The 65,848-nt window shown below is 41.2% G+C and overlaps 5 protein-coding genes across 5 annotated transcripts; 1 reads left to right on the top strand and 4 right to left on the bottom strand.

Moving 5' to 3' along the window:
- The first annotated feature begins 2,830 nt into the window (after nt 1-2,830).
- Nucleotides 2,831-10,321, top strand: LOC104417524 (protein GAMETE EXPRESSED 2). The gene is made up of 16 exons (XM_010028783.3): nt 2,831-2,927; nt 3,451-3,789; nt 4,059-4,385; nt 4,770-4,976; nt 5,081-5,166; nt 5,253-5,394; nt 5,617-5,925; nt 6,298-6,422; nt 6,785-7,002; nt 7,128-7,346; nt 7,566-7,795; nt 8,193-8,431; nt 8,673-8,829; nt 9,039-9,202; nt 9,464-9,558; nt 9,905-10,321. Exons 1-16 carry the CDS (start codon nt 2,846-2,848, stop codon nt 10,041-10,043), a joined length of 3,078 nt encoding a protein of 1,025 aa, XP_010027085.2. The 5' UTR covers nt 2,831-2,845; the 3' UTR covers nt 10,044-10,321.
- A 199-nt stretch (nt 10,322-10,520) lies between these two features.
- On the bottom strand, nt 10,521-21,862 carry LOC104415168. The gene is made up of 6 exons (XM_010026421.3): nt 20,959-21,862; nt 19,452-19,693; nt 18,850-19,089; nt 12,502-13,036; nt 11,078-11,319; nt 10,521-10,767 (listed from the first exon to the last, which is right to left on the bottom strand). Exons 1-6 carry the CDS (start codon nt 21,439-21,441, stop codon nt 10,521-10,523), a joined length of 1,989 nt encoding a protein of 662 aa, XP_010024723.2. The 5' UTR covers nt 21,442-21,862.
- A 3,617-nt stretch (nt 21,863-25,479) lies between these two features.
- Nucleotides 25,480-26,636, bottom strand: LOC104415170. The gene is made up of 2 exons (XM_010026423.3): nt 26,380-26,636; nt 25,480-26,269 (listed from the first exon to the last, which is right to left on the bottom strand). The coding sequence occupies exons 1-2, from the start codon at nt 26,464-26,466 to the stop codon at nt 25,733-25,735; spliced, it is 624 nt and encodes a 207-aa protein (XP_010024725.2). The 5' UTR covers nt 26,467-26,636; the 3' UTR covers nt 25,480-25,732.
- A 5,899-nt stretch (nt 26,637-32,535) lies between these two features.
- On the bottom strand, nt 32,536-34,013 carry LOC120286794 (RING-H2 finger protein ATL2-like). Its single transcript, XM_039299307.1, is given in 2 exon segments — nt 32,536-33,678; nt 33,681-34,013. Coding segments are annotated over 2 exon segments (963 nt in total). The 5' UTR covers nt 33,931-34,013; the 3' UTR covers nt 32,536-32,965.
- A 2,771-nt stretch (nt 34,014-36,784) lies between these two features.
- Nucleotides 36,785-41,324, bottom strand: LOC104415172 (condensin-2 complex subunit H2). Its single transcript, XM_039300158.1, has 12 exons — nt 40,859-41,324; nt 40,651-40,750; nt 39,999-40,105; nt 39,777-39,919; nt 39,238-39,682; nt 38,978-39,150; nt 38,727-38,905; nt 38,684-38,693; nt 38,554-38,649; nt 37,822-37,923; nt 37,541-37,699; nt 36,785-37,396 (listed from the first exon to the last, which is right to left on the bottom strand). Exons 1-12 carry the CDS (start codon nt 41,049-41,051, stop codon nt 37,028-37,030), a joined length of 2,076 nt encoding a protein of 691 aa, XP_039156092.1. The 5' UTR covers nt 41,052-41,324; the 3' UTR covers nt 36,785-37,027.
- Nucleotides 41,325-65,848: the final 24,524 nt, after the last annotated feature.

Here is a 65,848-nt window from a genome sequence, read left to right on the forward strand (position 1 = left end):
GTCAATTCAATTATTCTGGCCAATTTTAGTTAGAATACGTTGACGTGGTGATCGAGTAAGCACCAGCCATCCTTTGGGAAGAACTGGCACTGAATGGGACTAATTCTAATAATTTATAATTTATCTAATTTTCTTTTTCAACTCTTGGCCGACAAGGTCATTGACCCAATGACCCTTGCCAACCACGGGAGAGGCTGGTGCTCGACGCGGTGCTTATCCAAACAAGGCAAGGGTTGGTTGGCGACCTCATTGGCCAAGAGTTGGGCAAAAAGAAGAAGAAAAAAGACAAAATATAAGGAAAATTTCAGAAAAACTAAAAGGTTTTAAAAGTAGTCAACATTAGTATTTTTGGATCAAAATTGGTAAAAATAATTAAATTGGCAAATTACCAAAAGATTTAGGACTAAATCAATACAATTTAAATGTTTTTGACTAAATTCGCAAATCCTTACAATGTTTAGGACTAAACTGGACAAGTTGTTCGATGAAAAAAAAGAGGCCAAATTATAAGGTTGAGAATTGAGCTGGCACAAATGCATATGTAAAGTGAACTTGTTTTCAAACATAAGATATAAGTGAAGTGCCTTATTAACAAAGTTTGACTAATCAAAACGAAAAGCACCTATTGTATCAAAGACGATGTTGAGCTCAAAGAAGAAGGCATTCGGGCAAGCAAAGAGAAAGCCTGGGGAATGTACAAAGTCGCCGAAGCGTACCTCTTCCAGAATCCCCATGCTTATGGTTAATAGTTGACAAACTATCTTAATTAAATTTAAATAAGTCCTCTTAACAAGTGCCTTCGATATTCTGTGTTCGCTCAAGTGGGTATTGAGTTCGTTTGGTTCAGTTAGGATGTAAACATCGGACAAACTTGGGTGGTGATTTTGCTTAGTTGGTAATGATAAGGATCTTTGATGACTATTTTGAAAGCCAACTCTTGGAAAAGGGTTTTCGTTTCGAAGATTGAATGGACAGTGGCCCGGGGTTAAACCGGAATCGGACAAAGCATGGTTGAATCCGCGAAAGTCCCAATCTTCACAAGCAAATAGCTCATTTGAAAAAAAATTAAAATTCACCTCAGTAAAAGTAACTCTTTTGGGGAGATTAGTCAAAACTATCATGATATATATATATATATATTGGGAATAATATACGTTTGCTCCTGAACTGTTATACAACACCCATCTAAACTTTCACTTTGTTATAATTGTTGTCTCCATTATTTTCTCCATTAACAAGTACGATGCAACTGGCTTTTAAGGTACAAAGGTATATTTTCATCTAATTTTTAAGGAAATGCCTCTTTTACCCTTGATAATTGTAAAACAAATTAAAAATATAAAAATAAGGGAAAAGTAAATTAACCAAAATACTAACAGAAGAAATAAATATAAAAAAAATAAGTTGACAATAACAATTTGTCAAAATTTTATAGCTGTAGCCATTTTAAAATACCTTAGTTAGATATTTTAAGAAAAAATAAACATAAAAAAAGGTTAAATGGAAAAAAGAATTTTGTACGAAATGACACAAATTAATTACTCATTATGTATATTTCAATGTTTAATTGCTGAGAAAAATGATTGATTGACTATAAAAGACATGATACCCTCAATTCATAAATTGAAATGACTAAACAAAATCCGATGTGATATTTGTAGATAGTTTTATTAATTTATTGTTTTTTACATTAATTAACCATTTAAAATTGCGTAAGTGCATATGATTTTTTATAATTTGACCTTTTTGTAGCTGATGCCTTTTCCATTTGACTTAATCTGTTTATTTTTCTAAGAACTAAGTATATTCATCAAATTTAACAATTTTTATTTTTAAGCACTGTCATTGACATTATCTTTAAGATATGAACATTAGTTAATTCATTTCCTCCATTTATTTATCTATTTAAAAAATCAAGTGCAAAAGTTAGGTTTCTTTAACAAAACGAGATAATCTTGTATTTTTAAACTTAATTTTTAAAAAGTTATGTGAAATGTACATGCTAATCGAACATATTACCGAGGGGCGGCGACCATGATTTTTTTTTTTTTCCGGCGACCGTGATAAAATGTGTACTAATTGTAAAGTTCTAGTAGTTTGTACAATTTCGATATTTCATTTTTCCACCTGCGCCTCTGTACGAAAATAAAGGAAGGAAAGAAAATGTCGCACACTTCCCTCTGCAAATGCTCAACCGTCGCTAACCGCTGAAAAATCCAACGGCCACGATCACTCTCCTTCTCGTCGCCTCTGAATACAATCCGTTCGATCAATAAACTTCTTCTCCACCGGTTCCTACTGTTGAAAGTAAAAACTGAAACTTTCTCTCTCTCTCTCTGTCTCTGTGTCTCTCTGTGTGGTAATCATGGCATTTCGCTCAAAGTACTCATCCTTACTCATGGCGGCAGTCATGGCTCTCTCTTCTCTTGTCACTGCCTTCTCGCTTCAGCCCCAAGGTCACGCTCACTAGCGACAATGCATCAACCCCTTCGAAGTTTCCATCTTTTTGCTTTCCACTGCTTCATCAATGGAAGTTGGATATGTCGTGTCATTGCTGACTCTCTCTCTCTCTCTCTCTCTCTCTCTAGCAGAAAGAGGACTGCCCGCTTTTGCATTTAGTTGGTCCAACGACAACAACACGTTCCGTGCCGGTGATGTGGCGACCATCAACGTCAAAGTCATGGACAGCGATGTGAATAGAGGCAATGCCACCTCGCCTGAAGCGAGTACTTTCAGGCCCAGCCTCACTGTGAATGGCAAGACAGGGAATAGTTCCTACGTCTCAGGGGTACTTTTGGACTTTGGGGTTGATCCTAGCAACTGGAGGATTGTCTTCACTCCCATCATGGCCGGTTTGTTCAATGTGATCATCACTGAGGACAGTTTCAAAGTGATGGATTCATCTCTCCATTTCCAAGTTGTCCCAGGTTTTCTTCCCCTTAAGAAATGGTTCTTTTACTTTTTATGTACAGTGTTTCTGTGGTAATGTCTCCTTGTGTGCATTCTTATGCGGGAAAAGCCATTGAGACATTTGTCCGTGGTACTAAGCCAAAAGAAGAAAAAACCAAAAACAAAACAAACACAAAGATTAGTTCATAGTTTGCTTGGCTTATTTGGAGTTGTTGCTCACCAGCTTGTGCGCAGTCAGGCCTCACCATCATTTCGTAAAATCACAGTCAAATTTAATTCTGAAATTTAAATAATTTGTTGATGGTCCCGTGGGATTGATCCTCTTCTTGTGCATATGTCGTTCATGAATGTGTCATTGCCATACATTCGCTCTCTTGGATTGGACGAAAAACTACATCCCATCTTAGTTTTTCACGTCTCATAAACTGTTCAATTGCTCTCCCTTCTCAAAAGCTTTTATCTTTTTCTTGGTAATGACTATTATCAACATTGCATCCGAAAAGAATACCAGTTAACTCATTTTTCTCTGTTCGATTGAAGGTCCTGTCTATGCATCCGTCTTCCCTGTCTCATGGCTTGGGCTTGTGCATGAGTTTGCGGCAGGAACGAAAGCTGCCCTTTTGGTCCTTCCAAAGGATGCATTTGGGAATAATATATCCTCAGTGGACGTGCCACTAGACTCGTACAATTTCACGATATTTTCACTCTATGCAAATAATTCAGTCGCAAGCACACCAAACATCACTTCCTTGAGTTGGAATGAATTCGGGTACATCATCATCGAGTTTACAGTTTCGATGGCCGGAAATTTCTCTCTACAGGTTTTAGGGCAAGGACAAAACCTCAATGGCTCTCCACTTCCCTTCCAAGTGAATCCAGGTGAATGCATTTTTCTGCAACTCTTAAAAGCAGTAGTGGGGTTGCCAAAATCTTTGGCACTTGCAATGTCTAAGAGAATGTGGCAATAGAGAATGATTACCTGAGCAGTGAACAGACAGCTTAGATGCGAGCAACATTCTTAATCGATTATGCCATGATGTGAAAATTGTGTTGATATGGGAGCTCATCCACCATTTCACTTTTTCACTTCCTTCTTTATGATTATATGATCGCACTGAGACACTAGGTTGGTTTGCGTGGAATTCCAGGACCTCTAGATATTTCCAGCTGTCTAGCTAAGTGGATGTCTGACACAACTGCTTGGCAAATATTTTCAAAGGTGGAAATCTTCATATACCAGCTAGATCAGAGCGGAAACCTCGTTTCGGGACTATATGTATTCGATGTTGATGTGGCAGAAAATGGCACAAATATGTCCATTCCTATAGTGGATTTGCACTTTGAAGAAGTGGCACCGGGAATACAGTTATTTTCCTTCAGCGCTGTAGAAGTAGGCAACTTCTGGCTCAGGATATTCGACGCAAAGCATGGCAAAAGCATAGCGAACATGCCATATGCTTTTACTATCTTCACAGGTGCATGTGGCTTTTCTTACACAGGATATGGTCGCGCATTATGCTACTTTTGGGCCTTTTGTCTGGCTTTTTTAAACAAAACTTATACCACTTTCTATTTATATTAGTGACTTAGTACACGTCTGTTCATGCTTAGGAAATGCAAACCAAAGGGGATACATCCCCCTCTTTCAGGTGTTGAAAGGATTTCATATTAATACTCTCGAGTAGGTTCAAGGACTCCTTGAGACTATTGAGTTGCCCCACCTTGAGATGCCAGTTTATGATGAAATAATCTCTGCAAGATAAAGAAATCAATTAAGGATCGCCTGCTGTCACTTCTTTATAATGCTTCCAATTACTCTGTCCCCTTTCTGAACCTTCTTTTGTGTAAAACTTCAATAGGCTATTGCGACGCATCAAAAAGCGTCGTAAATGGTTCTGGTTTAAACAGTTCCATGGCGGGAGGGATTGAGGAATTTTCAGTCTACTTGAATGACCTTTTCCAGTACCCATCTCCAGTTGAAGTCAACATGGTCCGAGTGCAAATCGTAAGGGAAATCGACTCTTACACAATATGGCCACACATATACCCTGTGCAGTTGATCAATGGTATGTGCATCATTGTGCGATAGCTGCATCCATCTCCTCATTTTTTTTTTTTTTTAGTTTTCATGATTATTTGTGCATGTGAACTTGGGAAACCGTTGTTCTAGGAAGTGCAGCGAGTCAGGTACCGAGGTTCGGTGCTATGAGCCAGACAGTAGCCGCTCCAGGGCCTGCTGTTGACCTGACTAACCATGTAAGATGTCACTATGCACGATTGAAGCAGTTAATTTTCCTTTCATTTTCGTGCGTTTGTTAATTTTTTTTTGGGGTTGGAACCAGTCTGGCGGGAGCATGAATTTGCGTGCCAGTGCTTTCAATGTGATTTATACACCTGAGAAGAGTGGGATCTACGGTGTTTATGTCTACTGTGGAAATGTATTACTGAATAATGGTCATCCAATCAAAAAGGAAGTGAAAGCAGGTATGAACAAGATTCCGAGTTTTCTAGTTTGCACGAAAAGGAAAAGGAATTTTCATTGCAAATCTTTTTCCTTTGTTTGCTGCTTCTTAATTATGAACTTTTATGTTGCTGGTTCTAGGCAAATATCATCACAATTTGTATGGACATATCTGGATTCTCTAGTTCGTTCATTCATCCGTATTAAAAGCCTTCCATGATAAATGCAATCCTAAATTTTCGCAGGTGAAGTTAACATGTCAGTTTCTGGAGTTGTGAAATATGATGCTAAGGTTCCGAAGCTGATTAAAAACGAAGTTGTAGTGAGGCTGATGGACTCATTCTACAACCCCATAATCTCACAACATTCAAGGTTGAAATTGGAGATTGTTTCGACAAACAGTTCCGGATCTTCAAGTTGGGTTTTTACAGACAATGGCGACGGGTCATATACCGTTTACTACATTGCACCAGACATTGGGACTTATGAGATGAGTGCGGCAATTGATGGAAACCGCTTTGCATCATCTCCCCAGAGGATCAATGTGTACGGCAGTAAGGGGAAAAAAATCCTGAAATCATGAGATAACTTTGCTTTATACTTGAGAACTGTGGATTTATTACTGCTTTAATCATGGTTTAGACAAAACAATAATATCATGGATTTATCTGTGCATTAATGTGTCCACACAGGACCAAAGGGCGCACTTATCTTTTTGACGAGAGATCCACATAGCTAGATTTATGCCCTGTTTCTTGGCCTATATGCATGTATGGAATAATACTTGGTTTCTTATAAAGATGGTCACGAAAACAATATACAAAATTCTGAAGCCTATGACAAGACCCCAAGCACAAAGAACCATTTGGACCTAAGTAAAGTTCCGCTATGAAATACTCCTGATCAATAGTTTCAATGTCTCCCAGGCGAGTATTTTCCAAAAGCTTATGAAGATGCAGTATATGTATGGGAGGACGAGTCCATTGCTATTGATGTCCTAGCAAATGATTACTTCGCAGCAAACAACGCAAGTATCATTGACTTTTCTCAGGTAGAGAACTTTATCTGTAATGTTTTCCTTTCACCCCTTGCTTCCTCTAGTTCTTAGCATCCTTTAGTTCTTAGCACCCCAGTACGCAGTTTCGTGGTAATGTAAATTTCAATTTGTTGTGATTCTGCAATCGCATTGGCAAAGCAAATGGAAGCAAACCATTTCTGTTTTTTGTTCTTCTGGGCTGTGAAAACTAACAAAACTCACTGTGTAAATTCGAGTTTTATGTTTGTCCTCAAGTCACTTTGCAATATGGCGATGAAAGCATAGTATTATTAGGTAGGTGCGGAGATATTGTTGAAAACTGACCTTCCAAAATGCTTCTTAGACGAAACCTACATGATACGAGTCTTACTTGCCAGCCAGGTCATGGTTCACTACTTCAGTATGGGCGGCTTCTTAGATACACTCCTTACAAAGATTACTATGGGAATGACACATTCCTTTACACAATATCTGATGTTAATGGCAATAATGCAACCGCTTCTGTAAGCATAGTAGTGCTTAAAATTCCGCCCCAGTTTGTGTCCTTTCCAACTCAACTGCAAGCCATTGAAGATACGACCTGCCCCAAATTCGGGTAATATTTTTTAGCTTAAATATGCTCATCAGCTTTCTTTGAGGCTCTTTGACCTGATGATGTTCGTATCTGATCTGATAGTTTCCCTGACACTTTGTTCTCTAAACACCTCTTGTTTTGTTCAGAGGTTATTCTGGTCTGAGGATAGCATATGCAGACTTTGCAGAGAACATATCTGTCAGTCTTAGTGCACAGTTTGGGACTGTTTCTTTATCTCCCATGCTGATGGAATTCTGGCAGGGAGGAATTTTTGTGAGTAGAGACAGTGGAGAAGCAAAGGAACTAATTTTACAGGGACGTGTTGAAGCAGTGAATTCAGCTCTAGAGTCATTCCAGTATCTCGGGTACTCCAAAAATTTCACTTGATGCTTTGTTTGACAAGAACAGCATCACGTATTGACTTGCTTATGAAGTTCTTTTGACTTCACTACATTTTGCCTTATTCAAATTTTCATCATCAAGATAAACGTTATATTGTTAGTTATTTTAATCACTATGTCAAATGTTAAGAGTACTTAACAGAATCCATCTACTTATGGGGAATTTTTTGCCCCTCTCTGCAGAAATCAGAACTTCAGTGGTGAGGATACAATCCGGGCCTCGGCTAGAAATGGAAATGGAAAGAACGACTTGGATATATCAATGGTCGTCAAACCTATTAATGATCCTCCATTCTTTCGAGTCCCTGAATTTGTCATTCTGAAGTTCAATGGTGACGAAGCTTTGATCTTTGATAGGGAAAGAGACAATTTTGACTTCTTTGCTGGTGATCCGGACCTTCTTCACTTTTCAGGTTTTGATCTTTAGCTTGCTTCTTTTATCTGTTTATTTATGGTCAAGTTGGACCATAAGAATGGGAAATATCTTCATATGGCTTTTGGTTGAAACTCGAAACTGTTCTTTGACAACCTGTGGAATCATACTTATTTCTGCAAATTCTGTTATATAATTACAAGACTAACGAGTGGGTTTTAATTTAGTCAACACAGAAACTTTAAGATCTGTATAATGTTGCGGTCCTAATTGTGCAAATAGTACATAAATCGTCTGAATGACAAAATATAAACTGTGATGGCAAAGGTATAAAGTGCAGAAATCTTGGCTTTCCTTCTTTCTCTTCTTCTATGGGATCCTGCCAATTGATGTTGCAGATGGTTGACACGATGCTTTGTCTGTGGCTTATATTTCAGGTGGTGGGTCTCTTTTCCTAGTTGAATTTTCAGTGGAAGTAAGTGATGGCTTCTTGGTGACCAGCCTACCAGCAGAGCTCATCAACTCAACCGAGCTGAAGCTGAGGATCACTTATCAGTGGCAACCTCTTCAGACTTATGTCACAATCTCGAAATATTTTAAGGTCAAAGCTGCTGGAATCAGGTTCCGAGGAAGAGTCGAGGATTGCAACAATGTAATGCAGCAACTGTTTTATCATGTAAGTAGCCTTTTGTTTTTCCCGGACAGATTTTATATGTTCCACGTTAACACATCCCTTGCTGAATACACATTCAACCTGTGATGGTATTCATGCTTATTCCCTATCTCCAAAATAAATTATTTTCCAGAATAAACCCAGATTCAGTGGTTGCAATCTGTTTTTTCAGCTGATATTGCGTGCAGTATCAATATTAACTTAAAAGGACTACCTAAGGAGCATAGTAGCCTTTAATTTACAGGGTAGAGGAAATGGTGCCGTGTTGACCTTGTCGCTAAACGATTTGGGAAACTATGGTTGCTATCCAGATTGTGTGGAAATGTCATCATTGCCCCTGTACACCGAAGCATCAGTCAATCTGATCGGAAGAAATCTGATGAGTCCACTGCTAGCTCACTGTAAGTAGCCACAAAACACAACTTGGTTTGCTCAGTCAGATGGGCTTGATCGGTCCTTTGACTGTGGGGATTACAGATGCAGTTCTTATATTTTGAGTATAAATGGAAACTAATCACTGTTAATGACTAATCTGTTGACTCAACCATGAAATTGAGGGGACTTAGTATGTGGAAAAAACTCAAAAGTCTTTATGCTGTGTGGGCTGCAGCACTTGGATCAGCTATCGTCATTGAATTCATTCTTATGTCCTATATCGGAGTTGCGCTTTTATATTTCACATGCAAATGCGCAATCCTTCTGGTGAATGAAAGGAGACGCAGTGAACTCAGGAATCCAAGTCGAACAGATGTGCATGATGTCCAAAATCAAGATGTAAGCTATTCACTAACCTTGTAAACAATATTCTGATTGCATTATCTAGTGACTAGAGAAGATTCTGAAGCAAAGTTGAACATAATCCTAGCTTCATAGGTTTGAAAGTAGACTAGCCTTTTTGAGCTGACATATTGGGCACTGCATATTTGTTCGTTTTGGTGTTCAGAAAAAGATTTTGCATCCTTGCCACTGCATTGTCCCCACTCTTTGCTTTAACCTTATTTAAGTATTTGCCCTTTATTTTCCTGCCATTTTCAGTCAAGTTCACATTCTTCAGAAAATGCAAATCACTTCTCTGGACATCGCTCAAGCAGTTTGTTGCTCAGTGGGCAGCATTCTACTTTTCGACAGCGGTAATTCTTCTCTCTTTGAAACATTCTGGGTAGTGTTATTACCATGCCAGTCTAAGTACTGTTTCTCTGTCTTGACAGAGAAACGATTTCTGCAACATCTTTTCATTGACACTTTAAGTGAAATTTCACTTTATCCTTGATAATTTTGTTTATCTTTATCAATCAAAGTATACTTCATTTAATCTTTTTTACTCCTAACAGATATTATGATCTCCTCTTCTCGCCTGCATAGTCTTGTTGCTTGTTTATTTAGGTGTAAAGAAAATACTCCCTGTGGAGACTTCCGAAGTTTATTTCTTTTTGAACCAACTATGAGATTTGTTCTAATGTTTATGTCAATATTCAGGTTGGGCCGTAATTCCCGCCGTGACGCATCCACCAGAGATGCACACTTCTCACAATCGGCAAGCAACCACTCTCCTGGAACTCCACAGCGCAGCATCATTCCACTTTCAATTGGAAAGGGATACAAAGATGCGGTTTGAATTTCCAATTTTCGCAATTGGACAGCCTTTGGAGTTCAGCATTATGTAAAGGTGATCAAAGCTGATTCAATACCTGCTCCTGAATTCACATCTTCCATCATGTCTCTTATGAGTTACAAACCAGTAGAGAACGCAAGCGCTTGGACCTTGACAGTACTTATTCCTTCTTTTGATTTGGCACATGCACTTAGACGCACACAATGTGCTTCCTTTGCAGTGATTCCATTTTGTACTACTCAAAATGATCAAATACCCATGCATATCCTCATCAATGGAATCAAACCCATTTTGAGTCTCTAGGAAAAGCAAAAATATATTATTAGCATATAAAAGCTAGCTGCTTCAGAGTCTCGCATACATAGTTTGAGAAATTTCGGGATCAGGAAGCCACGGAACAGTCTTGTTCATACCCACATCATTATAGCCAGGTTTCAAAGATACCGACACTCGATTGAGAAGAGGACAAGCCCTGAAACTTCAGAACTTTCCAAAGAAGTCATGAATGTGGTGGGTGACTTCTTGAGGTCTTTCCTCATGGATGAAGTGAGCCACTCCTTGCATGACCACCACATCCTCAAGAAAAGGCACATACTTCTTGAGCCCGCCTCTGTGTATGTAGTCTTTAGCACCAGGAGAAGTGTAAGTGAGGTCCAAGTCACCAACTATGAACTTGGCCGGAACTCTGATCTGAGCCCCGGTCCATGGTGCTGTGAGCTCCCAGTTCCTGCAACAACATCATCACAGTAAAATTAACATGAGACGTCATTACTGGATGGTAGTTGCAGAAAACTCATTGGATATTGACATAATAACTGATTAGTGCACTGAATTATTTGGTCTTTCAGACTATTTCATTAGGAGACTTCACGAAATGAGTTGGTAACCGGTATTCAATTTTCTGAACTTGGCAATTTTCTACATAATATCACCATAACCAAGAAAGATACACCTATTTTCCAAAGTAAAATGACGCTAGTATGCAACATATGCTTCTAATTCACAAGGCAAGAGTTGAAATGGGTTCAGCAACATACAGATCCAGAGCTCTGTAGTAGTTGAATCCACCAGTGAACCCCGTTTTCTCGTACTTGGAGGCATAATAGTCAACATCTTCTTCAGTCAGCCATGAGGGTAAGATGATCAGGTCATCCATGGGGTAACCAAATGCTTTCCCTTTTGGCAAGAAAAGCTGGTCCGGGTTTCGGATCGTCAAGAATTCCTCAAGGACTCTCCTTGTACCAATCTGAGCAAATTCAGCTTCCATCTCTCCAGGCTCCTATACAGTATCAATCAACTAGCTCAGCCTAACTCAAAGCTAATCACTAACGTGTGCAAGATACAGATTATTTCAGATATTGAATGATATGTAATGCGTTATGGAATAATTCTAAACAATTCATGTACTGTTGATTGTCCTGTCTCATTAAGTAAAACCATATCACTCAAATCAATCAGAATGGTTCTAAAAAATCGATCAGAAATGAAAAATAAGTTAAAATTCTGCGAGATGAATCGTGATGACATCACGCAAAAGTCCTTGCTGTTCCACAAAGTGATGGGCGTTTTTGTTGGGTCAAGAAACGAGTCATTTTTGGACTAATGACCAAGGAACGGTCCATTTATGTTATTTTAAGTTCTTAAGAGTGATTAACCAGGTTAATATAATCAGTTTAAACAGTAGGAACTAGACAAAGGTGGCACCTTTAACCAAAATTAAACATCAAACAATTGCATCGAAAGTCACAACACATTAAACAAAGATACCACAATGAAACATCACTTGATATTCATTCTTTACGATTATCTCATGCAGTTATAATATTAGGCTAGGTTATCTCACCTAAGGAAAGGGAGTACAGACCTGCGTCACCATGAAGGCAAAATCCCTCCTGTTTTTCCAGTAGAAGGAACAGTGATTTCGACTAACTTGATCAAAAATCAGATTTGGTCAATTCACTTTATCTTTCTCTTAGAGGGTTCAGTTCGATTTCGGAGACCAAATGTTGGAATTTGCTTGTTTAGTTCAGTTCTTCATATACGGACACTGTAGATTGGTAAGCAGGACAAGAAAAGTGATAAGGAGCTTCCAGCAGTAAGGTGATTAGTGATAAATTCCATAAAAACTGATGACGAGCTCAAAATAATTTAAAGTCTGGTCAGCATTTCCCAACAATGCCAGACAGAATCATTCTGCAGAACAAAAAAACAAAAGACTGCGAAGCCAAATCCTTGGAGCACCGTCAAAATTAGCCAGATCACTAAGCAAAAAACAACTTAAGACCACCTCTCACCCACTTCCCAGAAAACACACCTCAAAGTCTATCAAAATGCAACAACCATGCGCACATAAACCACACAACTTCGAAAAGAATAATACTAGATATAACAAGATCCTGGAATCTGCATCATGTAATTTGCCCATGTTCGTGGATGAATATTAGCGTATGTGGAAAAGAACCTGGAATCTGCAGATGTAGTAGTCTTCACCATACCCGGCCCTGAGGCTCTCCAGGGGCTTCTGGGCCGGGTTGCGCGGGGTGAACGGGACGCTGAGATTCACCAGCGCCTTCACGCGGTCTGGCCGGAACAGGCTCAAGTGCCACGCCACGACCGCTCCCCAGTCATGTCCCACCACGAACACCTTCTCTTCTCCCTTGGCCACGGCGTCCAGGAGGGCCACCAGGTCCCCCACCACGCTCAGGCTCGTGTAGGCCGAGGCCGAGGCGGGGGTGTCGGTGTCGCCGAAGCCACGGAGATCAGGGGCCACAGCCCGGTACCCGAGGGCGGCGAGGCCGGCCATCTGGTGGCGCCAGGAGTACCAGAGCTCCGGGAAGCCATGGAGGAGGAGGACCGTGGGGCTGCGGGACGAGCCCTTGATCGCCACGTGCATGGCGATGCCGTTAACGGTGACGGTCCTGTGCTCTATGCCTTGCAACTCCATCTCTCTCGGTCTCTCTGTCTCTCTGCCTCTGAAGGGTGCTTTAAGCTCTGTTTTTCAAAATGGTCATGAAGAATGAATTGGAGGGAGGAGATAATGAGAGGGAATCTTTGCGAGGAAGGTCAAAAGGGAAATGGCTGAGACCCACTTTTGTCGTCCAGATCATGATGAATTCAGGGTCCATTACTACATGTTACTTTGTCCACATGATAATAAATTTTGCGCTCAAATTAGCCACTGTCGAGGCGGCGGCAGCTCAACAAGACTCATAATTGTTCAGACCACTAAAAACACCAAACAACCAGCGTATACCCACTGCTTCGTCTCTCTTTCTGCTAGATAGATGCTGCCTCTCATCGCGTACAATCATAAGCCGCCATCGGGTCCTTGCAATCTTGGTCGCTCGGAGGTCACCGGCGGTTAGGAGATTTTCGTTCGGCACGACAAGATCTAGGTTTGGTCGTAGGGCGTTTCGGATTGATCGTCGCGCCGCACTTCTCTCACGTTGCATCATTTAGTAAAATGTTAGGACTCGTCGAGACAAATGAGTCTAGCACTGCTCATCACTTGGGAATTTGGATGGATGACGAGTTGGAAAGTGTCATATCTGAGATAGGACGTGGGGGACAAAGCGACCAGAGCGAGTAACGTGCATGTCTTTTCCTTTGCGGTCCTTTTTTGAAGAAGTGGGAGGACTTGAAAACTTTTAAGTGCTCGAGGCTCGATCAAACCAAAGGATCTCAAACAGGGGGGAGGATTGCGCGGGTGTCGACGAGGAAGCAAATTTCAGATTGTACCTTGGAAGAGAATAGAAAGAATTGAACCTAGAGGCCAGGGGGGAATAGTGTAAAGCAAAGTTGTATTTCCATCTCGACTTTTGCTTTGATTGGCAGATTTTAAGAGAGGGCCATCATGGCCCCGTGACCAAGCGTTCCGCTTATGCCCTTCATCCATCTTGAGCGAGAATTTGTGAACCTCGTGCGTTAACGGGCCAAAATGGATCCCGACATGATAGATCCAAATCTAAGCAAGTACTTCCTGATCCTGTGAGGCTAAGGAATGAGCTCGGCATGGCGTGAGACCTACGCCATCTTTATTGAAATGAGGAATGTACCGGGAGCCATCGATCCCCACCTCGACGATCTGGGGAAGCTTCCCAAAGGGAGGGATTGTTATGATTATCTTAACTCCGCGGATCAATAAAAATAACAAAAGGCAAGAAGGAAATTTTCAATTGCTTGCTTTTATCGACCAAGCAAATGTTTGCACTTCATTTTGTTCGGTTTAGTTTCGTGAGGCAAATACATGGGACAAAATGCCAAAAATGCCAAAAATCTATTATATTTATACCAATTCAATTATAAACATTTCAATTAGGGTAATTTAGTTCTAAACACTTTCATATCGATAGGAAATTAATTCATCCAATCAATTTAGGCTAGAAATTACTAACACGAATATCATTCTCCTATGTGGTATGGCTGGCATTAATGTCAACATTTTTTTTATAATTTATATTTTTTATTTTAATTTTCCTTATGACTAGCAAAGGTTGGCCTCACTTGGGCTAGCCTCTTTGGTGGTTGCCCTTTCTCAAGCGCGATGGCCTACGACCAACCGCCGACAAAATGAAAAGAGAAAGTAAAAAAAAAAAAAAGTAAGGAAATAAAGAAAAGAATTATATACCATTAAAAAAAAGTCTACATTATTGCCATGTGAGATGGCCCGTATCACACCACAATTCCACAAGGATGGGGCCATGACATGGCCATCTTTTTCACAAAGGATGCAGCCTTAACAAAATCAAAATTCAACATGATATCAAAATTTATACATCCATATATGTAGTTGACAGATAGTCATTTGATTACACTATTAGAGTTTTCTATAATCCAACAACACGATATATACACATATTCAACAAAACTAACTCAAAAGATCATCATCTACACAGCATAAATCTAGAAGTCCCCATTACCCAAAAGTTCTTCACCTGCAAATAATAACGCTCACGACCTATTTGCAGCTCGATGAAGAACCTTAAAAGCAAGCACATGAATGGAATGAACTACCATAACTCAATAAATAATACATTACTTATAATTAGGTTAATCAATCACTATGCATCGTTATAAAATGATATCATAACTCATCATCTTAAATTTAATATACAATATATATAAAATACTGAAAATGTATAATAAGGACCCGTTTGTTAAAAAGTGTTTCCGTTTCTCGGAATAAAAATTTATGTTCTTTTGTTCCAAAGAACAAAAAAAGAACATAAATGTGTTTAGTAAAACTTTTGTTTGGAATAAAAAATCTATTTTTTTTTTTTTATTCCCGAGAACATATTTGGAACATAAATAAGAAGTAGAAAAAAGTAACTTCTTGTTCTTGGGAACAAATTTTAGAAAAAAAAAAAATCTCTCTCTTCTTTTCTTTTCTTTTCTTCTTCTTCTTTTTCTTTTGGTTGGTTGTCGGCTTTGGCCATGGCTGGCACCAGCAACCGGCCAGAAGAGGGCTGGCGACCTTGCCGAAGGGTTGCCAGCCCCCGAGAGACACCGCACCATGCCCAAATCAGCGAGCTTGAGCTCGCCCAGCCACCATCGAGGCTCGGCGCCAAATTTGGCGAGGCTTCGGCGAGCTAGTTGGACCTCGCCTAGATGGTTGCTGGTTGCTAGCGACCGGCCACAAAGAGGAAAAAGGAGAAGAAAGAAGAAAAAAAGAAAAATATAATAAGAATATTCAAAAACTAAAAGAAATAATAAAACTATACAATTTTACCAAATGCATTTCTTTCCTGGGAATAGAAATTTTGTGCAATTACCAAACGTACATTCTTATATTCAAAAATTATTATCAGAAATAAAAATAAAAAAACAAATATTTATGTTCAAAAATTGTTCTCCATAATAGAAACGTTATCAAATGCGCTCTAACTTTCCAACAAAACTAGATACGTACAAGATTAGTCAACAAACCTGCTCAACAATAACAAACAACCACCAATGGTCTAATCCATTGACTAATCTTATCAAATCACACATTGATGGTTCATTTCAGTGACAAATCTAATGCTCATCCTTAAACTATGTTCACATTTAACACCGTGACAAAGGTGACCAAGTTTACCCCCTTGATTTGATCTACCACCTATATCAAGTTGGTGACTCGGTCTAGAAGGATATCATGAAACAATATGCATATTGCTCCCTCAATGAATTCTCAATGCAGTAATATAAGCAATATCAACCAATATCTTTCTCCAACAAACCACAATCAATATCAAAAAACTATTTGATAAAGATTCCGTAACCAATACAAACAACTTTTGGAAATTCCCTTCAAAAACATTTAACCAAAGCATCCATAAACGGTCCTTTCAAACTACGTCATAAGTTCGACAAAAAAAATCTACTTCATAAGAATTTCTTAATGCATTTTCAATCGACTAAAAAGGTAATAAAAGTTTGATCCCATAAACATTCTCTCAATAACTCAATACTATATAAAAATTCTACCATTTTCAAGACATGAGTTTGTAAATTCATAGAAGAAATAGTATTACTCACCAAGGAAAATCGAAAATCAACTTATGGTGGTTACTCAAACTGACACACTCGAATTCCTAATAATTATTTGAAAAAAGATATAAAAAAATGAATAAAACAATATTTTGACAAATTACTTGACTAAACTACATCTATTTGCCGATAAAATACCACGTACGCGTCAATGAAAAGCTCAGCCATAGCAGAAACTCATTGATGTCTACTATGCACAACTCGTGCGTTAAATTTGTTCATAATATGACTTCCTCCACTGAACTCCATTTCAAACATATTAATAGTCAATAGAAAGTCCCTTCAACGTACTACAAGAACCCCAAGTTTACCAACCAAAAATCTAGTCGAAAATAGGTGAAGTTCAGCCCCAAAGTCACTGTTTAGCGCATGTGGCCAACTTCAAAATTCCATTGTGGGCAAACCATAAGTAAATCAAGATCCGTAAAATGCTATAACTTCATAAAATCCTAAGCTATCATTTCCATATATAAATGCGGCCCAACAACTCGTCAATTGTACGTAGTAACTCCGAATTGACATAAATCCAAATTTCATGCTCTAACTTTGACAATTTCTTTGATTAAACAAAAAGAGGCTTCAATTACTTACCGAATGTTGCAAACCAGAGTTCAATCGCTTGTCGAAGTGTTTAGTTTAGTTTGCATGAAAATTCTCTCTCCCCTCGCCTTCTTTGGTAATGTCTTTTTTTTTTTTTTTTTTTGGGTCGGTCCTTTGGTAATGTCACTAGTACTCTTCCTCTTACACTCACGCACTATCTATTGAAGGGAAAAATGAAGATGGCCTGGGCTAAAGGCTTGGATAACAAAATATGTGGGCTGAATTAATGGGCCCTATATTACAAATAGCGTCTATGTCAGCATTGTATAAATTGGCCGAATTGATATCATTTTGAAAATGCTTAAGACTAAATTGATTCAATTAAGATGTTTATAATCAAATTTGTACTTATGTAATAGGTTTAAGATTTTTTTATACTTTCCCCCAAATACATAACTGGAAGTCAACATGCTCTTTCCTTTCCCTAGAATGAGGTATATCCCTTCCTTCCTCCCACCAAATGACAAGAAAATTTTCTTCTTTCTTTCTAATTTATTCTCTCTTTTGCACTAATGGATACATGTGTTTTGTTGAAAATGACGAATTTTGAAAATATTTTTCTAAATGATCACTTAATTACTTATAAAAATGGATAAACTTTTTTTTTTTTTTTTTTTTTATCGTTTAGAAAAGTGTTTAGACATAAATTATTATTAATACTAAAAATTATTCACCTGTCAATGAGGAATTTGGGAAATCCCTTAATGGGCAACAATGTCATAGATTTGGTTTTGACCCCTGAGGCCCTAGTAGGTCCTCAATTCTACCTCAATACATGTCTAGACCCGATTCAGTCCCTTGTCGAATCCAATTCATAGTTTTGAGACAACCATGTTTATCACTTTACATCCTGGAAGAATCCTTTAGCTTTATCAAGTAAGATATACTTCGTTTCATCTTTTCTACCCGTAACAGGTATTATGATCTCTTCTCGCCTGCACAGTCTTATTGCTTGTTTATTGGCGGAAAGAAAACTCTCCGTGCTGAGACTTCTGGAGTTTATTTCTTTTTGAACCAACAAGTGGATTTGTTTCAATGTATGTCAATATTCAGGTCGCGCTGTATCTCTCACAGTGAAGCATCCAGCAGAGATGCACACTACTCACGATCAGCAAGCAACCGCTCTCGTGAAACACCACTGCTCAGCTTCATCCTCTTTCAATTGGAAAAAGGATACAAAGATGTTGTTTGAGCTTCTGAAATTCTCGCACTTGGACAGTCTTTGGAGTTTGAAACATCATGTAAAGAAGATAAGGACTGATTCGACACCTGCTGTTGAGAGTTCATATCTTCCGTCATCTCCCTTATGAGTTACAAACCAGTAGAGAGCACGGGCGCTTGGACCTAAACAGTACTTCTTCCTTCTTTTGATTTGGCACGTACACATAGACGCACGCAATGTGCGTCCTCTCCAGTGATTCCACTCCGTACTAGTCAAAATGATCAGATACCCATGCATGTCCACATGGATGTAACCAAACCCAGTTTGAGTCTCTAGGAAAAGCGAAAATATCATTTTAGCAGAAAAAAGCTAGCAGCTTCAGAGTCTCGTGTACATAGAGAAATATTTGGGATCGGGACAAAGCCAATGAACAGACTTATTCACACTCACATCATTTTAATAGGTTTTGACAATACCGGCACTCAATTGAGAAGAGGACAAGTCCTGAAGCTTCAGAACATTTGGAAGAAGTCATGAATGTGTTGGGTGACTTCTTGAGGTCTTTCCTCATGGATGAAGTGAGCCACTCCTTCCATGACCATCACATCCTCTAGAAAAGGCACATACTTCTTGAGCCCGCCTTTGTGTATGAAGTCTTTAGTGCCTGGAGAATTGTAAGTGAGGTCCAAGTCACCGACCATGAACTTGGCCGGTACTCTGATCTGAGCCCCGGTCCACGGTGCTGTGAGCTCCCAGTTCCTGCAACATTATCAACACATTGAAATTAACATGAGACGTCATTACTGGACAGTAGTTGGAGAAAACTCATTGGGACATAGCTTCCAGGTGCAACACTCATGTCATGGTTAACTTAGGACACAAGAAGTCAGTGTGGTAACTGATTAGTGCACTGAATTGTTTGGTTTTTCGGACTATTTCATAAGGAGACTTCATGAGATGAGTTGGTAATTGGTATTCAATTTTCTAAACTTAGAAATTTTCTACATAATATCACCATAACCAAGAAAGATAACACTTATTTTCCAAGATAAAATGTCACTAGCATGCAGCATATGCTTCTAATTCACAAGGCAAGAGTTGGAATGGGCTAAGCAACATACAGATCCAAAGCTCTGTAGTAGTTGAATCCACCAGTAAACCCTGTTGTCTCGTACTTGGAAGTATAATAGTCAACATCTTCCTCAGTCAGCCATGAGGGCAAGACGATCGGGGTGTCTATAGGGTGCCCAAACCCTTTCCCTTTCGGCAAGAAAAGCGGGCCTGGGTTTCGGTACGTCAAGAATTCCTCAAGGACTCTCCTTGTACCGATCTGAGCAAACTCAGCTTCCATCTCTCCAGGCTCCTATAGAACATCAATCACCTAGCTCAGCTTAACTCAAAGCTAATCATTAACACGTGCAAGATACAGATTTGTTAGATATTGAATGATATGTGATGCGTTATGGAATAATTTCAATTGATTCATGTATTGTTGATTGTCTAGTCACATTAAGTAAAATCTTGTCACTGAAGTCAATCAGAAAAGAAAAAGAAGATAAAATTCTGCGAGATGAATTGCAATTGACATCATCAGCTCTATCATTGTAGTTAGAAAAAGAAAAAGAAAAGGCAAGGATGACAAGTGGCTCTATCATGCGAGTGTCCTCCCTGTTCCACTAAGTGATGCGCAATTCTGTCGGGTCAAGAAAAAGTCATTCTTGGACTATCGAGCAAGGAACGATCCATTTATGTTATTTCCAGTTATCAAGACTGATTAATTAGGTTAAGTTAATCAGTTTCAATAGTAGGAAAGCAGACAAAGGTGGCACCTTTAACAAACACCAAACATTAAAAAATTGCAGGGAAAGTCACAACACATTAAACAAAGACACCACAATGGAACATCACATAATATTCGTTCTTAACACAAACATGAGGCAATCGCATACTTATGATTATCTCGTGCAGTCATAATATTAGCGTTAGTTAAATTACCTAAGGAAAGGGAGAATAGACCTGTTTCACCATGAAAGCAAATTACCTCCTGTTTTTTTTCCAGTAGCAGGTACAGCGATTTCGACTAACTTGATCAAAAGTCAGATCCGGTCAATTCACTTTATCTTTCTCTTTGGGGGTTCATTCCAATTTCGGAGACCAAATGAAAGAATTTGCTTGCTTAGATCAGTTCTTCAAATATGGAAATTGCAGATTCGTAAGCAGGACAAGAAAAGTGATAAGGAGCTCCCGGCAATAAGGTGATTAGTGACAGTAAAAATTAGTAACGAGCTCAAAACACTAAGACAGAATCATCTGCAGAACAGAAGAACAAAAGACTGCGAAGCCAAATCCTTAGAACACAGTCAAAATTAGCTAGACCACAAAGCCAAAAACAACGTGAGACCACCTCTCACCCTCTTCCCAGAAAACACAGCTCAAACTCTATCAAAGTGTAACAACCATGTGCACATGAACCAGACAACTTCGAAAGAATAATACCAGATATTAAACGATATATTAAACGATCGAATTTTTTCCTGATATATGACATGATTTTCAATCTCTCGCGTCATGTAATTTGCCCAGGTTCATGGATGAACCCGGAAGAGACTAAATTTGCAGGAAAAGAACCTGGAATCTGCAGATGTAGTAGTCTTCACCATACGCGGCCCTGAGGCTCTCCAGGGGCTTCCGGGCGGGGTGGCGCGGGGTGAACGGGACGCTGAGGTTCACCAGCGCCTTCACTCGGTCCGGCCGGAACAGGCACAAGTGCCACGCCGCGATCGCTCCCCAGTCGTGCCCCACCACGAACACCTTCTCCTCTCCTTTAGCCACGGCGTCCAGGAGGGCCGCCAGGTCCCCCGCCACGCTCAGGCCCGTGTAGCCCGCGGCCGAGGCGGGGGCGTCGGTGTCGCCGAAGCCACGGAGGTCCGGGGCCACGGCCCGGTACCCCAGGGCGGCGAGCCCCGCCATCTGGTGGCGCCAGGAGTACCAGAGCTCCGGGAAGCCGTGGAGAAGGAGGACGGTGGGGCCGCCGGAGGGGCCCTTGATCGCCACGTGCATGGTGATGCCGTTAACGGCGACGGTCCTGTGCTCTATGCCTTCCATCTCCATCTCTCTCTCTCTCTCTCTCTCTCTCTCTCTCTCCCTCTGAAGTATGTTTAAAGCTCTGTTTTTTCGAAATGGTTATCGAGAATTCAGGGGAGGAGATGACGGGGAGGGAATGTTTTGGGAGGAAGGTCGAAAGGCGATCTGACGAAGACGAAGACCCACTTATGTCGTCCTGACAATGATGAAGTCAGAGAGAGTAAATGTTACTCTGTCCACGTGATGATATCTTAATGCGTTCAAATTAGCTACCGTCCAGGCAGCAGTTCGCTAGGACTCGTAATTGTTCAGACCACTAAAAAAAAAACAACCGGCGACCAGTACAGTCATAACCCGCCGCCGTTTGGCCCTTGCCGTTGCGGTCCCTCGGTGGCCGCTGGCGGTTGGGAGATGTTTATTCGGCACGAGAAGATCTAGGTTCGGTCGTAGGGCGTTTCGGATCGATAGCTGCACTTTTCTTATGTTGCATCGTTTAGGAAATACGAGAATTACTTAAGACTAGGGAAGTCCACTAGCGCTGGTGCTCATCATTTGGAATTTGGGTGGACGACCAATTGGAAAATGCCATCTCTGAGATGGGACACGCGAGAGAAAAGCGACAAGAACGTGTAACGTGCATCGTCCCCCCTTTTTTTTTTCCTAATGCTTTTCCGAGGAAGTGGGGTCTTATTTTACTTGCTCGAGGCTCGACCGATGACGGAAAGCGTCAATGGGAAAGCATTAACGTTCAGACTACTTTTTGCCTGGCTCGGAGGGATTGCCCTTAGATCCAAGATCACAACTTGGAAGGGAAAGCAAGAGCAGCACTTTAAGGGCCAAGCGATTAGAATAAGGCAAAGTTGTATTTCCATCTCAAACTTCCTTCGATCGGCAGATGTTACGGAGGCCCGTCGTGACCCAGTGACCGCATGTTCCGCTTATGCCCTTGCGTGAATTTGTTTGGCTCGTTCATGAACGAGCCGAAATGGATCCCTGTACGATAAATCAGAATCTAGACAATTAATTCTTGATCCAGCGTGAGGCTAAGGCAATGAGCTCGGCATGGCATGAATGCGGATGGTTGGTGGGGAAAGGGTGGGGATGGGGAGAAGATGGAAATTTTCAATTGCTTGCTTTTATTGACCAAGCAAAAGCTTGCACTTCAGCCATTCGGTTTAGCTTCGGAAGGCAAATACATCGGTTGAAGGAATCAACATGCTCTTCCCTTTTCCTAGGAGGTATATCCCTTGCTTTCCCCACCAAAAGACGAGAAATTTTTGTTTTTTCTTTCTAATTTCTTGTCCGTTTAGCGATAATGAATTTGCTTGTATTTACTAATTATGATGGATTTTAAAAATATTTTTTTAAAAATGATCACTTATGTGATTATAATGATTAATAAAAGAATTTTTTATCATTTACAAAAAAATTTAGACATAAATTATTATTAATACTGAAAATAATTTCTATTGATGGATTATTTCAAGTTATATAGATGATAATTTCTTTAAAAATATCCCTTTTTAATTTTTTTTTTTTTTTGCAAAATAAATAGACCCATTTGCATAGGAATGTGACATTGCTTTTTCCTATGACTATTTGAGAGGCCCGTTTGAGACATTGGATGAAGGCATCTTTCTCGTAGGTCATGGACATTCACTTGTCAATGAGGAATCTGGGAAAATCCCTTTTAATGGTCAGCAATATCATGACATTGGTGTTGGCCCATGAGGCCCAATTAGGTCCTCAATTCTTCCATAATAGATGTCTGGGCTCGGTTCAGTCCTCTTGTCCAATCCAATACACACAGTTTCAACCCAACCATGTTTGTCACTTCAGGCCTATTGAGTGCGCTTGCCTGTTTGGGACAAATTTCTCGCTTTGATGTATAGGGTTTGAAATCTAATTTTAAACAATGTAGATGGTTCAAAAACCTAAAAGCTGCCTGCTTTTTTCACTGTTTGAAAGAAGTTGGTTCCTTTCGACTGGAGAATTGAAAAGGATCTCTCTATCCCAGGCAGTCAAACTCCGTACGCCACACTCCAAACTCCAACTTTGACTCTTTTAACGTTCGGACATAAAATACCTACCCTCTAACCACATTTGATAGAACTTTTTTTTGTCCTCGAGCCAGCCCGATGTACATAGGTCTGTCCAAACGCTCCTGAAAGTCATCAAAAGCCTCTTTCATCTCGAATAATGTGATTTCTTTATAAGCCACACTACCGAGAATATTCACTCACAGAACCATAAAGTTGTACAAAGCCCCAGAATCAAAGCTCATGAGAGAGAGCAATGAAATTTCTAGGGATTGACATTGGAGAACTTGGAACTTGCATCAATTAACCAAGAATATCAAGAAAAATGATGTGACATGTCGAAACCATCCGCTCGAGCTCAATTGAATCCCACGATTGCATGCAAATTGTCTTGCTCATGCGTACATTGGATAAGGCTCCACTTAAAAAATGATAGCATGTTCAACAATATATATAATTCCGAGTGACAAATGTTGTGATTGCATGTTGAATTTATCGAAGCTGTTCAAAACTCTTTTATATATTAAAGAAATAGACGAAGGCAAGGCATGCATTTCTTGATTCTTCCAAGAGAACAATTGCATCCACGAAAATCAATTGGCCCTTGTATAAACTCAACAAGTGATTTGGCGTATATGACATAGGGTCATCATCTAGATAAAAATTTTGAGGGCAAGTCAACAGGACTCTATTTTTTCCTTATTTCTTTCCCTAATCGTTGCATCCAAGGCAGTTGGACTTACAACATAACTTCCGAGTTTTGTCCTAAAACTAGCATGGTCGAGGTGCGCCTTTTTATGCCCTAATTGAAAGTTTGGAGTACGGCTTCCAAACTCGATCGTGCACGTCGGGACAAGTGAAGGGCAGGGCCGCAGAGGGGTAGCTATCAATGGGGAGCGGGGGAGCCCATGTTCAACTGACGGAGGTGAACGTTGGGAGAGGGGATTGAATGAGAAAGCGATGGCAGGATGGCAAAGCCAACCGCCGGACCCAGCTCTTGGAATCCCGCACATGGAGCCGCCGCTTCTTGTTTTGGAGGCTTCCTCCCTCAGTTAAGTCATTTGCCAAAAGAAAAATAAAAAATGAAAAAGATCAGAAGAGGCGATTGGTCGTATAATGTTTGATTTGGCAGGTCTACCGAGTTGAACGTTTTATCGGTCCACTTGACCAATGCGTACTCGATGGTCTCTTATTTTGGCAATGTTTGAACATGGACCCCTGAGCATATCGAGTGCCGGATCATGCGGATTTCGCGTGCAACGTACCGCAGCCTCTCGGGGGCAACTTACCCTAGACCTTGCCCCTCTCTCGCTGCCTGCATCGATCCGGTCCACATGGGAGAGACGTGATGAATCTTGATTGAGATGACGTTTTATCAGTCCACTTGACCATTGCATACCAAAGCGGAAGACTTGACCTTTGACGTGGGGTCGATGGTCTCTCCTTTAGGCAATGTATGAACATGGATCCTGAGCATATCAAGCGCCGGATCACGCAGCTTTCGCGTGCGACATGTCACGGTCTCTCAAGGGCAGTTTACCGTAGACCTTGCCCCTCTCTCGCTACTTGCATAGATCCGGTCCACATAAACATACACCATGAATCACGATTAAAATCTGTTGACGGTCCATATTATCAATATCACGAGATTCACCATGGGCGGACCAGTGTCGCAAGTTCACGCAAGAATCTACCCTTCTTCACTCGTGCTCCCCTTTGGTTAAGATCACACCGAGATCCGCGACATCATCGGTTCCCAAGCGCCGTTGCATCCCAGGATCACGTGCGCGCGGCGGAGCAAATGGTCACTCCGATCTCTCTCGATTTAAAAATTTCATCTCGCACTTACCGTTAATCCGCTCGGTATATAATATAGCGAGGCTCTTAAGCAAGCGAGGCCATGCGATGCGACGAAACCTACGGTCTAGTGTTTTTCTCGGTACATATCGAGCGGCCTCGGATTGCCCTAGCACACGTGGCATCACAAGATGCGAGCACCGTTCTCACTCATCAGAACGAAAATCAGGAAGAGGAAACGTCAAGATTTTGCGCATTCATTCAATCTCGAAGTGAAGAGAGAGAGAGAGAGAGGGTGGAGCGTGCTGACCGGGTCAACGCACGAGAGCTCGCCAATTTCACTGTTCTAAAAAGGAGTGAAAAAAAGAAAAGCGAAAAGAGTCGGCAGCAGACACGAAAAGGGAGGATCAAAGCAATCCTCCCCATGGATCGCACGCCTTTTCAAGGGAATGAATTAAAGTCGGGGACGAACGAGAGCGCGCTCAAGTGACCAGGTAAATGGGGATGGGGGAGGAGGTGGAGGTCCTCCGCGGCGGCGGCGGCTCCTCCATGTTGAGATCCCTGAGGCTCACGTACGGCACCTCCACGTCCCCCTTCCTCGCCGGCGTCAGCGTCCCGGCGAGCGGCCCCGACGACGGCCTGCTCGCCGTCCGGTACGGCGTCCCCGGGGCCGAGGTCCTGCTCTCGGCCAGGTACACGGGCCCGGACGCGGAGCCCTGGAAGGAGCGGGGCCTGCACCCGGCGCCGTGCGGGTCCTCGATGCGGTCCCGCTGCTGGTGGTGGTTGTGGTGGGCCCACCGCTTGAAGAAGAGGAGCGCGTTCCTCCACCACCGGGTCTTGTTCTTGAACTTGTGGAGGGACGAGGAGGAGGAGGAGGAGGAAGGCCTCTTGGTTTTGTGGTGGTGGTGGTGGTGCGGGTGGTCGTCCTTGGAGATGGGCTTCTGGAGCTTGAAGTGGACGGAATCGGTGGGCCTCACGGCGGCCGCGTCTCGCTTGTGCCTCCTCGCTTCGCCCAGAACCTGCACGAAAAATGTCGGACCCAGAGCTGAGCATTCACGAGAAACGAGAGACGCCCGCGAAAGAACCGGAGAAGAAGAAGGCGAGTAGGAAACGAGAGCCGAGACGGGACCTGGAAAAAGTCGAGCTGAGGGTCGAAGCCATAGTCGCTGAAGTGCTGTGTCTCCGGAATGGGGAAGATCGGAGACTTCGCCGACATTGTGGGCGCTTCTGGGCTGGCGTTGCTCCCCTTGACGCGCAGCGGGGAGCAGCTGTGTAGTGTCGAAGCTCTTGCAGAAGAAGAAGAGGAAGAAGGAGAAAGTGGGGGGAGGGGGGGACTAGCCTTAGTTTTGATGTGATTTTGCTAGTTTTAAGGGGCCCAAGGTGGGAAGGGCCGTTGGTGTTGGGGAACCCTAGTAAATGCTTTCCATACCTTTTAGCATTTCTCTCTTTTTATTATACTTTGTTGTCTTATTTTTTAGGTAGTTTCATTTCGATGCCGTGATTCCTCTCATTCATTATTTATTGCGCCTCTCTTCGGTCGCGCATGTGGGGGAGACGGGGAACGCCGGATGATTATTACATTATTAGTAGGAGGCTACTTAGCCCTTGTAAGCTCTCTCCCTTTTCGTACGAAAAGAAGAAAGGTTTTGATGGAAATGTTAGCTTTTACGTGTCTTTAATATGTTTTCTAACATGTGATGTAACGGGACTTTACTCCACCGGTGCACATGAGCCTCCAAGTCAAAGGTACACTAGCACTAACTCTACTCTAAACCAACATGTTTGATTGCGATCCGAGGTTGGCCGTGGCGTGGGGTCTGTATCTGCTTGCCCTGTCGTCTTTCTTCGCGTTTTCAAACTTTGGTGGCGATGGACCATGCTTTTTCTCCGAGCTGCTCCGGCCAAAGATTAGAGAAAGTCTGGGGATGAACACGAAAGGGGGGAAAAGCAGAAGGAACGAAAATTTGCAACTCTCTTTTGACTTGGGATTACTGGAAAAAGTGAGGAGAGAGAGCATTGCTAAGATTCATATGCACGTGATAGACCCACATCGTTTCATGTGGGCCAAGCAATCAGAATAAGTATTTTTGAGTAATTAGCGAGACGGATGACCATCTAGACATAGTCTATAGGTGTTAGTTAAACGTCACTTAGCACAAGCTTTGCATGTCTTGGAGAGGAGTGGAGGGGATCTATTATGATACCATTTGTAACAACTTTGTTCGTTTCACATGTGTCAAGTCCTTAAAATGAGTACTTTGAGTAATTATATAAGGTGATAATCATTTGGAGGTAAGTGTTGACTTATGAATCTATCAAAATAGCATCTTTATATCGACGTGGGACTTAAAATATCACAAGCTCCATCACTTAAGGAGTTGATGTACTTGTCAATGTTGACCTGAATCGCCTAGCAATACTCTCCTCATTTACTGTGTGATTTGATCTAGTTTTGCTTCCTTCGCCATTATAAGAGCTTGCCGAGAGTCACACTATTCAAGCTCTCTCGCCCAAACAATCACCTCTTACCTTTGTTTGATCGAATATGGGCTGAATTCATCTTTGAACCTTACAATTACTAGAGAGGGCCATTGTCTAGTATCATCTATAATGTTTATGTCTAGTCCACGAGGGCTAAACCTCTGAGTAGCCACACAAAATAGTGATTATTTGGGGTGGGTATGGTCATTGACTTATGAATCAAATAACATCTAAAGTCCCACGTCGATTGAAAGAGAGTATGTTAATTGATTCATAAGTTAATACCACCCTCTCATGGTCATCAAATTGTGTGATTATTCAAGCTACTCTTCAAACGTTTAAAAAATCTGATGGACAAGTGGATTGACATTGACAATATGAATTTTTAAGTGTGAAATGATTTGGCAAAGTCATGGTAGCACGCTCAACTTGTCTAATTTACTGACTTAAAGAAATAAGTTACATTGAACTCAACTCAACTTGAGATAACTCAATTTCCTAACTCAATTTCCAACGTCCTCTAATATTTTATACTTTTTTGGGAGTAATTTTAGGAATAAACTGGATCCAACCTCAAGTCTTATATGATCAGATCTTGTCAATGTATTTATTACTCAAAAAGATATATGAGAAGTACACGAACTTTAAAGCAATGCAAAGTTCAAAATATTATAAAACAAAGCCAAATCTAAGAAATAAAGAGGACTAACAGATATAGTAGGGTTAAAGCACATGCTTGTTTTATAAGAATGAATTTGTCAAATAAAATAATCAGTGGACCTCACGTTTTCATCCGTGACGAGCACAAATCAAAAGTTTCCTCTTCACTAATCACGGTGTGTATTGCTAATCAGGGATGCGCATCCGCCCAAGTTCAACTTCCTCTAAACCATCCTCGTGCAGAGAGTCGAAATCAAAACAAAGCAACTAACCGAGTCCGTGGCCTATACAAAACCGGAGTCATCATTTCCGGTCAAAGTCCATAGCGTGCACATGCCCATTTCTTTGACCAATCCAGACGAGACGATTCACGTGCGTTGGGGTGCATGTATTGGATCCGGCGAAACCAACCATCTTTCCTCGCGGACCGGCCCTGTACCTTGCACCCCCCATTAAGTTAGCTAGGATTCATGGGAAAAAGGACTTGGAACGGAAAGCGAACTTTTTACAGTTCTATCTGTTTTGGACTTTGACCCGTTGCTGAATTTTCGAAATTCTGCACTCTTTTTCCTTTTCCCTATCAAACACTTGTTTGAAATACTTCAAAATCTCTAATCCGTTGAGTTTTAAAATGGGTTCACATGTGGAATAGATATGTTAAATGGACGGGCCAGGTTAGATTGAAAGCGAACCAACCTAAATTGACCAATTTAAGCCATTTTCATACAATACTAAATGTCAGATCGAAAGCGATCCAACCTAAATAGACCAATTTAACCATTTTCATACGATGCATATTTAGTAATTCAAATTTAATTGATACCTAACTCAATCCATATTGATAAAATGCTTTCATCATACCCAACTAATGAGAGCATGGAGTGAACGAGTGTGAAATCGAGCGAGAACCGAAAGTATCATCAAAGTTGGTCATGTATAAATAAGTTATGAATCCATCTAACATTCATATTATTTTCACATTTATCATTTTAAATTTATTTATAACCCATTCATTGAAAATGAGTTTATAACTAATTTTGACAGATCTAACATGGACTCAGGCTTGCCAAGGGGATGATAAAAGTCATTTTGAAGCTGGAATTAGAAATGATTGGGACCATATCCCCATATCTGCAGGGCAAGCCACTGTGCACGAGCGCCATGTGAACGCCATATGTGTGGGTCAATCTAATTGCTGTTTGACGGGTCACGGGCAAAGGATCGCTACCCTTTTCCATCTTCTTATGGGTACAGAATATCATGAACACCATGAGGGAATTCTGAAACTTACCCACTTCCTCACGTGCATGGAGATGATGATATAATTGAATTCGAAACAAGGAATCTAATTATGAAGTTCTTGCTTTTACTGATCCCGGGCCAAGTTTCACTGAGTCAATCACACAATTCAACAAGAATTTCATATTATGAAAAGCATTGATATAGCTATACAAGAAAATATCGAGCATGGACCGTCTATCTATTGGTAAAATGAAATAAATTAAAAAGATCCATTGATTCTCTATTTAAAATAGATTACTAATTCGGCTCGTCCTAGTTGATTCAAAAGGGTTTGAATCCTTTAAAATGATTTATCCAAAATTGGCCAAAAACTCCAAACTTTGTGAGGAATAGGAGAACCAACAAGAGAGTAAATTTAATCATTATATCCTTAGGTAAGGTATGTATTTTGATAGCTATATGACAAGAAACGAATCTAAAGTTCATCTAATCTGCTTATATCTTCTCTACTAACAATCTAAAAGTCCAACACCCCAGAACCAGATGAAGATCGAGTAGAAAAAGGAGCTCTTGCGACAAGAGAGGAGTCACGTAAAGTGTAATTGCTCTGAGTTTTGTCAAATTCAAGCTTATATCCTCTTTCTTTATTAGGGTAACCAAAGTCTCTTAACTTTCTCTACATGTATATTGCTAACATGACGCAAAATGGATCTAGTGTCGATCTGCCAAACAAGTTCCCCATCAAGAAAAATAAGCAAAATAAAGAATGAGAGAGAGAGAGAGAGAGAGAGAGAGAGAGAGAGAGAGAGAGAGAGAGAGAGAGGCAGAAATGGAGAGAGTGTCGAGAGAGCCAAAATGGATCTCCATCGACCTGCCAAAAATGCTCCATCAAGAAAAATAAGCAGAAGAGAGAGAGAGAGAGGATTAAGCATCGTCACAAAAGCATCGTCGCCCCTTGCGATCGCTAGCAAGGTTCGCTCGGTTTTAGACACGCTCTAGCAAAGGTCGTGCGACCCTCCCCGGGAAAAACCAAGGGTCTCATAACGATCGCGATGGCAGTAGACAGCATTTTATGACCCATTCGAATTTTGTTGTGATGGTCCAACGCGCCTTGTCGACGTGTTCTGTAAATCCTAGCTTAGGCCAAGCGACCCTTGGCAGTGGTTGCATTTGTCAGCGCTGCCCCAGGTTTTTCTTCTTCTTTTACTGATTTGGCTATCATTTGGCCCCTCATTAAAAGCACGCATCTATTTCGCACCCGCACCGAAAGCTTGTCTGTGTTACTTATAATGATTGACACGAAAGAGGTTCATTGCATGAACAGGTAAAGTAAAAAGAATCCAAGTGCTGAACTCAAATCCGTGGACCAACTCGCACAGGTTACGATAGAAAGTCAAAGTCATTATCGTTCCAAATGTCTTGTTCTTTGATTTCCATCCTCCCAAGTCTGTTTAACCAAACAATACCATATATCAGGACAAATCTCCCTCGACGGGGTCGTCGGATCTCGAGTCAAAAGTGATCGAGCGATTGCAGACAGAGAGTCGTAGCCCGTTACACAAAACCCGAGTTGACGTGCTTCCAAGGGAAGGATCCATTCCTCACAAGTGAAACTCCAACCAGCGCACGCAAAGGAAAGAAGATGGCTCTTCTCGTTTGTCGAACCCGAACATACGCAATAATTTTGGCGAAGAATCGTTTGAAATTCTTGCGAGATGGGGTCGAACGTGCATTCACATGAATGTCCAATGATAGAGACGCAAATAATTTGGTGAAGATGCGTTTGAAACTCCTGCAAATTGGGGTCCAACGTGCATTCACATGAAGGTGATGGATGGCTAATTTAATTTTCAAAATTGACTTCAAATCAAAAGCAAATGCACTCTCATGTCTTGAAGACTCAAGGGATTTATAAATTTGAAACGCTAAAGTAATGCGAAGACAAATAATTGAGAACAAATGAGGAAATTGCAAGGAATCATATTGGAACATATTATACGGCTTTCATTCTTGATGCCATGCTTGCTCAATGACTGAAATTGGACATAAGCTTCTTAAAGGAAATTAATGAAGCACGTAGGCAAAGTAAAAGCTTACAAAACATGGCTGGAAAGATTCTATAATCACACATAAGTACTGGAATTAGGAAATCTAATCTAATTTGAATGATCTTCTACAAAAGCTAACCAACTCCTCAAATTTTTTTATGCTTTGATTGATGCTATGTGATTCTTGCTTGTAGGGCATAATCTATGCAGTATATGTGTCGAGAGATATGTAGGATGAGAGGTGTTGGAGGGGCGTTTACTTGGATTTCTTTTGTTTCTTTAATGAGCCATTTTGTTACGCATGTTGATATTCTCCCGCAAGAATCTCTAATCACCTCTTGTGCACTACTTTGAGGATGATTTGTAGCTACTCTAATCCTCTATTAAAATTATCCCTTGGAAAATGATTCATTCTTGATTCTTAGATTTGTTATAAATTTCACTTAAAATATATACATTGAAAACTCATGATCGATGAACTCTTCAAATATTTACAATTGATGAGCTGCTAAGCATTATATAGAATGGGTCTTGTGAGTTAAATGTAGTGCCGTTGCCTAGTTTCGGCCACTAACTTCTTATGTTCGGTTCGATGTTTGGGTCTGGTGTTAATACGCAACCGTAGACTTTTGGCACTGAGCTTGCTGCAAAGCTCCCTTGCCATGGTTGCCATGGCTAAGCGCTGGCTGTATCCCTGGTGAGCACAAGGGCCACCTCACCAATAATTAAAGTGGTGTTCTTTAATCATATATGGTGCTAAAGGAGACTGGTATCTTGAATTAACCAATCAGAGATGAGTATCGGCTAATTCTAGGCCCACCAATAATTAGGAATCAATTAGCATCGATCCATCATGAGATTGATAAATATATAAGTATATTTCTTTTATAACTTGCCATTTCGGAGGATACAACCATATGCCTTTACAAAATAAATCACACCCCTCGAATGAAATAAACTAATTCCGAAGCCCTAAAAGGAAAAAAAAAAAAACGAAGATTTAACGAACGAAATAAACTTCCTCAGTAATCCGATTCTCTATGCACAAGTCAAACTCGTTCTGAGGGGTCAAACAAGGGCTGCGACGCAAGCAACCCGATTGCCCTGGAAGACCGCCACGTGTCCGCAACTTGCTCCGACCGGGAGTCCACCTAGACTTTCGAGCTTTTTTTGACTCTGACTGACTGACACGCTAAACGCCGAATGTCTTTTTTCCCCATTTCCCATAAGGCAAAATGATCGCCACGTCAGCACCTCCGCGGCTTCGGCGATGCCCACCGAGTTTTACTGGGTCTCGCCTCTCCCCACCGGCGACAATCCTTGCTCCAGGTCCACCTCGGTCGCCGGAGGCCCACGACTCGCCGGGCTCGCCGCCGCCGCCGCCGCCGCCGACGGTGAGGGGCTGCCCCCCCACCTTTCCCTGCTCAGGATCCTCTTGAATGACAACATCCGGCTCACCGGCGACCTGAGCCGGCTCGCCGGCGTGTCGCACCTCGGCTCGTCCTCCGGCTCGGCCCACCGCGGCACCTCGATGGAGAATCCGGCCAGCTCCGGCGGCTTCCTCCGCCCGGAGAGCGGCGGGGCCTCCGCCGACGAGGAAGAAGCCGCCGCCATCCCCGGCGCCTCCTCGTGATGGCAGGACGGGCAGAGGCCCGAGCTCGTCCCGGCCTCGGCCCGGTCAAACCCAGGGACCGCGATGGCGACGAATTCTTCGCCGACCGGCTCGACCGGAGAGCGGCAGAGGGGGCAGGTGGAGTGGGAGTGGAACCACATGTCGATGCAGTCGACGTGGAACGAGTGCTTGCACTTGGGGAGCAACCGCGCCTCCTCGCCGTCCTCGAACTCCGACAGGCACACGGCGCACTCCGGCCGCGCCTCGCCTCCGCCGATCCCGGGGGCGGCGGGGGCGGGGGCGGCGGCGGCGGCGGCGGAGGAGGAGAAGGTGAAGACGGGGAGGGACTTGAGGACGGAGGAGTCGAGGCCGCGGGAGGCCTGGGGGCGGGGAAGTCGGCGTAGAAGACGATCTGGGTGCGGCGGTTGAGGCGGTTGCGGCGGAGGAAGCGGCGGCGCTGCTGGCGGCGGAGGAGGAACCAGCGGGCGGCGAGGTGGAGGGAGATCATGATGATGACGACGAAGAAGAGGACGATGATGGCGGCGAGCATGATCCTGCCGTTGAGGGCGTAGGCGTTGGACTGCCCGTCGCCGGGGAATTTGGTGTTGGGATCGCCGAAGCCGTAGTCGTCGCCCATGGCGTTGCAGTCGCCCACCGGCCGGTTCGTAAGCACAGAAAGAGAGAGAGAGAGAGAGGGAGAGAGTAGAGAGAGAGAGGGGGATGTTGGTTTGTGCCTGCGGTGGGAGGAGGATTATTAGAAGATGGGAGACAGAGAGAGAGAGAGAGAGAGAGAGAGAGAGAGAGGGCGAAAGTTCGTGAAGGTTTCGGGGCGCGCGGAAAGATGAAGACGAGCCCCAAGGGTTTCTCCCGGTCCCTTTGAGACGCCTTGGTTGACCCGGGATCCTCTCGCATCCTTCCGGAATTTACCGTGTTGCCACCACTGCCGCCGCGTTCCCCATTCCACACGAACCCCTCGTGCTGGACATCATCTCCCCATTAAGGAGGTTCGGTCCGGTTCTCTAATCCTAAAAGTAGAACTAATGTCCGGATGGTGACTGCATATATTTTTTCTTTAAGAAATGTGAGCTAAACACTATCTCATCTAATAGTATTGTAAACTGCAGATCAATGACATTTCACTAATTGTTTCTTCCCTCAATATCTTAAGGTCTTTCATTTTTTCTCGTTGTGCATGGACACTCTTTAATGACCGAGAGTAAAAGTGATTGATTCCATTGAACTGATCTAGATTAATCCTTAGTTCTCAATTTTGGAGATCGGGAGCCGATCCCCCTTATTCTATTCGAGGCCCCGACTCGGTTCGAGTCAGAGTCCAAGTCCCAGTGAATATCTCGCCAAGCGAACGACGTCGGATGATGAGCGAGCGAGATAAAAAGATTCAATACGGTGGTGACTGGAACATCCTGCGCGTGTCGGAACGGGCGTCGCCTTGAGTCATGCAAGCTGACGCCTCCACATAAATTTTTCTAATCGCCTCAAAATGATTAAAATCGACGTCATAAGTGAAGTGGCGTTGGAAGGCAGGAAATTAACTTCAAAGCATGAGCAAAGAGATCGGTAAATTAAAAAAAATAAAATTCAAGAAACCCCCTTAAAAAAATTTAAGAAAAGTGAGAAACCGAGTGCTTCGAATTGCAATTGACTCGCCAGCCAGTCAGATCTAAACAATATGCTCGACGTGTGAAAATCGTGTTCCCTTGAGCAGCACGTCTTTCGCATCGATGGGACAGGTATCCGGGTCTTCATCGTTTCCCCCGACGACCGGCGAAATCAAAGGATTCGATGACGGGTTCGCGGGCGAAGAATTCGATCCGTGCGGGATTGATTTCGGGATCGATCCTCTCCAATCTCCCGAAATCAAACCTGATTCTCGGTTTCTAAGGAAGTAGCACCTCGCCAGTCTCTTGGGTCCAAAAACAAGAAAAGTCCGACTCTAGGGACTTCGATGTGACGAGGAACACAATGAAACGAAGTCTCAGCAGCTCGGGAAATCTCAATAACATGCCGAGCGGTTGGTTGGACACGACGGTACCCTGCCAATCGCCAACCACTCCCGTCAACTCGAGTTTCGCACCGATTAGCACCAATCAAATTGGGATCTTTTCGAAGCATGACCGAGTCGCACCATGCGATTTAGACTCTATTATTGATAGACTGATCTAGATGAGAAACACAATGAAACGAAGTCTCAGCAGCTCGGGAAATCTCAATAACACACTGAGCGGTTGGTTGGACACGACGGTACCCTGTCAATCGCCAACCACTCCCGTCAACTCGAGTCTCGCGTCGATTAGCACCAACCATATTGGGATCTTTCCGAAGCATGACCGAGTCGCACCACGCGATTTAGACTCTACTATTGATAGACTGATCTAAAATGGGTTACAAACTCATATCTTAACTCATGTTCGATTCTAAGTAGAAAAACCCATATTTGACAAGTTATATTATCACATGAATCAATTATATTCAGGATTACAATGATAAAATTCAAAATAATATAGATGTTAATTAAGTTCACTTTCTCTTGTCCTTATTCAATCTCATGCTCGCTTACCTCATGCTCTCATCTATGTTTGGATATAAATTTTCTTAAATTAGTTGAATTGTATAAGTATTTTAATAATGGATCTGGCTTGAATGGGAATTGGACTATTTGGGATTTGATCCAAAATTCGCATTGAACCCCCGATTGACCATTGGCCCGTTCTACAAATTGGACACCACCTGCATTGAGTCAGATGAATTCATTACTTTTTTCACCGGACGGCAATTTGATGTGACAGTCTTATTGATTGACTATCATCAAACGTGGTTACCGCGTTGAACAAATGCACAAAATACAACAGGAGTAAGCGAAAAGATAAATAAGTAGCGGGAAACTGACGCAGGAAACCCAACAGCATTGCGCGTTTGCATAAGGTGGACCAAGACCCACGGAAATCTTTAATAATGCAACACGCGGGATATTCACTCACGCTTCTCCTTCCCTCCGTTGTCCTCACTGTTGTCCGACACGGTTTTGGTTTTTGGACTCTTCGGTCGCTCTCACCTGCACCACTCTTTCCTTCGTTGACTCTGGAAATGAGTCCTTGGAGTGAGTCAACCAAACCAAAACCCCAAACCCACGTTCGTACCTACTCCTCAAAACGATCTTGTTGATTAGCATTGCGATCGAGGGGTGAAATGGTTGTGTTCCAAGGTGGAACGCGGTACTGGTGTCGTAGGTCCCGATTCCCGAACCGAACCAGCAGAGTGGTGTTGAGTTCTTGGGTGATCAGCGGAAGGTACTGGCGTTCATGCCGTCCATGCAATTCGCCATCTTGCGATTGCAGGGTAAGTTTAAAAAGGGTGGAATATATGGAGTGCAAGACCTCTGCCAACATATTAGAAAAAGAATTAAAAGCTTTACAAAAATGTGGTGGTGTTACATGGCCCCAAGAAAGTTGTGATCTAAGCAATCACGTTTCTTTGCTGGGGAAGGAATGACAACACTAATCACATTGCTATCTATGTTATAATGCTCGTTGATCAATTACACTGGCTTAATAATAAATTAGACAGTAACCGAAATTACCGATGCCTACGTTCTGTTAAGAGTGTCAAACTAAAGAGGAAGAGGTCCCAATCTTATTTGCTCTCGAGCTGTACAGCCACTTGCCCTGATTGTCCGGAACAAGGATACGTACCCGTGGCACACCATGAGGTTCATGTCAACCAGCAGGGTGTAAATCAACGGGCTCCACAAATCGCGAGCTCCTTCTCCTTTTGCTGTCGGGAGTGCACCGCACGCCGCCTACTTTCGCGACCTTAATAGGGAACTTAGAATGAGGTCGTGACGATGGTACCCTTGACCTAGGCCTCGAAAGAGAATTGGCAGGAGACTTCTCCCTCTCTCTAACCGGTCCGTTCCCACCGCCTTTTCCCGCGTGTTTTATGGGAGACCTCAGCCTCTTCTTCAACTGTATTTCCCTCTCTCTCGTCTTATTGCCGATCAGACGAACGTGGAAAGGATTCACAGCAGTATAACAGACAGATTCCCTGATGTCACTCCTCTCCAAATCAACATCTCCATTGTTCACCTGAATTATATTATAAGCATGTGGGGGAAGCTTGTGATTTTAGCAATCTTCAAAGTCATTTGAGTGAGTATGATTTTACATGAGTGATTGACTGACATAAATTGGATAGCAGACAGAAAAGTGCCAGCATAATAAAGAGATTACCAATTGAAGAAGCGCAGAGAAGGTTCGAGCCACATCATGCTTCTCTTGGCCATGCACGATATCAGCAAAGGACATGGCATTCTGTTGATCTGCTTCTACAGAAAGTTTTTCGAGGATTTTGGTGCTGTATCCATGAATGTCAAATGGAGGGCGAGAATCCTATCAGTAAATGAAACTTCCGAAAGTCAAAGAGCAAGGAAAACAGGACCGTGGACTTTAGTAATAAGATTAAACAAGAGCTGTCTTTTTTTTTCCAAGTGAAAGAAGCCAAAAATATTTACTTGCTCTTCCAAGTTGTGCTCAATCTTTTGTTTCCATGTAGAAACTCGTGCAGCCAATTCAGTCTGTTTCTCACTTTCAGCTATACTGGTAAGGAGAGCATCCTACCAGCAAAAAATGGATTAACAACACTTTGTCAGATATGGCATAAAAAGCAGAGTCTCTCGTTTCATTTTCTCACATGACTATTATTGCATCACACGGCATAAGCAGAGGTTGGTGTTGTAGGAAAAGCAGAAATTTTACATACAGCAAAATTTCACAATGGTAAGAAAAAAGATAGAAAGTATTCTCTCAAACCAAAAGGAAAATTCTTTAGGGTGTATATGCAGTAATGGTTTAGATCTAGTGAAATGTCAAATAATTACTCAAACAAAAAACAACTGACAGACCACATTGTAACCATATGCTACAGAATCAGATGGGATACTCATAAATACAACTGATTTATATGCAAAAAATTCCTCATCAAAGTCTTACAGTAACTGCAAAGTCCGGCTGGTGGATTAAGAGGGAATATAGTATAAGAAAGTCAACTAGAAAGTGCACTATGACCCCAAAAAAAAAAAAAAAAACAAAGAAAGTGCACAGGTCACTGACACTCACGCAGACAGGGATGAAAAAGCTCCAATTACTTCCCATAAGTGCTGACTTGACAAGCCATATGTGCCGGAAGCACTAAAGTTTCAGCAGAAATGATACTTACTACGTGAGAGTGACAAAGCTATACTTACTAGGTGAGAACGACAGAGGTCTTCTAAATTTGCATTTGACACCACAACTTCATCTCCAAAAGCCTCATCAGTCTCCAAATGAACATCATCATCACGCTAACCAGGTAGCACAAAAGGTTTAGGAGTTTGCACCCATAAAACTTCACAATATGGACTATCGCTAGTCAATCTACCTTATCAGGAAATGTGCATCTTCATCCATTTCATCAACATGCACATTCTCAGGCATGTCCGCATCAACTTCATCAAAATCAGGAACTCCATCATCATGTCCCTGATCTCCGTTCATGTTATCAAAACTACCAAAAACATTTGAAGTTCCACAAATTCCATCTATCAGCGACTGTCTTAGCTGCAATGAAAACACACATAACATTCATTGATCCGAACCCAAACTATGAGATGAGGATAAACATACAATTACCTTTTCAAACAATGGTGGGGATTGGGTCCCCTGCCATCTTTCATGGGTGTTTTGATTTTCCCACACATATGTGAATTCTGGACTAATAGTGCCATGTCTTCTTGCAAGAGGAAATTCATCCACTAAAGAGACTTTCCTCGAAGAATTAATGGAAGGCTTTCTGCAGGCTTTTACTAATTTACAAAAAAGGAAAACAGAGCTGGAAAATTCAGCAACATGACAAAATGAGAATATAATCAAAAGATATATGTTTTAAGGACCTCTTTTGAAAGGTTTCACTTTTAGATTCCCAGGTTCATGGGGATTTAGAGGCTTCCATGGGTCGTCATTGTCATCGTTGTCATCATTATCTTCATAACCGAAGTCTGCAGGTCCTGCATCATCATTATCCATGCCAAACTCATTTTGAGAGTTTATAAAGTCATCAGGAGCAAGAGGATCTAGCCCCACGTCACAACCACCAACTCCGATTTTGCAGCCAACAGGAGGAGATTGGTCCAAATTGTTCCGGCTCTTTCCAGCAGATGACTTATGTGCACCACCCCCAGAGCGGCCTGTTGGGGATTGAAAGCTCTTGCGAGTTGATTTGACCTTGATTCCTTGGCTCTGCCCATTTCTAACATCTTCCTTTAAGAACGAATTCACTGTGACAGCATCACATGAATCTAGGAGGATAAAATCCCGGAAAATTTCACTGCTGGCCAACTGCAAGGAAGATGGTCATAAAACCTATTTACTGTGACGGAAAAGTTAACTTTTGAGGCATCAATGTATTAGAAGATGTTGCCAACTTTTATACCAGATACGACTCCAATTCTCCAGCTGTACCAGAAGCATCTAAGCAATCACCTTCCAGTACAACCAGATTGGCAGGAGGCTTCACGAAGTAATTTGGTGGAGCATCTTTCTCTAATGAGCTATCCAGAGAATTCTTCGGGTCCACTGCAGTACAGAGGATTTTAGCATGCAATGCAATATTGAATTAACCTTATCGTGAAAAGGCAATGCAAAATAGGACCACCTGGCACATCATCTGAGATCCAAAAAGGATCTTCATCTTCATCTGGAACCACGCCTAAATCACTTTCTTGGGGCCGGACTAGTGTGCTTTCATCCTGATTTTGCTGCCTGCTCCAAGCAAAACATGAAATCTAAGCTTAAAGCTTCATCTTAGGAACTCCACGAGAATAGCTCTCAAAACACAAGCTTGCAAGGTAAGCAGGCTCTTGAACGTTTAACAATAAACTCCAAAGTGCATTTCCTGATTAGGCCTGTCTACGGCTGAGTCGTTACGACCATTAAAGTAAGGCACATAAGGAATACAATCATGTCCGCCCCCCCCAGCTGCACGTCCAGATGGGTCATATGTTCATTCCGTTTTACGCATCATCGTTGAATTTCCTCCCAACAACTAATTCTTCGTCAACACTACTCTTAGAAAAAAAAAGGAACTTTTCAATACAGTCCTAGACATAATATGAATTGCACATCCATTGCAGCTTTAAATGACAAAAGACTACCTCCAAGCCCTACACAATCACTTCGTGCAGAAAACATGGCTTGCCCATCAATTAGCCAATTCTAACAAATGCAAAAACAGGAATTCGATGCTACACTTCATACCGCTAAAACAGGGGAAAACTTAATTTTGTCTAAGAAAACGAGAGACAAACCGTTGTTGAGAGATGAACTCCAAAGCGTGCAAAACCAACGAATACAGATATTCCACCTTCCGGCTGTACACTTGGGCCGAACCCTGGAGCAGCAAAGCAGCTGCATTCCCACGAAAGCCTCCCCAATTAGCATTACGAAAGCACAGAATTCGCAAGCCTATCTAACCCGGGGACAGGAAAATGAAAATGCAACCCAATATCTCAAAACCTTCAGCGAAATTCACGTGGATGCGTCCGTCCTCGTCGTCGGGTATCTCGCCGGCGCAGATCTTGGCCAAGTACTCTTCGAGCAACCGGTCGAGATCGACGGCCCAGTTGGATTCCGGGTCGCGCTCGGCGTGGACCCTGTGGAAGCCCTCAGGGACGCCGCCGGCGGCCGGCTCGTCGCGGAGGCTGGTCATGTCGCGGCGACGACTGAGGACGGGAGGCTCATTCCGGCGGTTGCTCGGCTCGGTGAAAACCCTAGAGTTACCGCAAATTGGAAGGGGAAAACCGATCGATGGAAAGGGGTTTCGGGGGAAAGCGAAGGTTTTTCGAACGACGGGGCGTGAGACGGTTCGAGGGCAGGAGCTCAGCCGCCGGACCGGCAACGGCGAACGTGTCGCCGGCGCGCGCGCGGTGCCTTTAACCACAGAAGCACCGGGAAGGAGAGAGAGAAGGGGGAGAGAGGGAGAGAGAAGTTCAAATTGTTTTGGAGAAGAAAATTTCCCGCTTGAGCTTTTTGTTCGGTTCTGGTCTGATCAAATTGGGCTTTGCCGGGTTCGGCCCAAAACAACTGGACCTTGCATAGAAATCAGGTCTCTCTCTCTCTCTCTCTCTCTCTCTCTCTCTCTAAGATTAGGAAGAAGCCCACCTTAGGTAACCATGGACTAATTTGTACTTTATGGCGTCAAGAATCAAATTGAATCGAGGTATAAAACAAATATGATCGAAGTCGACAACCAATGCTCGAGATTATTTATTATGTGCATTTGTTGATACTTATTTGAGCCGTCATTTCTAGCCATAGTTCTCATTAGGCCCCTTAAATGGATGGGTTGAATTTGATTCGGGTCGGGTTGGAATATGGTCTAACCCAAAATGACTGATTGAACTTGGCTTGATCATTTTTGATACGATATGAATTTAGTGACTCATTCCCGACTCAACTTTCTTAATAAATTTTCTCCTTAAAATGTTGCCATTGAAGAATGAGAACAAGCTTGCGGAGTTGGTTAGGAGGCTTGTGTCGAGTCATGGGTTAGGCTTTGCACAACACATGAGTAATGTAGAGACGTGAATGAGCGCCACGCTAAAGGATAAAAACACCTGGACAGATGGATTTTGGGGTTAGTAATGGATGAGGACATGAAGGTCGCAGTGAGATGAAAGGTGGTGGATCTTGCCCGGGTGACAATCAATACCCTTGCTATCATTAACCAATTTGCTTCCGGGCATTGGCCGCCCATGATGACGATGGTACAATATTAGCTTTCCATTTGTACCCCTCTCTCTATGCTTGTGCAGATTCCACGAAACTGGCATGGGTCGGCACAAGTCATAAATGATAGTGGTTACTCAAGGAACTTCTATTATATATTAGGAGACTGATTTTCTTATTATAACTCATCACAATCGCTAATATTTTATCGTTATTCCTATACAAATTGTCTAAAACAACATTTATCTATGGTCAAGAAATACTATTTTGAGATAATAAATCCTCAGGAGGATTGGTGTTTCAGGATATTATAAAAATCCTCTAGTTAATTACTTAATTGTTGATAAGGTGAAAGGATTCTTTCTCAAATCTTTGCAGGATTTTGTGCCTATAAGTATCATCTCTTAACATGATCACATGCAGTTTCAATGAATTATACGAAATCTTAGTATGATCATATACCTCATCTCACAAGTTGTTTTATTCAATTTTTCGATTGTACTTATCATATCTATAGGAGTAGATTTATGAATTGTGTATAAATATGTATATTTAGAATATAAGAATTGAATAGGTTCACATTGGAATCTTCCATTTTGTGTCCTTTCTCATCATCATAATTGAAAGATTGTGTATATAGTCACATTATCAAGTACCAACAACTTTTGATAAAGAAAAATTACCAACAACGATTCTGATAACATAGTATCGCATGACGAAATTGTTTTAACTCTATCTTCAAACCGGTGGTGCATGTATTGCACGGTGAAATTTGCCTGAGTTATAGTCAAAATAAATCAAAGTGACCATAATAGTTTATCACGTTGTTCCCATGCAAATTTCATATGGTCCCACAGATATTAAATGGCGTGATTCGATCAATTGGTTAATCTGGGCTAAAAGTTTTCCATATTAGGTGTTGGAATAACATAGATTGACTGTCATGGGAAATAGTGGTACGATAATTCGCCGAATCTTCATCCTTTGTCCAAAGGATGCAGATTCGGTAATTTATTTTTGGCCAATAAATTTTAGTAAAAATTACAGTCCTGCATAGGAGGACAAAAAGTAGGCAACACAAAAGATGAGTCAAAAAATTGGTTAAATTTGCATGCGTTGGAAACCACTAAGGCCCCATATAGAATCGAGCTGTTTTAAACTCATTTCAACCCATTTTAAAATTTCACCGACTCACATACAACCTGGCGCACTAAAATAACATTAAAAAAATGGGTTTCTAAGCCATATTATCACCTCCACTGATCATGTTAAGCGGAGAAAGGATACCGCTTAATGATATATAATATATAAAAAAAGACGGTGTTTGATGGAGATCTTTTAGATTGAAATTGTAGGGTTTGGCGGGAATACGATTCCGCACCAATCTACTCAAACATATTCTTATAATTTGTTAACTAAAAGAAGCCGACTCGTAAAGGAGATACAGCCTGGAAGGGACAAGTGGTTCACGGCACATTTTCTAATACGTGAAACCGACCTTCGATCTTGGAAAGATTGTTTGGGATTCATATATAGGAGCACGAGGTTTTTCACTATAGGTGTCCTCAAATGCTGCCTGTCCATACATTGGAAAGGAGCTAAAAAGAAAAGAAAGAATACTTTGGTGGTCGAGGAAGTTCTATATGTGCCTTTATCCAGGTTATTCACTATAGGTGTCCTCAAATGCTACCTGTCCATACGTTGGAAAGGAGATAAAAAGAAAAGAAAGAATACTTTGGTAATCGAGGAAGTTCTATATGTGCCTTTATCCCTTGATATTTTTTTAAGTCTTGGACTTCATATATGGAAGAATCCATGTCATAGAAAATTCATGATGCTAATGAAACTTGAGCTATAAGAGATGAAGGTGCAATCCAGCTTACTTGATTAAATGTTCTCAATTATCAAAAGTTAAGCTCTCGATACGAGAAAAAGTTCTTTTTCTAATGAGTATACATACTGTTATTGTTTTCAAAATCATGTGCAGATATGACAATCTTTAATTTCTCTCTAATTATCAAATTAAGGGCGTGTTTGATAGCAATATCAAGTGTGTTCGATCACCTCCGATAACACAAAACTCAATCAATTGTTTTGGGTCTAAAACCACTTCATGCAACTAGTAAGGAAGGGATTACTAAATTAATTAAGTTATCAAATACCCAATGAAAATTAAAGTATCACTAATGACATTGCAAAACCTTCCAATAATGTTCGCTATTCCATGCTTGGTAAGAAATAAAAACAAGGGTGGTGTGTTAAGGAGTGATGCTCATGAGTAAGTATTAGGCCACTATAACTTCTTATGATTTCAAAACTCAAAATGATATTAGCTTCTCCCAAGTCCTTCATATCAAATTTAGAAGTCAAAAAGCATTTCATTAAATCACAGTATCAATGATTTTAAAAGAATAAGCATGTCATCAACATATAAGCTAATAATTATAGGTTCACTATAAGTAGTTTTTGTTTATACACATTTATCTACTTCAATAGAAGTAAATTCATTGTTGACTAGAACTTGGTCAATTTTCTCATTCCATTATTTTGGTGCATGCTTTAGGCCCTATAAGGCTTTAAGGGGGAAAAGTGTCATAAAAGTTCTAAGCCTATTGCATTTATGTCAATTTTATTCTAACCATTTTATTTATGCCAATTTAGTCATAATTATTTGACCTAGTGTCAATTCAATGTATATATTTTGATCTAGCACTAATTCAGTTTTTTTTCAGCTATTTTTGGCCGGATATTACTGACGTTGACTCTAGTCAGCCTATGTGGCATGGTGGGTGTTAACTTGGATAACTTTTAATATTATTTTAATATTTTTTGAATTATTTATTCATTTTTCCTTTTATTTCTCTTTTTTTCCCCTTCCTCTTCCTCCACCCGACCTTTGGCTAGCCTCGCAGATCTAGCGAGGGTAGATCCTTGCCGGCCATGGGATTAAGTTGGCACTAATAAAAGGTTTAGGATTAAATTAGTATCAACGTAATAAGTTTAAAACTTTTATGACACTTTTTCCAACTTTAAGAAGTTTACAAACTTTGTTTTCTTAGCCAGGAAGAGTACATTGCTCATGTTACTAATGTTTAGTGTGGGATTCTAATTCAACAAGACCTATCTGCTCTCGACATATCCTTAAATTTGTTAATTGAAAATGCAAAGTCAGAAAGGTGATTCAGCTATTGCAAGAATCAATTCCATCCATAGCATATTCCTAATATGTACTTTGAACCAATCTTAAAATGATATTATACGGTGTAAAAATAGGAGTAGAATGTGTTCACATGTATCTACGTCAGGCAAAGTGGAAAAGAAGAATATACTTTTTGGTAATAAAGTTTTAGAATTCGTTGATATTTTGGACTGTGCTATTATTATGGAAGGTTCTATTCTTAGCATAAAAAATCAGGATGCTTATAAACTTAAACTACAAGAAAAATGTGGGCATGACTCCATTGCACTTCATTTACTACCCTCACATTCCCAATTTGTCACGAGTTTGGCTCTGGAACTGTCTTTCAAAATATTCAGCAGGCGGCAAAAGTCTCCAATAATTAGCATCACGCACGTGAAAGTGGAGGGTATTGAGCTTGTATAATAGTAGGACGCTGAGAATGCATAGAGCAAGTCAATGCCATCCTATATTTTGAAGTACAGGAAAGGTAAAAATTCTTCAAAAATCAAAACTTTAGAATTCTAGAACTTTTCCTCTTAATTTTAGGACCAAGGTAGCATTTCCTAGCAATTACCTTTGGAAACCATCTGAATGTGGGTACTAAGAGCCTTCCTTTATTCCTTCTACATTGGCATGGCACTTTCCATGAGCTCTATATAAACTGATCTTCGCCTTCGAACTTGAACACAAGAGAGAAACCAAATCCAAAGCTTACACAAAACTTTCTTCTTTAGCTCACTCTCCTTCTACTAACTCACCTCAATGGCACCTCAGGGAGATCGCCTCGCTGATATTGGAAGGGAGGGTTTTGCACTAATAGACATATTTTATGGTGGAGGAAAATCAGGTCCAGCACCGAAGAAGCCATGCAATGTCCCACAGCAGCATGCTCCCATTCCCAACAACAAGAACATAATCGATAGCGAGAAGGCCGCCGAAAGATACAAAGGAGTGGTGGTCGTGGAGTCCCGCAAGAAGAAGAGGTTTGCCTGCTGGTGTTTTTAGGTTCTAGCGCTGTAACCGGATGAACAAGTCCACGTCACTGTTTTCGTCATATCAGTCATTTCAAACTCTAGTACTGTTTTTTTTTTTTTTAACTTTTGTTTTCTGGCCTTCTGAAGTTTAGCTGTGTACTAGGATGTGTCTAAGCTAGTAATTGGACTTGGGTTATGCCAAACACCCTGCGTTTTATTCCTGTTTGGTTAGAATATCTATGGTATAACTGTTTACTTGATTGGCGTGAAAAGAAGATTCCAATCGTTTCGACAGTGGATGATCACAACTTAAATAACTTGCCAATGTTCTGGTCCAAAAACTATCCTAGAACTACGTGGCCCATTTGACACTCTGGTTCCATTCTTGAGATGCTTCTGCATGATTCAGTTCCTAATATTGACTAAGATTTGATAAATACTTGCTGAAGCCGGATCATCCAATTACGCAAGATTCGGTTGTACATCTAGCAAGCGCTTGCAACATATTGCAACATATAACTACACAGATGGACCATTCTTTGATTTATTGGTGCAACTGCATTTTTTTTCTTGTCTAGGATGCTAACTATTCTCTAGGATCAAACGTCACTATTATTGTAGTCGAGAAATATGTCCTCTAACTTCCAAGATATGCCATCAATTATTCAGCTCCTATTCATAAATTACAAGTAGCAATCATAAAATATCAGAGATCCGCATGTCAACAAGCAAAAAAAAAAAAAAAAAAAAAAAAAAAACAAGCAAAAGCACGACCTTTACTTTTAGTGAATTTAAAAGTGGTTCATCTTAACCAACAGAACGAAAAGAATAAATGAAGGGGGACTCATGATGCACATGTGAGGTTAACTCTGGGTGTCTCAGCTCAAATACGCGTAGATCTAATTTTTATGGCTCACGGATTTCTCTTAATTATAAAGCAGTGCGCGTAATCACTTTAGCATGCTTTTTGGATCCACTTTTGACTAGAAAGTTGGAATTTAAACTTTTTTGCGTTGATGAAGTTTCTCCGATCTGTTGGTACCTGGTGGTGTGCAGATGAAGGTTAGTATGTGGCTACAAGCAGAATAATTAAGCTCTTGAAGAGAGAATCATTTGACTGGGAGGTTGTGATAAGAGAATCTTAAAACACTCAGAAAAGTTTCCACCGAGAGACGATCAATTTAATGAAGCAATAGAGTTGTTCCAGGCATGCCAAACCGCTTTTACATTCCTCCAAAATCACCGAAGATCTGAACCTAGAAATTACAAGTACCGAAACAAGTGATTCAGCTGCCGCTTGCTCCTCTCCTTGCATGACGGCCGGAGGATTCTTTAGATGAGTCGAGCTGCTAAACATGGCTCAGCACAAACTTGTTACCTCAATTTTGCTCAATTTGGATTGTGGCTATTATAGTGGGTTTAGCTCACTAAAAAGCAATGTTGTCACTACAGATAGGGTTGTACCTCTTAAATCTCATGAGCAGATGCATTATGACCTTACACTGCTAAGAAAACTTATTGAGATCCCTTGAAGAAAAAAAATCACGTTGAGTGTACAAAATACTTGATAATTAAAAGATTGGAGAGCCGCTTTTAAAAACTAGCAAGATCAACTAGGGATCGATATATTAGGCAATAGGGGTTTAGCTTGAAATTCGATGAGTTAATTACGTTGGAATCATTTTTTCACATTTTCTTTTACATAGACTAACCTTTACTAATGTTTTTCGGGACTTAACCAACCAAAAAAAAAAAAAAAATTAGCGCAAACTCTGTGGAAGCCCATCGTGATGCTGCTGGTGGCTGGCTCGTCGTGGAGGTTATTCATGTCGCGGAGACGAGGGAGAAGGGAAGGTTCATTCCGATGGCTGCTTTGGCACAATAAAACCCTGGAGTTACTTCAAATGGAAGGACAAACTGATCGATGAAAAGGGGTTTGGCGAAAGCGAAGGTCTTCCTAAAGATAAAAGTCTCAGACTGTTTGAAGGCAGGAGCTCAGTCACTGATGGGCAACGGCGAATGTGTCATTGGCGCACGCGATAAATGACTAAGAAGGCCTGCTGCCCCTCAACAACAATCGGCCGCTGTTTCTCACCGTCGTGAAGTCCTCGCTCCCATGACGTGCTGTTGTTTCGTCTCCATTTGTTGCCCGTGACGAGTTGTTGGCCGTAAATCTCACGCTCTCATCGATTCACCGCCGACCAGCCCATGACACCGACGGGTCGCTGCTCTATCTCGTGCCACCCTCCCATAGCCACACGACCAACACTGTGTGGCCCTCGACAATCCATGGCGAAGCACCAAATCAAAGGCATTATATAAAAGGAGAAGACTTGGCACTTTGGATGAAAAGCCATTGAAAATAGTGCAAAATTCGAAACAAAGGGCACACTCTCGGTCAATTGGGAGAAAGGAGACTACTCTGTCAGAGAGTGTCCACTCACACTCACGTTCAACACGAGGCTTCAAGGTTTTCCTGGAGCTCGAGAAAACCCAACGTTGCTAGTACCACCCTCACCGCGAAGCCGCCCGGAGTTCCAGTGTGTTCTTTCTTTTCTTGAGACCGCAACACCAAGCATCGTTAACGGACTGAGTCAGATCGTCCAGTGGATTCCAAGAGGTCTCGCGGAGCCCATCGGGTGACTTTCGCCGCCACGTTGCATTACGAGTAGCCATTCGAGGATCGGAATTCGAAAACCAATATTTGAATTAGGTGAAAATCTTATCTATTTTGATTTTCAAATATTCCATTACCTTATTTGAGATATTTGTTGATACATATGATTGAAATTGCCACTGAAATTTGGGATTGACAGTTTAATTTTCGATCCCGAAATCCGACTCACAATCTCTTGCAAAAATCGACAATCCGATCTCATGCCCGAGATTCGATTTGGGATTTAATTTTAAAATTGGTCAATCCGATCTCATGCGAAATATGGATTGCCAATTTTTGGATATTAATCTTATCTTGTTTGATTTGTTGTCGTGGTGTTCGGATCAATTTTATTTTCATAAAAGAAAAAAATCTAAAAAATTCGAGTTAGGATTAAGTTTGTTTTAGAATGTTCCTCGTCTTAGGATTATCTTGCATATTTAGAATTGCAATCTTATTTCGAATTTTTAAACAAAAGATCCAAAAAAAGGCGTTCATTTAGGATGTTATTTTTTTTTTTAAATTTGCTTTGCATGTTTAATTATTCAGCAATTTTAATTTCGAATTTTATAAAAAAAAACAAAAAAAAAAAAAAAAATCATCATGCATATATCATGTAGATTAGAGCATTCTTAAGTTAGAGATTGCTAGGTTAAGATAATATCTTATTTTAAAGTGAGATTTAGTCTGACTTAATTCTTAGTTTAAATTGGATAGAATTTTAATCTAGCTAGGTAATTTTTGCATCTTAATTTCGAATTTCATGAAAAATAAAAATTGTCTTAGAGTAGATTCATTTCATTCTCTAAGATAGTTTGCACTTTTTTAGGAATTGAAATATCAAATGCACGTCATTTAGTTTTTAGGCCCATTTAATTAGAAATTGCCCATCAATAGAATTAGGTCATTTAGATTGCATTTAATTATTGCATTTCTTTAGGATTTACGTTATTAATGTCATATAGTTTAGGTCGTGTTGCAATGTCATATAGCTTAGGTCATGTTGCCAATGTCATATTAGATTAGTAGCATGCATTACATGATTCCCATTAAATAAGTAAAAAAAAAAAGAAATTGCGTGTTAATTAGAAATCATATCTAGGATTGTCGATGTGAATTCTAATCTAACATTGCAGATACTTTCGTTGCCATGAGGTAAGTCTTGCAATTTATTCATCGTTTTCTTGGGTGTTAAATTGGTAGGTTGTGCACCTGCATGAACATCTCACATGTTAGGAAAGTAAAATCAATGCTTGTCAAACATTTTTCAAAATAAAAAAGTAAGGTACCGAAAAGGCGTTAGAGAAATCTAGCGTAACCAAGTCCCCGAACTTACAATTTTTGGTTCGTATGAGTACTTAGGTGTTTAATCAACCTACCACATTATTTTACTTAGGTGTCTAATCTACTTACCGTAAATTGATTAGTAGTGACTCCTAATTAAAAATCAATTGCATGTTAAGAATATGAACCTAAGTCGCGAATTGGTATGGGCTTGGGAGAACTCGGGCTAAGTTTAGGCTTAGCAATCTATTAGCCAAACCCTAGGTGGTTCATTCGAAAATTTGGTCGCGACAAGAATCAAACCTCTATCCCTCCCAGTGTGGCTTTACAAAACTAATCAATGAATATGAGTCATTAAAACATGTTTAAATGGACTAAAAGAGTCACGTTTTTTCAAGTATTATTTGTAGATGAATCGATAGGTCTTACTCGTTTATAAGACAAACATAGTTAAAGATGATAACCAATACTCTAAACTATGTACTTTGCGCATCTGTTGATATTCAACCAAGTCGTGATTTCCAGCCTTACTCTTCACGACAAACTGAGAAATGATAACGCTTAATTTTATATAAATTTAAAAAAAGAAGGAGAATTAAGATCCATTTGACAGAGTTAATGCTTGATGGACATTAATAAGGTTTAAAGTATACGGTTAAGTGGGAATTTGATTCCACACCAATCTACTGAACATATCTCGATAATTTGTTAACCAAAAGAGGCCGACTTGGAAAGTAGATTCAAATTGGAAGGGACAATTGGTTCTCAACACGTGTCCTAAATACTTTAAGCCTTCCTTCGGACTTGAAAAGATTGTTTAGGATTCATCAATAGACTAGAAGGTTGTCCAAATCAAGGGAGGGCGGTGATCGAGGAAGTTGTGGCAGCGGCTTCATCTCTTGACAGAATGTGTTTGTACAAGTGTCGAAATCAGGCAAAGGAGAAAAGAAGAAGAATATAATCTAAGGTTTGGCAGTTGTAGCTATGCTTTATACTATACCTGCAATGATATGGAAGGTACTGTTCTTAGCATTAAAAGATCACCGTGCTAACGAAACTTGAACGACAAGAAGAGGTGGGGACGATTCCATACGACTTCATTATCTATCCACAGTCCCAATTTGTCAAAAGTTTGGCTGAGGAACCATTTTTCGAGATCATTTGCGGACGAGAAAGGCCTGCTTAATCTCTCTCTCTAAGTACCTAGTTATTGAAGTCTACTAGTCATTATAATTGATGGAATAAGCTCCATCAGACTTGCTGCGATTCAACTGACCTCACTGGAAATATGTCATCGGGCCAATAAAACGCGGGTACTAGGAGCCTTCCTTTATTCCTTCCGCATTTCCGTGGCACTATCCATGAGCTCTATATAAACTGATCTTGGCCTTCAAACTCGAACACAAGAAAGAAACCAATCCAAAGCCCACGCATAAGTTTCTAGTTTAACTCACTCTCCTTCTACTATCTCACCCGCAAATGGCACCTCATGCCAATCGTCTCGCCGATATCGGAAGGGAGGGTTTTGCTCTAGTGGACAAATTTTATGGTGAAGGGACATCGGGTCCAGTACCAAAGAAGCAATACAAAGGCCCAAAGCAGTATGCTTCTGTTCCCAGTGACAAGAACGCAATCGATAGCAAGAAGGCCGCCGAAAAGTACAAAGGAACTGTGGTCACGAAGTACTACAAGAAGTTTATTGGCTGGCGTTTCTAGGTTCTAGCACTGTAAACGTGTAATGGTTCGAGTGACTTCCTAGAAGGTAGAGGTAACCGGATGAATAAGTCCTTGTCATGGTTTTCACGGTTTTCCTCAGTCACTTCGAACTCAAGTACTGTGTTTATGTATATCTTTTGTTTTTCAGCTTTCTGAAGTTTAATTGTATGCTTGGACATGTCTAAGCTTTTAATTGGACCCATTTTTACACTATATTCGACTTTTTATTCCTCTCTTTGATAAAATTTATGTCAATCTATGGTATACTCGGACACTGACCGGTATGAAAAGAGGACTTCAATCGTTTTCAAAGTGAATGACCACAACTTAAAGAACTCGCCAATTTTCTGCTCCAAGGACTGTCCAAGAACTAGCAGGCCATTGGACACTCTGGTTCTATTGCTGACTTGCTGCTGCATGATTGAATTCATAATCTTGAGTAATATTTTCTAAGGACTCGCCAAAGATGAACCATCCAATTACGCAAGATACGGTAGTAAATCCAGCTGGCGCTTGCAACATATAACTACACAGATGGACCATTCTTTGACTTTTTTTGGTGCAATTGCATTCTTTCTCTTGTCTAGGATGCTAAACTATTTTCTAGGATCAAATATCACTACTATTGTAGCGGAAAAATATGTCCAATAACTTCCTAGATATGTCACGAATTATTCACCTCTTATTCATAAATTACAAGCAGCGAGCATAAAATATTAGGGATCTGCATACTAACAAGCACAAGTTATTTTTTTTTTCTTGGATGAAAGCGTGAATAGTGAATCTAAGTTTTTCATCTAAACCAAAAGAACGACAAGAATGAACGAAGGGGAACAGCTGATGCACCACATATCAGGTTAACTCCAGGGGTTCCTCAACTCAAATATGCAAAGATCACTGATCTCTAAGGCTCCATCCACTTTTGACCAAAAAGGTTGAATTTCTGAACCATTTTGAGGGCTTTTGACGAAGTGTCTTCAATCTGTTGGTACCCCGGGCTGGTACAGATTGTTGAGAATGCAACGCTGCAAATGCTTAAAAGGAAGCAGCAAGAAGAAGAAACTCAGCAACGAAAGTCAACTAGAACAGAGGAAACAGAGGATTGGCACAAAGAAGGAGCAGTGTAAAGCTACGTCGTTTGCCTCAGCAGAGTTATTTCTTGTACACATATGCTTGAGCTCTTTTTTCTTTCTATTATGTGTGTGTGCTGAGCTGTCATTCAAGGAGTGGTTGGTTTAGATCTAGAAGTTTTTCCTCTATTGTTATATAAAAGCTTGTAAAAACAGAATAGAAGGAATCGTGCTCTCGATGGAAAAAGATCGTTGAAAAGAAAGACGAAGATGAGCTCCACAGAAAGCTCTCTTCTCGTTCAGCTTCATTTGCTTCTGTATTCAGTTTTCTTCATGGTATCAGAGCCACTTCTCTGAGAGCACGATGATCGTGACAAGCAGCCGCTGGTGAGTTCGACGGTGACGCTCGCGGCCTTCATCAGAGTAACGATCGTCTCCATGGTGACAGAGATGTTGTCGTCATGGAGGATCAAGATGGTATAGTTGCAGGTGAGCTTTCCAAAGGACATCGTTTACGGTAGAAGAGGTGGTCCGGCGAGAATTCGAAGGGACAAAGGAAGCGATTCTCTTTGGTTACGCCGCCGAAAGCACGCGCCGCTTCCTCCGGCGTGCTGAAAGTGTAGAGCCGCACGAACTTCTTCGTCCCGGGTTTCAGATCTCAGCCGTGCTTCTTCTGAAATACGCATTGATTCATGGCTGCAAGAACTCCCAAATTTCCTTTTCCTATTCACGTAAACTTGAGCAATTTTGTCACGATTAAGCTCATTGAAGATAATTTTCTTCTTTGGCAAGCTCAGTTTCTCAGATTTCTTCGGAGTCAGGAGCTGTTTGGGTTTGTCAATGGTGAGATTTCTCCACCATCACAGAAGATACGAGTAGATGTCGACGGTAAGATGGTTGAAGAACCAAACCCTGATTATGCAGATTGGATCAGAACCGATTAGCTAATTTCCTCGTGGATTAGTGGAGCGGTATCTGAGAATATCTTGGGGCTGATTATTGGATTGGAAACATCTTGTGAGGTATGGCAAACTTTGTTGAACCGATTTACACGTAAGTCTCGTAGCTAGAGAATTCGAGCTAAGAGGGAAACTTCAAGCATGTCAAAACGAAGTAGGCCATTATCTGAATACTTGAGATAATATAAACTGATTTGGCGACCGCTGAACGCAATAGGTAAGCCTTTGGATGAGATAACAAAAGTGTTCGGAGTCTTGGAAGGGTTAGGATCGGAGTATGAGAATTTTCGAACAACAATGTATTGTTTGAAACCTCAACCGGATTATGATGAAGTTATTTCGCAACTGGAGAGATTTGAAACAAGGTTGCAAAATTACTCCTCAAACCAATATAATCCAAACTTTGCCTATTATGGGCAGAGGAATGTTGAAGGGAATCAGAATATGGATAGTGAGACAGTTCAATCAAGTCTTGCCTTCATAGGACAGAGAGGAAACAACAGGTTTTATGGAAATAGAAGTGGATTTGGTTATGGCAGGGGTGGTCGAAGTTTTAATATTCGAGGTCGTGGTTATGGAAGAAATCAAAGTTATAGAGCCTATGACTCAAACCACGAACAAGAGGTTCAGACTTATAAACCACAAATGAGTAAGTCTGGCCAAGGATTTCGGCCTTATGTAGGTGCTCCACAAAGATATCAGGAAGTTAAGTCATATCCTCCCCCTTAACTCTCCACTTAAAAATAGTCAAGAGGAGAAAGCAACAGAGGAGCAAGAGTGACATGTCAAATCTCGCAAACGACCAGACATGATGCACTTCGGTGTTGGTATCGCTTTGATAATTCCTTCCAAGACCAAGACATTCCAACAGCTCTTGCAGCAGTACATCTCGAAGATCCGAAAGGAAATGCATGGTATCCAGACACGGGTGCTTCGGCTCATATAACTGCTAATCCGGGTATTGTTTCCAACTCATCAAAGTATATTGGCTCGGATACGAATGATAGGCGATGGGTCCCGTCTTCCTATTACCTTCACTGGAAATGCGTTTACACACCGAATGTGATGCGTTACCCCTTAATGATGTGTTAGTGGTTCCAGAAATAAGGAAAAATATGCTTTCGGTTTCTAAGCTAACCGATGACTATCCTTGCTCCTTTGTTTTTGACAAATATGGTGTTTATGTTAAGGACCATCAAACCAATACAACAATGCTGCTTGGAAGGAAAGTTGGGGGTCTCTACAAAGTGGACCAGCAAACCACCAAGGCCCTTTTCACTCAAAGACATAAAGCAGTTGCAGAAGAAGTGTGGCACCAGCGGTTAGCTCACACTAATTTTCAGACCTTAAAGTTTCTTCAGAATCAGAAGCTGATCTATTGCAATAAGACAACTCAAGCTATGTGTAGGAGCTGTCAAATAGTAAAAAGTACTAAGCTAGCTTTTCCATTTTCTGAATCTGAAACAAATTTTCCTTTGGAAAGGATACATTGTGATGTTTGGGGACCATCTCCAAGTGAGTTGATTCAAGGGTTCAGATACTATGTTCTCTTTATAGATAACTTTTCTCGTTATAGTTGGGTTTATCCAATGAGATTGAAGTCAGATTTCTATGATATCTTCATCTTGTTTCAGAAGTATGTGGAAAATCAGTTTGATCGAAAAATTAAAGTGTTTCAATGTGATGGTGGGGGCGAATTTTCCAGCAATACGTTTCAGAATCATTTAAAAGCCTGTGGAATCAAAAACTACATGTCATGTCCACATACTCCAGAACAAAATGGGATTTCAGAACGGAAGCATAGGCATGTGGTGGAACTTGGATTATCAATGTTGTTTCATGCAAGAGTCCCATTGATTTACTGGGTGGATGCCTTCTTGACTGCAACTTATATTATAAACCCGTTCCCGCTCCAAATTTACGATGGAGTCTCCATATAGTAAGCTTTTCAAGCATAAACCAAGCTATGAACATTTACGTGTCTTTGGGAGTGCTTGCTATCCTTGTCTTAGATCATATACACAACACAAGTTTGATCCTCGCTCACTCACTTGTGTGTTTCTACAAGTGATAAACATAAAGGGTATAGGTGTCTTGTACTCGGATGGCGAGTTTATATTAGCCGAAATGTCACATTTGATGAGAGCTTCTTCCCTTTTGCTAAGAAGCTAAATGAGGTGTTTCCACATTATACTGCTTTGTACAAGAAATGGGTCGAAGAAGTTGAATTTCTAGATTCAACCACAGCAGAACGAGTGAGGAAGATTCCACAGATTAATGCATGATTTTTACAAGAACATGAGTTGCTTGAACACAAACAGATGCATGCCCCAAACACCACCATTGAGAAGTCCCAAACATCATCAGATCCACCTTCACCACCTTCACCACCTTCACCACCTATAACAGATGCATCAACTATCTTAGAGATAAGTGGAGATGGTGCAACTAGTCAACCAACCGCAATACCGGTTGACAACTACCGTAATCAAGACAGCACAAGCTTTACAGCCCACTATTTCAACGGAACATCAATACACTCCATGCAAACCGGTCCAAGTCGTCTTGTGAAACCAAATCCTAAGTATGCTTGTTTGGCTGAATATCATGTACCGCGTAACCAAAGACAATCAAATCTCGCATTAGCTCATGAGGGGTGGCATAGAGCAATGATCGAAGAAATGAATGCACTTCATGAAAACCAAACCTGGACATTGGTTCCAAGAACTGATCATATGCATGTGATAGGGTGCAAGTGGGTTTTTAAAACTAAACTGGCACCGGATGGCAGTCTTGACAAGTTGAAAGCAAGATTGGTAGCAAAGGGATTCCACCAGGAGGAAGGAATTGATTTCCTTGAGACATTTAGTCCAGTCATCAAACAAGCAACAATTCGGATCGTTCTCTCCTGCCATGGTAAAGAGGTGGTCGATACATCAACTCGACGTAAAAAATGCCTTCTTACACGGCACATTGAAAGAGACGTCTATATGGAGCAACCCCGGGTTTGCCCATCCTACTCTTCGATCATGTCCGCTTACTCCAAAAGTCTCTTTACGGTCTCACGACAAGCGCCACGCGCATGGTTTGAGAAGTTTAGTAATTTCCTACTTGAATCGGGTTTCTTTTGTAGCACTACAGATCCTTCACTCTTTGTGTTTCATAAGGGGCAAGACACAATTTTACTCCTCCTCTATGTAGATGATATCCTGTTGACAGGTAATTCTGATCTTTTACTTAGACAACTGATTACATCTCTAAGTTCAACGTTTCACATGAAGGACTTAGGATGTATTCATTATTTTTTGGGTATTGAGGCAAAACACACACCCGAAGAACTCTTTCTTTGTCAAACAAAGTATGCTGTTGATCTTCTTGAGAGAGCAAACATGAAGGAATGTAAACCCATATCAACACCACGCCTTTAAAACTATCATATTCTCTCGATGATGAAGTCTATCTTGATCGACCACTTGAGTACCGCAGCTTAGTTGGGGTCTCCGTATTTGACAATAACAAGACCAGATATTGCCTATGCTACCAATATGCTTTGTCGAAAATGCAGAACCTACAGTTGGTGACTTTAACATTAAAACGAGTTCTTCGCTATGTTAAAGGAACTATAAACTTGGGACTTTTCCTTCACTCCAACAGTTCCTTGAAGCTTTATGGGTTTTCGATGCTGATTGGGCTAGTTGTGTTGAAACAAGGCGTTCTACAACCGGATTCTCGTACTTATCTTGGGTCCAACATCATCTCCGGTCAGCAAAGAAACAAACCACCGTATCTTGATCATCCACGTAGCAGTATAGAGCGCCGGCTTCTACTATTGCTTTGAGCTCACATGGATAAATTTTGTTCTTCGGGACATTGGCATCTCGTTAGCTTCACCTACGGTAATCTTCGTGATAACCAATCAGCAATCTCTCTTACGTCTAACCCGTACTACATGCGAGGACAAAACATATCGAAATTGATTTCCATTTTGTTCGTGAGAAAGTAGCTCTTGGTTCTCTCGAGTGTACGATATGTTCCCAACAACTACCAAATTGCTGATATTTGTACTAAAGCACTATCCAGAGGACCACTTTTGCATCATATGCACCAAACGGGTCTAGGATTAAAATCCACACCCGCCATGGGGATGTTGAGAATGCAACGCTGCAAGTGCTTAAAAGGAAGCATCAAGAAGAAGAAACTCAGCAACGAAAGTCAACTAGAACAGAGGAAACGAGAGGATTGGCGCAAAGAAGGAGCAAAGTAAAGCTACGTCGTTTGCCTCAAACAGAAGTTATTTCTTGTACACATATGCTTGAGCTCTTTTTTCTTTCGTTATGTGTGTGTGCCGAGCTGTCATTCAAGGAGTGGTTGGTTTAGATCTAGAAGTTTTTCCTCTATTGTTATATAAAAGCTTGTAAAAACAGAACATAAGGAATCGTGCTCGATGGAAAAAGATCGTTGAAAAAAAAGAAAGACGAAGATGAGCTCCACGTAAAGCTCTCTTCTCGTTCCTTCATTTGCTTCACGTATTCGTTTCTTCACAGATGAAGTATGTGGCTCTTTGGCGAGAAGTTGACTTCTCCAAGAGAGAATCATATGACTGGAAGGCCGTGAAAAAGAATCTTGAAACACCGAGCAAAATTCCACCTAGAGACTATCAATGTGGTGAACCAATATTGTTATTGCAGGCATGCCAAACCGCTTTTCGATCCCTCCAAAACCACCAAAGATCTTAAAGTCTATAACCGGGAGGTACGATTGCTGGCGATCGTTGTAGACTTTACCATTAAAGGTAGCCAGGTCGTGGAAGGCCTTGTGTAACACCCTCGATTCCAACCCTGTGAGGATCGGCCATAAAGTCCTGAATGGATCGACCATGAACCATTGGCTATGGGATCGATTGGTTTGATCGGTAAGGAATCAATGATTGGTCATGGTCTAATCGACGGATCGACCAGCCAAGAATTGATTGAGATGTCGGCCGTGAATTGTCTACCGACCATATCGATGGAATAGGATTACCAGCTCATAAGATGAATTTTTGATAACGAGGATTGGTCATAGGGTGATTTTGGATTGGCGGATGATCATGGGTCGATCCAATTGATTGTAATGCCTGGCCATGAGTGCTTCTGCCCGACTATGCACCGATACACAGATGATGCGACTTTATAAATGTGGTTGTCTTTGTCGCGACCAAAATTTTTCGGGTGTGAACCACCTAAGGTTTGGCTAACGGATTGTTAAGCCTAAACTTAACTCGGGCTCTCCCAAGCCCATACCAATTCGCGACTTAGGTTCAAGTTCTTAACATGCAATTGATTTTTTAATCGGAGTCGTCACTAATCTATTTTTTTTGGTGGGTCGATTAGAAACCCAAGTAAAGTAACGGGAGTTTCACTTACTCCTACGAACCGCAGACTATGGGTAACGGGAACTTGGTTACACTAGATTTCTCTAATGCCCTTTCGGTACCATTCTTTTATTTTCAAAAAATGTTTTTGCAGGCAGCTTAAATTGATTTTAAATCTATTTTCCTAACATGTGAGGTGATCATGCAGGTGCGCAATCCACCAATTTAACACCTAGATAAACAATAAATAAATTGCAAAAAGTTACCTCAAAGCAACGAAAGCATCTGCAATGTTAAGTTAAAAACCGTATCAACAACCCTAGATATGGTTTCTAATTACCACGCAATTTTTTTTTTTTTGTTTTCACTTAATTAATGAAAATCATGCAATATGCAATGCAATATTAACTAAATGACCTAATTCTAATGACATGCAATTTCTAGTTAAATAGGCCTAGCAAAAATACTAAATGACATGCATCCCAGTGAATCTAGCCCTAATGACGTGCATATGACATTTTTTTTCTTTTTCCTAAAATAATGCATTTGATCATAAATAATAAAACTAATTTAACCTATGACATTTTTTTTGTATTTTTCAGGTGAAATGTGAAAATTACCTAATTAGATTAAGATCCTATTTAATTTATATTAGGAATTAGGTTGAGCCAAATCCTAATTTAAACTAAAACATTATCTTAACCTAAATAATCCTAAAATGCAATATATCTAAAAAATACCTAAACTTATAACAAATTAAGAAAAAAATATTATCTAGAATTGAACTAAGTGCAATTTAGTCCTAATATGCAATAACGTGCAAAATATGCTTTAACACTACATGACATGTATATGATGATTTTTTTTGTTTTTGTTTAATTTCGAAATTAATAATTGCCAAATAATTAAACATGCAATCCAAATTAAAAATCTAGCAACCTAAATTGATTGATTTGATTTTTTTTATTTTTGATTTTAAAATTCGGAAATAATATTCCTATTCTAAATATGTAAGCCCTAAAACATGCAATATTATAACCCAAACACATTTCAAGATAAACAAAGCGATCATGACAAGCTAAACCAAGGATATCACACATCATTCAGATCATAGGTAAAATTTCGCTAGTAAAATCGATAAATTGATCTTAACCCTTAAAGATCAAAATATCAATTTTATTCCCGCTTGATTAATTACTTCATCTAAAGCCTTATAGACGAAATAAAAATCCAAGCGCGGTTGCAAATTAGGTGATATGTTGGAATTTCCAATCATATATTAAAGACTAATTATACTAAAAAAACAAGATAAAGTAAAATAAAATAAAATAAATTAAAAAGAAAAAACTACCCGATGTGCTTTCTTTTTTTTTTTAAAGCAAAGATGATGGTTGCGTCGTGGTGGGATTCGTCGGCAGCGGACTCCGGCGAGAGCAAGGGTAGCTACCGGCGAGGGACTCGCGAAGAAGGGCGACAAAGTGAGCATCAGCGGGGAGGCTTTGGTGGCGTTGGGTCATGGCGGGACAGCAACGGCGGCGGCGGCCGAGTGTTGGGCGGAGGCGAGGTGGGCGGTGTGGTCTCCCGGGTTGCGGGCTTCAAACGGTGGGGCGTTATAGGGATGGCGTGGGGCCTCGGGCAGCTGGTGCGGTGAGGTCGGAGCGGCGGGCCGGAGCTCCGGATCGACCGGGGCAGGAGCGTGATTGTCGGGCGAACCTCGCGAGCGGAGCAGGGGGCGTTGTAGTGGCGCGGCTTCGGCGAGGGCGGGAGCGCGGTCGTCGGACGCTGGCGTTGATCCGCTGGTGCGGAGCGACGAGGAGTGGTGAATGGAGTGGCTGTGCTGTTGCGTGTTAGGGGCGAATCCGGCGAGGCGACGGTGGCGGAGGCGCGGTGGTGCTCGGGGGGAGTGGTGAGACCGGTGGCGGGCGTCGCGGTCGCTGGCGTCGAGTTGCGTGGAGTGGGAGCAGTAGCAGCGTCTTGGCGTCAAGGCTGTGGCGGCAATCGGCGCGGCGAAGGCCTAAGGGCAGGGTGGAACGGTGAGGGGAGACCAAGAAGATGATGAACAGGGAGCTTTTTTTTTTCTTCTCTCTCTTCTCTCACGTCACTTCCTACGTCTCCTCTCTCTCGTCTCATCTCTCGCTGTATTTTCTTTTGACTTTTGACTTCTCCCTTCTCCCCAAAACAAAGAATTGATTTTCTTTGGGGTTTTTGAGCTTAAAACCCGAAAGAAAAGCACTCCTCACGTTTTTTGCCCTGAAAATTCTTTCTTGAATTCACTCTCGAATTTTTTTGAAAATCGCCCCCCTCATACGAAAAATGAAGCTCTCTTTTATACTAATTCTGAATGGCCGCTTTGTATGGCATTTTTCGAGTTTTCATCTTTCGTCGCATTAAAACAAAGCTGCAAATCGAGCATGATTTCGCAATCAGCCCGATCTTGTTCAGATTTCTTCAATTTTGCAAAATTCTTGCCTCTTATTCACTTGATTTTAAATTGCTTCTACATTTAATGAAATTCGAATGCTCATCAAAATTTCAAATTTCCATGCATAATCAATCAAATAAATTTCCCCTATTTTTTTCATTTTTTTCCTTTTATTTGTTCCAATGCAATTTTTATTTTCCTTATTTTCCTAGATTTGCTAAAAATAGGTGTCAACAGCTGCTCCTCTTTGAAGGTGAGCTTGTAGAGGTTGCCTTCAAAGACAAGTTGAGACCTAAATGTTAATCATGCAGATGTACTGAGTGACTCTTTTTTTTTTTTTTAAATGAATCCCATTTGGAAATGAAATTTATATGATGCATGGAAATGTTAATGCAAATGATAAAGGAACTTACCTGGAATTACTTACATTCGGGGATGGTAGAGTAACTTAAGATAGATTGGTGTTACATGTCAAGGACCCGTACCATTCTACGGTCGCCCAGAATAGTAACATGACTTCACAAAGTGACTGCTTTCCCAGGACCTGTACCATTCTACGGTCGCTTAGTATGGCATTGTTTGGTTATGTCTAGGACCCGTACCATTCTACGGTCGCCTAAACGAAAAAAATGATTTTCCAGGACTTGTACCATTCTACGGTCGCCTGAATGAAAAAAGATTTTCCAAGACCCGTACCATTCTACGGTCGCCTAAGTTGAGGTTGTCTAGGACTCGTACCATTCTATGGTCGCCTAAACAAAAAAAATGATTTTTCAAGACTCGTACCATTCTACGGTCGCCTGAATGAGGAAATTGCTTTTCCAAGACCCGTACCATTCTACGGTCGCCTGTTAGAGCAATAAATGTTGTCTAGGACCCGTACCATTCTACGGTCGCCTAGACTAAGGTTTTGCTTGGCTAGGACCCGAACCATTCTTCGGTCGCTCAGCCTTGTGACAGAAATCATCCGACTGGACCCAAACCATTCTTCGGTCGCCTTAATCGATTGAATCTGAGGAAAAATCTTTGGGGGACAACTCAATTGAGTGTCGGTATGCTTAAAAGGGAATACCTGTGCAATGACAAATATTCAAGGTATGGATAGAGATATACTTACCTGGTAATATCTCCGATCTTCAGAGCTACGTCTCCTGCAAAACATGGTCGTAGGAGAGGCAACATGCATTTGTAATCATAAACATGCATCAATATAATGGAGGTTCATGATGATTTCCATTAATCTTGCACCACCTAATTTCCATTCTGAATACATGAGTGTCATGAATGTGTCAAATGAGGGATCCTTTGGTCTGAAAGGACTTTTTCTCTCATCCTCATTAAAATGGCAATTTCATCATGACCTTTGATGTAGGATTTTGTCAATCACTCTATCTCACCATCGTCATGCCCAAACCGGGTCTGAGCAATCTCGCAAGTGGTACGATCTTACCAATCTGAGAGGTCTTTAACAAGGACTGTAATGTGGGCCTGGTCAACGGCTTAACAAAAGGGACTCTTTGAGTCAAGGCTTTTGAAAGAATGAGTGATATTATGTAATCATCTTTGGGTTTACAAGTCAAGAACCCTGCAAAATGAGAAAGAAATAATCTTGCTCGCACTTCTTCGAGCGATGCTTAAAACATGTGAACCCCTAGGTTAATTCAAGTGCCCTAATTTGAAGAGACTTTTGCAAGAGACGTAACGTAGGCTTGGCTCATAGGTTCAGAAACGAAAGGATCATTTGGCTCAAAAAGTGTTTATGGGGTCAAAGTTGGTGATCATCTTGACATTTCAAACAATTTTCCTCCCCATCGTCGAAGATTTTCTTCACATCACAACTCCACCGATTGCAACATCTTAACATTTGAGTTTTTTTTTTTTGGGTACCACCTTGTTGGGGATACGACTCACTTCATCAAGTGTTTGATTTTTTTCTTGGGCATTGGCCTTGCTTTTACCTGTACACGCTTTTCATGCCCCATTTTTGCACTTTTTTTTTTGGACAAAGTCTCCATTTTTATTAGCATTGTAAATCATGCTATTTGAGTGGTTTAATTTTTCTTTCCTTGCCCCAGTGTGGGGGATGATCACCAATTGGGTTTAAAGAAATGAAAATTGCAGGCTCAAGTGGGCTATGCAATGGGTATAAGTATGTAGGATAGAGAAAGAAATGCTCTTCGTCATCCTAAGACACTTAAGTTAACCCATGAATTCAATGCAATAGCACGACTTAAATATTGATGCAAGTGAGCAAGAAAATTTCAATTCATTTTTCTCACCTCATGATGCCATTTTATCTCCCATTTGCCCCAATGTGGGGTGATTCTTGACAGGGGTAATTCGAAAAGAATATCCATAAGTGTATGGGCTCAAAAGGGTTAAGCAATGGATCACCTATAGTGTTTGGGATAGAAAAACGAATGCCTCTCATCACCTTGGTTGACGTACCCTTTGCGAGATAGCCCTCTTCCTTACGGGCATGGAATTTTTCACACAACTCACTAGGGGTTAGTGTATGAAACTTTGATGTATGGAACAAGGCTTGCCTTTCATCATTCCAAAGTATCCCATTTGACACATTCAATTTATCTCACACAATTCATCAAGGGAGAAAAAAAATGTAAGATTTGCAATAAAATTGAACAATTGAACTCATTGAAGCAATTTATTCATCATTGAAATGCTTGCAGTTCAAAACATGACATTGAAAATTCTATCATGGGTAATACTTCTTGACAGCATCTGAATTAACAGGAGTGGAAAACTCACGACCATCCATTTCTCCAATATCAAGGCACCGCCAGAAGTATCTTCTTTACCACATATGGGCCGTGTAGTTTGGAGCAAACTTGCCTCCAGGATCCGGAAAGATCGGCAATAGCTTTCTTAGGACTAGGTCATTTACCTCGAAATGCGTTGGCCACACCTTTCGGTTGAAAGATTTGGCTACTCTCTGTTGATACGCTTGGCCATGGCAGAGAGCTTTCAATCTTTTATTGTCGATCAAGTTCAACTGCTTGAATCTTTGTTGTGACCATTCCGCCTCAGACAACTCCACTTGGGATAAAATCTTCAGAGAAGGAATTTCCACTTCTACAGGTAGAATTGCCTCCATGCCGTACACCAAAGCAAACGGGGTTGCCCCAGTAGAAGTGAGGATCGATGTCCGATACGCCATTAGTGCGAAAGGTAGCCTGTCATGCCAATCTCGATAGTTCACGACTGTCTTAGCCAAAATCTTCTTAATGTTCTTATTGGCCGTTTCAACGGCCCCATTCATTTGAGGGCGATAAGGAGACGAATTTAGATGCTTGATTTTGAACTCTTTGAACAACTCATCAACAAGTTTGTTATTCAAATTGGTCCCATTATCAGTGATGATTGCTTTAGGGACACCATAGCGAGCAATTACGTCACATTTAACAAACTTCACAACATTATGAGCAGTGACACTTGCAAAGGATGTAGCTTTGATCCATTTGGAGAAATAGTCTATTGCCACCAAAATGAATCGATGTCCATTTGAAGCCTTGGGATTGATTGGGCCAATCACATCAATACCCCACATCAAGAAAGGCCATGGCTCTGAAAACTGATGCAGCTCAGTTGGAGGAACATTTATCTTATTTCCATGAATTTGGCAGCGGTGACAACTTCGAACATGCCGGATGCAGTCACTTTCCAGTGTGAGCAAGTAGTAGCCTAACCTCATAATCTTCTTGGCTAACATATGTCCATTCATATGTGGGCCACATACTCCTTCGTGCACTTCTTGCATGATTTGAGTGGCTTCGACTGCATCTATACATCGCAACAAGACAAAATCGTAAGACCTCTTGTACAAATTCTCACCACTGACGAAAAATTTCGAGGCCATCTTCATGATGTACTTCCTATCAGCCTGAGTGCTTCATTCGGGGAATTCTTGTTTTTTAATGTAATTCATGATATCGTAATACCATGGTTTTCCATCAAGTTCTTTTAGTCACAATCATACAATAAGTTGGCGGGCAAAACTTCTATTTTCGGGGTTTAACCTCCAACCCATCGGTGACTTGCAGCATAGAGGACAACGTCGCAAGTGCATCTGCAAATTGATTATGAGACCTTGGCAAGTATTGAAACGAAACTTCCTCGAATTCTTCACCAGATTTTCTAAATAC

Source organism: Eucalyptus grandis, chromosome 8 (genome assembly GCF_016545825.1).
Source record: "Eucalyptus grandis isolate ANBG69807.140 chromosome 8, ASM1654582v1, whole genome shotgun sequence".
In the NCBI taxonomy this organism is placed as follows: domain Eukaryota; kingdom Viridiplantae; phylum Streptophyta; class Magnoliopsida; order Myrtales; family Myrtaceae; genus Eucalyptus; species Eucalyptus grandis.

Coding starts and splice junctions, on each gene's coding strand:
- LOC104415168 (XM_010026421.3), bottom strand. CDS start 21,441: ATGGAGATGGAAGGCATAGAGCACAGGACCGTCGCCGTTAACGGCATC. Junction 13,037..18,849: donor ATTCATGACTTCTTCCAAAT/GTTCTGAAGCTT, acceptor ACCATTTTGAAA/AACAGAGCTTAAAGCACCCT. Junction 11,320..12,501: donor ACTACATCTGCAGATTCCAG/GTTCTTTTCCAC, acceptor GATACTGTATAG/GAGCCTGGAGAGATGGAAGC.
- LOC104417524 (XM_010028783.3), top strand. CDS start 2,846: ATGGCCGGTTTGTTCAATGTGATCATCACTGAGGACAGTTTCAAAGTG. Junction 4,386..4,769: donor TGCTTTTACTATCTTCACAG/GTGCATGTGGCT, acceptor AAACTTCAATAG/GCTATTGCGACGCATCAAAA. Junction 7,347..7,565: donor GAGTCATTCCAGTATCTCGG/GTACTCCAAAAA, acceptor CCCTCTCTGCAG/AAATCAGAACTTCAGTGGTG.
- LOC104415172 (XM_039300158.1), bottom strand. CDS start 41,051: ATGACCAGCCTCCGCGACGAGCCGGCCGCCGGCGGCGTCCCTGAGGGC. Junction 39,683..39,776: donor GAGAATTGGAGTCGTATCTG/GTATAAAAGTTG, acceptor TCTTCCTTGCAG/TTGGCCAGCAGTGAAATTTT. Junction 39,151..39,237: donor AGTGAAACCTTTCAAAAGAG/GTCCTTAAAACA, acceptor TTTGTAAATTAG/TAAAAGCCTGCAGAAAGCCT.
- LOC104415170 (XM_010026423.3), bottom strand. CDS start 26,466: ATGTCGGCGAAGTCTCCGATCTTCCCCATTCCGGAGACACAGCACTTC. Junction 26,270..26,379: donor CTCAGCTCGACTTTTTCCAG/GTCCCGTCTCGG, acceptor TTTTTCGTGCAG/GTTCTGGGCGAAGCGAGGAG.